The sequence below is a fragment of the Papaver somniferum genome, chromosome 8 (assembly GCF_003573695.1).
Source record: "Papaver somniferum cultivar HN1 chromosome 8, ASM357369v1, whole genome shotgun sequence".
Taxonomy (NCBI): domain Eukaryota; kingdom Viridiplantae; phylum Streptophyta; class Magnoliopsida; order Ranunculales; family Papaveraceae; genus Papaver; species Papaver somniferum.
Window position 1 is genome coordinate 171,339,630 of NC_039365.1, and position 72,089 is coordinate 171,411,718.

Genomic DNA, 72,089 nt, shown 5'->3' on the forward strand with positions numbered 1-72,089 from the left:
AAGAAGTAATGGTGAAACGTTTCCTTCATTATGGAAACATCAATTCCAGGTGTTACCCGTTACCGCTTTCTTCCATTTACTCAACCGTTTCTACTTCTTACCAGACCAAGGTACGTTTCGTTGCGACTTGTATAAATAGGTCTCACCTATTTCCACCAAAGAACAAGTTTGGGTCAGGAGAATACAACACTCATAAATCACTTGTTAGATTTCCCATCTGTTAGCTTTTCACTTTCTGATACAAGTCGTCAAACAACTACTCTTACTGAATCAACTATTCTGGTCTCAACACTCTCTTCGCTTCCCTCCCTAGACCAAACCTTCTCCTTCAATTTATGACTGAAGCAAGTCTGGAACGGCCATTTCTTGGTTTAGGCCGGATTTTACAGATTGATCTCTCGAATCAAAGTACTCCCTTGCAGTATATTGTTTAGGGTTTAGACTCATTTCTCACCCACACACTCGAAATTACCAAAACCAGAAGAATTTGTTTTCACCCTCAAACACACGGTCACTTCTAATTTTCTTTAGTTTACGACCTTGTTCGTTCTGGATTCTTTTAACAATAATCTTAAACTCACCAAGGGTTTCATTCTTATGAGAAAGAAATGCAATCCAAGTGAACCTGGTGTAATCATCTACCATAACTAAAGCATACTTCTTACCAGCAACCGTGGGTTTTTTAATTGGTCTGAAGAGATCCATATGAATTAAATCAAGTGGAGCTGTAGTGAGAATATCTCGAGATGATTTATGGTTAACTTTCGTTTGTTTACCCTTTTGACAGGCACCACATACACCATCAATCTTTCTATTGATTTCGGGAACGCCTCTAACAAGTTCTTTGTTAATGATCTTAGTTAGAAGACGATAATTGATGTGACCAAAACACTCATGACAAAGATGTGTAGATTCCACCTTAGTCAAATTGCAACAATTACCGAACTGAGTATCCAAAAGATAACAGTTGTTTTTACAACGAGTTCCCTGAAAAGTTACTTTCCCAGTTTTGTCTATAATGTCACATCCATTTGCACTGAAAACAACTGGATGGCCTTTGTCACAAATTTGACTAATATAAAGAAGATTTACAGTCATACCTTTTACGTATACTACATCATGGATTTCAGGAATGCCAGGTAGTTTGATCGTCCCTTTATTGCTTACGTAGGAACAACTTCCATCTCCAAATGTTACCGGTCCTCCTTCATAGTCGTTTGAAGAAACAAACCATGTGAGATCACCTGTCTTATGTCTGCTACATCCACTGTCAAGAAACAATTGAAAGGGTGATGTTGATTTTAAAGCAAAAGATCCCATATTATCAGTACTTTCCTGTTTAGGATTTCCTGTTAGTTTTGTACATCCTTTTAGTGAAGCAACCAGTTGTTTAGTTTTATTATGAAGATTACTTGCAACTTTCAGGCTCTTTTGGAAGGACATACAAGTATGTTGAAAGTAATTGGAAGAATCACAAAATAAATATAGGACAACATCTTTAAGCTCGTTTGAGAAGATCTGAGTCATATCAGCTTTCACAACATCTGAACGTTGTTTATCATCTGACTTATGATTGTTCTTCAAAGAAGAACAACTGGAGTTATTCAGATCCATCAAAGGAGTTTTGGTAGATTTCAAATCCTTGAGTATTGCGCTTTCTGCAACAAGATCAGAGTTGATCCGGATTTGTTCATCCAACTTTTTCTGGAGAATGACCAGTTTATCAGAACTTTTTCTGCGATTGTTTTTTGATCCTGGTGAAGCGTTTCTAGAGACTTTACTATCCATATAGTCAGATCGCTTACAAACACAGACTTATAAGGTCTTTAAACGTGTTTGTCAGCTCTGATACCAATTGAAAGAATGGGGGTACAACAACCTCACCCAATATTTCTCTTAGCAATCTGTATGGACTAACTCCAATATACTTTCAAGAGAATCAGCTAGACTCAATCTTAATAAAGTATATCAAAGAGTTATATCTCTCTTTCTCGATTCAATTCTTACTCAAGCAAATAGAAATCTGCGAGTCTAATTGAATACGAGAGAAATCACTTGAACGGTACCGAAGAACAATGTTCAAGTATCAATCAATGTAAATCAACAACCAAAGGTTGGATATTCTAATTGATTGATTCAAACGCACAACCTCTGATATTTCAATTATATAACAAAATATAATGCGGAAAAGAAATAACACAGACACCAGAGGTTTTGTTAACGAGGAAATCGCAAATGAAAAAAACCCCAGGACCTAGTCCAGATTGAACACACACTGTATTAAGCCGCTACAGACACTAGCCTACTACAAACTAACTTCGGTCTGGACTGTAGTTGAACCCCAATCAATCTCACACTGATCCAAGGTACATTTATGCTCATACGTCTCTGATCCCAGCAGGATGCTACGTACTTGATTCCCTTAGTTGATCTCACCCACAACTAAGAGTTGCTACGACCCAAAATCGAAGACTTTAACAAACAAATTTGTATCACACAGAAAAGTCTACGGTAATAGATAAATTTGTCTCCCACAGAAATACCTACGATTTTTGTTCTGTCTTTTGATAAATCAAGGTGAACAAGAACCAATTGATAAACCAGACTTATATTCCCGAAGAACAGCTCAGTATTATCAATCACCTCACAATAATCTTAATCGACGAGGCGAAATAAGATATTGTGGAATCACAAACGATGAGACGAAGATGTTTGTGATTACTTTTAGATCTTTCCTATTGGAGATATCAATATCAAGCCAATCGTTACGATTGTACTCAATGCGATAGAATCAGCAAGATCAGATCACACAACTACAAGAAAGTAGTATCGGTCTGGCTTCACAATCTCGATGAAGTCTTCAAGTCGTTAACCTATAGAGTCTCGGTAGAAACCTAAGGTTAAAGGAGAATCGACTCTAGATTATACAACTAGTATCACACAGAAGGTGTGGGGATTAGGTTTCCCAGTTGCTAGAGTTCTCCCTTATATAGTCTTTCAAATCAGGGTTTGCAATCAATGTTAGCTTAGTAACAAAGCATTCAATATTCACTGTTACATGAAAACCTGATTAGATTCAAGCTAATATCTTTCAACCGTTAGATCGAAAACTTAGCTTGTTACACACAATTAAAATGCACGTTTTAGGTTTGTGTAACCGTACCCAAACATGTACATTTGTTGGTTCAACAATAGTTAACCAAATGGTTAGCCATATGAGAACTTTCATATCAACCATGTTATTCTTCACCATAACCAGTTCAAATGACTCAAATGAACTACTTAGAGAGTTGTTCAATTGCTTATATCTTATAGAAGTATACAAGACACAATCGAAGAAAAAACGATTTGATTCAATCGAATCGATTCATGAACTTTATATCCATGGTTTGCAAACTTGCATTCCTTAGTTAATATAAGTATAAGTTCACGAATAATCGTTTTTATAAATAACCAACATAAGTAAGCGGTGTAGCGCCCCAAAATTAAGCTATTTATTAAACCAAGTAATTAACTACCTAATGAGGCATTAAAGATCTCAATCATATATCTTAACTTCCAAATAGAAAATCTTATACAAAACTTAACCCAAAACTAAACCCATCACTCGAACAATTATAAATGAAAAATCTCTCAAGTTATATAATTTAAATAGTGTGTTTGTGATTACAAAAATAATGTACAAACCTAAAATAATTCGCAACGACTCTAAAATCTTTAAGAGACTAAAACGAATATCTTCGCGTGCACCATATCTTCTGGTAACTGAAAAACTAAAGTGGGAACGAGTGAGCACATCATCCTAAAAGGGGGCTCAGTGGATACCTTTATAACAATCAGGCAATCACTAACATACTTCACAGTCATACTAAAGAAAAATGATTGCACATCTGATGCACACAATACAAAGCATAAGATTGCCCCAACTCTCCTCCCCAGATATTGTGTCCGTGAACAATATCTATAAAAGATCCACCATAGGACGGATTTACGGAGATGAAATACAACAACCTAAAAATATGTCATCCTAACCTCGTCTCACTTAATGAAGGATAAGATGCTATAATAACTCCAGTCTCAAATGATAACATGAATCCAGGTACCATATGATGTTTTCATGGAATGCGTACTCCTCATAAATTCGGATGCCACCATCTAAGTCTAGAATATATCATAAGGTTTGATTACTATGACTCGACCCCGCACAGCAGGTTTCCAATAGGTCTCATCCTACCAGGAACCTAGAATTTCTTTCTGAGTCGAGATCATAGTAACCCAGTCATACTACTATGACTGAACATAGCGCCCCAAAATTAAGCTACTTATTAATCCAAGTGATTAACTACCTAATGAGGCATTAAAGATCTCAATCATATATCTTAACTTCCAAATAGAAAATCTTATACAAAACTTAAACCAAAACTAAACCCATCACTCGAACAATTATAAATGAAAAATCTCTCAAGTTATATAATTTAAATAGTGTGTTTGTGATTACAAAAATAATGTACAAACCTATAATAATTCGCAACGACTCTAAAATCTTTAAGATACTGAAACAAATATCTTCGCGTGCACCATATCTTCTGGTAACTGAAAAACTGAAGTGGGGACGAGTGAGCACATCATCCCAAAAAGGGGCTCAGTGGATACCTTTATAAAAATCAGGTAATCGCTAACATACTTCATAGTCATACTAAAGAAAAATGATTGCACATCTGATGCACACAACACAAAGCAGAAGATTGCCCCAACTCTCCTCCCCAGATATTGTGTCCATGAACAATATTTATAAAAGATCCACCACATGACGGATCTACGGAGATGAAATACAACAACCTAAACATATGTCATCCTAACCTCATCTCACTTAATGAAGGAGAAGATGCTAGAATAACTCCATTCTCAAATGATAGCATGAATCCAGATACCATATGATGTTTTCATGGAATGCGTACTCCTCATACATTAGGATGCCACCATCTAAGTCTAGAATGTATCATAAGGTTTGATTACTATGACTCGACCCCGCACAGCAGGTTCCCAATAGGTCCTATCCTAGCAGGAACTAGAATTTATTCTTGAGTCGAGATCATAGTAACCCAGTCATACTACTAAGACTGAACAATCAAGCATAATATGCAAACGACCAATATCCCCACATATATTCGATAGATGGGGGCTTATTATTCTCCGCTACCCAGTGATACCTTGATGTGTCCCGCAGGTACACTCAAGGAAGAGAATCATTCCCCCTATAGTAAAATAGGTATAGAATATATCAACCCATAGCTGCCACCAGACAACTTCTAGGGTCTATGTGATCTATAGGTTGCTTGACCTATAGTAATATTGGGTACCGATCTTCACCTATATACTAGTGCGTGGCCTTCCCCACCTACAAACGCTTAGCGAGAATCCGTGGAGAACACAGACAATCCTCGCGAGGAGACTAGACAGTGCATATACGCAACATACAAAATCAATTACACTCAAACATGTATTTCATAAAAACATATAATTATATTTAGACATTCTCAAAAATAATAAGACACATCATGCTCGCCATTCAAAGTAACTTAATGATTACAAGAGAGTTACAAGAGTTCCCACCTGTTCTGAAGACAAGCCTCGCCTACCTCAAGATTCTCAATCCACTGGTTCATCCTTTGAATCGATCGTTATTAATAAATACTAACTGGTTTGGATTCAACACCAGAAAAGCTTCACCTCGTCAATTCCTTAACGACCCCTCGGTTCTACATCTATTGGAAACTCAATCTTCATTTGATTTCCTCCATCTCAAGAACTAAATTCTAATCCTAACTTCGATTTACATCAGCTCAATCTTCTCCTTCATCCCGTGCTTAATAAAACACAACATAATCACCATATTCTACTTAATAATCTCTCCCTATTCAATTAGTTCTCTCGAACCAAACTCACAACTCTCAAATCGAACAGAACTGGAGAAGAACAGGGGAAAAAAAGAAGAAGAATGATGAAAGAAGAAAAAGAAAGATAATGACTTCTCTTCGGTCCGGTTTTGGTGATAAGGCCAAAGATAAAATGATAAAGTAACCCATCCAAAAGATATGGGCAGCCAGGTCGGTCTAGAAAAAGACGATTTTACCCTTGCACTGATCGAATGATATCTTTTTTGTTTGGTATCCGAATGACACGTTCGAATAGTTCATTCCGCATAACTTTTAGAGACCTATTCAATGATACTAATTTCGTATCTATATCGTTGTTAGATTAATTTTTATTAATTAAAATCTATGTTAACTTATGGAGTCATTAGTGGTTAATACGTCTCTTGACTGATCTAATAGCGTTGACGAACTTGAGGGTCGTTACACGCGGACTGAGTTCGCGGACTTAAGTACCCGTAATAAGTTTGTAAAACTTTACAAACTCCAGCATATTTTCTCGGGAAGAGAACCTCCGACAGTTCGCGGACTCTTGTTCTGGTTTTCCTGATCAATAAAGTACGCATACTTTGGTTCAAGGAATAAGGACTTATACATGTATGTGTTTCCACACAATACTTATATCCAATAATGGTTATATAATATAAACTCTCATTTCAATCATTGAAACATTCTTAGAGGACATTATATAGTTGTTATTCACAAACTATTTTTCGTCAAAGCCATTTTCAAGTGATTGAAACATAATATGACTTTTGTCACTAGGTAAAGATGAACTTGGCCAAAGCGAAATCTTACCAACACATATTTTGAGAAATAGATAAGCGAGATAAACTCGGCTCGAAATAGCAAATGTGTATAATCAAAGTCTATATAGAAAAACGACTTTTGTCTCAAGATAGGAGATAGAGTAGATAGACTTTTGAGTGATAGATAAGTTCAAGTCTCCACATACCTTTTAGGCGATGAATTTCCACCAGTTCTTTGAGTAGTTCTTCGTATTGTATGATGATCTCCATGGAGTTCTTGAGATCAAATGCACTTTCTATTCTATTCCGAGACTTGGCTATAGTAGACTAGAAATCAAGACTTATAGTTTTGATCACTAAACTTGAGAAACATGCTTGAGATAGCAACACATGCGGGTTCGACCGAGCAGTGCTCTAACAAAGACAATAAGAAAGTGACGAATATCATGCCGGAAGTGATGAAGACCATGCCGAAAAATGGTGTCGGCGTACTCGATAAATAACTTACAACGCCGGCACTGTAAGTTAGGAGTACCCATTTTCTGTACATTTGTCGACATTGATTTCGTCGGAATTTGTATGTTGGGAGTACTCATTTTAACCAAAATCATATTACCTCAAAATAATTCCTTTTACTCTCACCCAAGTGAAGTGATTATGATTTATACTAATCAATCTATTAACTTAGCTAATTATAATTAACCACTAAACATGATTAGTGAGGGGTACATTAGGAATTAGTTAAAATACATGGATATGGGGTAACTCTGATTTTTTCCTATTCTCATATTTCCAAATTACTTTACATATCCCCCAATTGCACGTTCCATAAGAACTTCCTCATGATGTTCTTAAGTTTTTTCTTCACAGAAGCAGGAAGATGAATTAAAGAGAGATGATATGTAAGGAGACTTTCTAGAGAAGATTTAACTATAGCTAACCTGCCAGCCTTATGAGGGAATTTTTTTTTTTATGTAATGCAAGCTTCCTTTGCATTCTATTAGTCACCACATCCTAAAATGCAAGATTCCTATTAGAAGCACCCACTGGAAAGCCTAGATACGTAATAGGAAGCTCTGCAGTCCTACATCCCAGTTCCATAACTAACTTTTCCACTAAGTTATCAGCTTCAATGCTAGTAATTGTGATTTTCTCCAGATATATATATTCAACTTTAAGCTTGTTAAAGGTTCAAAAATTACCACAATAACATGTAAACTTCCGACCTCTTCGTTGGAAGCATTGAGAAAAATGATAGTATCATTAGAAAATTGCAGATAAGATACTGATGTGTTCCACCTTCATCAACCCGAAAAGCACCAATTACACCAGCTTGAAAAACCCCCTCTAACAACTTGGATAGGATTTCCACCACCAGAATAAAAAGAAATGTAGACAATGATTCTCCTTGCATAACACATAGGGTTTAATCCTCTCAGAAGCAACTCTATTAACTCGAATGGAGAATTGAACACAAGTTATACACCAGTGAAGCCACTGAACCCATTTATCACCAAAACCATGTTTATTGAGAATGATAAAGAGAGAATTCCAGTTCACATTATCAAAAGTTTTTTCCAGGTCTACTTTACAAAGAATACATGCATGGTTTTCTCTACTTCAACCTATTATTAATGCATTCATTTGCAATTAAAATCTCATCCAGAATTTGTTTCTCCTTTAAAAAGACCTTGAGAGTGTGAAACAAGCTTAGGCATGGCCACTTATGATATTTCTGCTAAAACTTAAAAAAAAACTTATAAAAGCTACTAATCAAGATGATTGGTCCGAAGTGTTTCTCGGTAAAAGAATCCTCCTTCTTTGGAATAAGTTTGACAAAAGAAACATGTCGTATTTGTCAGAAAGAACTTATTTTTTTAATTAATCAGGCTCATTACACCTTCATATATAAGTATATAACTGATGTCGCCTAATGCGTTATCGATAAGTAAATAATACGTCTTCAAAAGCAAAAAACAATAACAAAGGCCACATAACTGTACCAAGTATGGTACATTACAATCAAGTGAAAGCAATTCGATATCCTAAACAAATTTCAAACAAGAAAAATAACCCAAATCTAACTCGATGGAGGTACCATTTCGTTTATTTTCACATCTTTCCATCCTACATCTTAGTGATAGCTTTCTCAAATTGGCTCCATCTTTGTTCTAATGTTCCAGTATATCCGATTGACATTCTAATCAATCCTGGAGATATCCCAGCTAATTCTTTTTCCTTGTGATTCAGCTCACTACTGGTACTACTAGAGGAACACGACATAAGTGTTTCATGATAACCCAAACTCACTGCCATCAAACCAAACTGAGTACAATTTTGCAATCGGTTCATTAAACGGTTCGCTCGATCCTCGGTTTCCATGTCCAAACAAAGGATTCCACCAAATCCATATTCAGGATTGGCCATTGATTTCATAAGGTTGTGACTAGGGTTTTCTTCAAGCCCCGGGTATATGACTTTAAGCCCCAATGTCTTCATTCTCGTTGCATATGTTAAAGATCTATAACAATGATCTTTCATTCTTAAGCTCAAATGAGGGATCCTTCCTGCCAACTCGAATGCCACTTTAGGATTCATTGTGGGTCCTAATAACATCAGTGCTCCTTGATGAAGGTCCATCATAGAATTTATTATAGTTGTTGGTCCACATATTGCACCTGTTTCAGTTAATTTATGATCAAAAAAATTATTAATTAGGAAAAAATCAGTTGTATTTAGAACGGAAATGCTATTCACCTCTCTATTTTCCACCTCCATATTCACCTCCCTCTGATCTAAATCCTATATCTCTATCGAGATTCGCATTCAGGTTCAGATGGAGTTCATCATTTTTTTAATACAGAATTTAGATTGTAGGGAGGTGAATAGGTAGGTGGATAATAGGGAGTTGAATAGCACTGCCGTATTTAGATCAAAAGTTCGAATTTTAAACTGGTCTCCTGGAGGAAAAGGATCGTCGTTGCGTTGAGGTTATGGTGACTTTAACCACTACTACAAGTGAATACTGTAAAGAGAAAAAATATTGAGTACTATTTTGGTGCAATAAATAAAAGGTAGTATACCTGCAATGATATCAGCTCCTCCGCTGATATATTTGGAAATACTATGAACAACAACATCAGCACCAAGTCGAGCCGGAGACAAAACCATAGGTGCGAAAGTATTATCAACAACAACCATAACACCTTTACTATGAGCTATCCTACAAAGCTCAGGCACATTAGCAACATCCAAAGTTGGGTTAGAAATTGATTCGAAAAACAACACTTTTGTCCTCCCTTCCACGATAGCATTTCTCACACTCTCCACATCTTTCACATCAACAAAGCTAGTTGTTATATTGCAAACCCTAGGCAGAAAATGCGTCAGCAGAGCATGCGTACCACCATATAAGCAATGAGAAGCAACTACATGTCCACCACTAGAACATAGTTGGAGCAAAACAGATGAAATAGCTGACATGCCACTTGAAGTACAATAAGCGGCCTCTGTACCTTCCATTGCTGCCATTGAACGGCTAAGATTTAATACTGTTGGATTGAAATGTCGGCTATAAATAAAAAAGTCCCGTTCAGCTCCTAGTTCACCAGTAAACATTCTTCTCATAGTCTCAGGTTCCATTACTGTAAATGTTGCAGATGCTTCGATTGACATATTTACCCCTCCATGCTCACCGAACTCGTGCCTTGCGTTTGCTAATGCGGATGCTGGATCAGTCGAATTTACTATTTGACCAATACCCCCATCAACACCGTCCTTTGATGATAGGGAGGTTTTCTTGGACGTGATAAAGGTATCTTTGTCGGCATCATTTTCACTATTTATAAACCTTTTCTTGCTATTGTGATGAATAACAGCTTTCATTCCGTTTATGATCTCTGCCATGGATGAAATATAATTTTTTTATGATATATATAATCTGATTGAAGCGGCTTAAGTTTTTCAAGAAACAAATGGAAGGCAATGAGAAATATTGTTTAGTGTGGTAATGAAGATATAGACGGGGTATGTACTATAGACATAGGGAGAGAAATATAGTTTACTATGATTGAAGCAGCTTAAGTTTTGAAGAAAGAGAGGGAAGGCAAGGCGAAATTGTTTAGTATGGTAATGAAGATGGATGGTGTATTAGCTACACTATATATTGGGAGAAATGTATAGTGTACACGTTGCCAAGGGAAGGCAGCGAGAAATTGCTTAGTGTGGTAACGAAGATAGACGGCGTACGTACTAGTACATACGTAGTTTGAACATAGATTTCGTCTGACTCTGGGACACAATATAAACAAAAACGATGTAAACAAATTATTAAAAATAATGATGAAGGAATAATCCAGGGGTTTGTTAAGAATTATTATTATTTTTTGTTGTATGAAGGTACAACTTGGTTTACTAAATATAGAGAGTGGTTAGCATATACTTCGCCAAGGAAAGGGAAGCCGAAAAAGATAGGAATAGGCATGTACGATGAATCCTAAGCCTTTAGGAGGGACCTCCTCACACTTATCTCACACATTGGACGTCATATTTCACACATTGGACGTCATTTTTACAGATAAAAACCAAATTGTAATGGATTTGAAGCTGATATTTTGCGGATATGTTATTATTACAAGGCTCTACATTCTTATCGAAAATGAACGTATTCTGAGACGTATAACACCACAATCTACTATTTTGAAAATGAGCCGTTAAAAATCAACGGATTTCTGACCGTCAAAATTAAGACCGGTAGATTATGAGGTTTTATATTTCGGAATGTGCTCATTTTTGGTTGGCATATATAACTTGGCAAGAGAAACATATCCTCAAAATATTAACTTCAAATCCTTTACGGTTTGGTTTTTATTCGCAAAAATGACATTTCCTAATTGGGCTCACGGTAAGTAAACAAATTGTACCTTTTCTAGTTGGGTACCTACTGGATATGTTCCAAACTTCGAGTTGATTTACGTCAATGGATAAGAGTGCAAGACTGTTTCGCTGAAAGTTGGTCATACATTTAGCCCGACTTCAGATATACAACCTTAAACACTGTATAGTACTTCTCTTTTTTTGAAATGGAAAATGATGAAAAAAATTTAATATTAAATATACAACACGTTTTAGATAATAGTAATTAATATGACCTGAATTTTCTACGACTTAAATGGATTATGAACTTTCCTTATCTTCTTGATGGACTGACTCTATCATGCGGATTTAGACGACCGGTTCCAGATGTGAAGCTTATTTCAAAACTATTTGAGCTTCCGTCCTTTATATCCACACCTATGACATGGACAACACACACAATTATTGATTTATTTGTTCCTGCAACAACAAGTGTTATTAAGTAATTATTTGAGCTTCGGTCATGTTTTTATAAAAATGATTTATGAACAAAATGCTCAAATAATCATGTTTCAATTCAATCTAAAATAATCTCCTCTTTCACGAGGTACACATGGCTACTCCTATGTCAAAATTTGGTTACCATTTATGAAGAAAAGTCTTGGACGTCTTTTCAATTCTCACAAAGGCTACACGCTTTACTTCCTAAAAGATAAATATACAACATCTTTTAGTTGAAATGGAGAGTGCCACACGGCAAAGACCCGTCGGAAAATAAAAAATCATTTTGAGCGATATTTTGAGAGGTTTCTACCTAGTTTTATTTGGCCGTTCATGTAGAAGTATTCTTCTAAATAAATCAAGGCGTGTGGCACAGTCACGCCTGTTGTGTGTGTCTCCATATGGGACATATTATGACATTGCATACATACATCATCCATAATCTTAATATAAAAATGTGGACTAAAAATATTCAAACTTTTAGTCTTATTACAATATTATGTTTACTTTTTATATGTAATAATATGTTAATTTATATATAGAGGAATACTTTTTTTTTTGGATTATATGCAGAAGTAGGCTTGGTCTGGACCCTTACTTTCATTTCTAGGCCACTTTTTTTATTTCTTACAAAACTAGGCAAGTTAAACGGATTCCATCCACTTTAACCATCTCGGGCAATTTATCGCGTTGACTTGTCAATATCTCGCCAAAATATCATATAGGGAGATCTCATACATGTGGTAAGATTACTGAAATGTCCTTCACACGTGTGTGTCAATCACACTAGATAAGATGTCCACGTGTTGCTATCTGAGAGCCTAATCTAACTAAGACGACATCTCGAGGACTAATTGCACGGCCATGATAGTGACGACATGAGTATCTGAAACCAGTCGAGATAAACTCGATCTCATTCATTCTTCTTCTTCTTATCTTCTTCTTCTTTGTTTTCTTCTCCTTCCGTTTTCTTTCTTCTGCAATATTTCTAGAGATAAATTCTTAGGTTTATTGAGTTGCTGATAGATGATGGGGTTGAGGAATTGAATAACAAGAGGGTGATTGTCCAACAGATGATGGAATTGAGGAATTGAAGAAATTAGGGTTTACTAGAGAAGTCAGGGAAGGTGGAATCGAGGGTTTAGAAGGCTAATTGGAGGTGGGTTTGTCACTAATTAAGAGAAGGTTGAAGTTTTTATTAGAAACTGGAAGTCGGGGTTTTGAATTTGAAGATGAGAATGATGTTCTTCCCCAAATTGGGAATTAGGGTTTCTGGATTTCAATTTGGGTTTGTGTGGAATTGATGATGATATTGAGTTGGTGATAACTGAAGAACGAAGGGGTTGATGTTGTGCTGATTATGCAAACTTGTACTGATGAAAAATCAAAATGAAATGAAAATTTGGGGTTTCTTTGATTTAGACCCGACGACTTATGTGAATTTGGTTAAGAGTTGATGAATCTTATTTGGTTGTATGTGTTGGTCCTGCAAGTAAGGAACCAATGAAATGTATGAGATGAGTATTATGATTGGGATTTGAATCGTGCTTAGCTAGACACGGTTTTGGATCTGTGCAACAGAGTTGTCGAAGATTGGCAGGTGAACCTGTTATTAGATTGGCAGGACGAAGATGATGGTGATAACGCAGATTGGATCTGAGACAGAATTTTAAGGGAATTGAATCTGGAGAATCGAAGATAAGGTGGTGCTGTTACTGCTTCATGGGTTCAAGGATTTATATTGCAGGCTTAAAAGATGGTTGCAATGGAACTATGGGATTTGTATTTGGCAGAAAAGGGTGAAACTGGTGTTGATGAAGGAATATAGGCTTGCAGTGGCTTTGTTGCACAAGTATGGATGGAAGAAGATCTGTTGCCGTTTGAAACAAAGATGGTTGAAATGGTTTGGTTAGATTGCAGCTGTGGGCGGAGTTGTTGCCATGATTAGATGTATGTCTAGGATACAGGGCTGGTACAGAAGGTGTTTTTGTTGAAGCTGGTTTGCAGTGGAGATTATGTTATTGTTGAAGCTGGTTTGTAGGTGTTTTTGTGGCTGTGGCAGAGTGCAGTTGGCAATGGTTGTGAAAGAAGTACAGTTAAGAGCATGACAAGGAGTTGTTGCTGCTAAAGTTGGCAGCTTTGTGCGATTAACTGGTGGTAATGAGAGGGCTCTCAACTGTAGAATCAGGTGGAGAGCAGGAGCAGTTGGTGGCAGCTGAGCTGCAAATGGTTTATGGAAATCTAAAATGGCAGCTCAGCTTAGTTGAATTTCTGGTGTAAATCTGAAATTGGGTTTTACATGGATCGATTTTGAATTGAAGGAGATTGGGCCAACTAATGGAACTGTGAATGGTGATATGTACAAATTTTTCCCGTGACATGATTCCCACGTAATCAGTCCACATGGCATATCCGAGCCCACGTAAGCAATCCACATGGCATATCCGAACCCACGTGTACAGTTTTCATGTTGATTTAACTGAGTTAAATCAATGATATAACATTAAATCAGTGATACAAAGGACTTTTAGGTCTTTTTAGTTACACCTAACGGTGCTAACTTTCCATCCATCACTTTTGGTCAAAACTTGCCTAGTCTAGCAATAAATAAAAAAATTGGCCTAGATTTGAAAAGCACCAAAAAAACAGGCCTATTTTTGTGAAAAGCCCTTTTTTTGTGAATTAGGTATTACATTAAAGAGAAACTAACTTATGGCGTTAGCAGCCGTGGTTGCATTGGTGTTATAGCCATCAATTGTGGCTAACAAATTAAAGGAATTACAGGAAAATAAAAAGATGAACAATATAAGGTAAAAGTTTAAACCACCGAAAGGTGTTGGACATGCAGATGTTGCCTCGTTAAAAACCTTGACAAGGAAAACTCATAGCCAAAGGGATAAAACCTTGACGAAGGAAAAGAGCACAACACGATAAGTCCTAAAGAAGATTCCAAATCTAAAAATAAAAATGCAAAGATAACCAAGATATTTAGGGTTCTTCCAAATCCTAGGAAACATTTTTTCTCCATCGGTACCCAATGAGTAGTCTTCTAATACTGGCAGTATGTAAGTAAGATTGAGCATTTGTGCTCGAGTTAAAACTATCAAAATAGATTCCTAAGCCCTTACACGAACAAGTTTGATAAGAATGTTACGACGGCCTATACTGGAAAGATGTCTCTTCTTTATGATTGAGGTTGGCGATGTAGCCTTGTCCGTAATCGAATATTTTCTTTGGGAAGGTTGTATCTTCGAAAAAATACAACCAAATGAGTCGCGAACATAGCCAGTATTGATTTCAGCATCATGTTGTTTCACAGGAGTCTTCATTTTCCTAAATCAGAAAGACGCACAAAAAGTGATTAAATTGCACATCACCTAGAGCAGTCGCAGAACCTAAAGGCCAAAATAAAACAGACCAAACTAATAATTATTGATACAATAGAGATAACTTAATAAGAATGCAGAAAGTTACTTATAAAAAGAGAGGCAAAAAAAGCTAAACATATGTACAAGATGAAAGAAATTAATAAGCCTAGTTAACTATCTGATCTCAACTATTCCGACGAAAATTTATAGATAACCTCAAGCAGATAAAACCCAAAGAGCAAACAAATCTCACAAAGTGTAACAACTAGAGATAACTAATAATGAAGAGTTGAGTAAAGCTAATGATATTTATGGATTCCAAGTAATTTCAAATGCTAATGAACCTGTATATAATGAATTTTAATAATACAATAGAGGACTAGATTTTAAATAAGTGAAAAGCAAATAAATCAAAAGAAGAAGAGTGAAAGAAAAAGGCCCTGTGTAGCCAAACCAAATCAAACGGAGACTCAGAAACTTATTATTCCAGAGAGCTTAGTCTAACACTGTTTATCATCTGGAATTCATTTAAAACTATAAGGAACGATCATAAAATAAAGGAAACAAAGATTTATCATTTGGAAAATTTTAGTAAAACCAGTTAAATTTTTCCTTCAACAGATCTGGGTGATAGTTTTAATTTTACCTTCAAATCCGATTTAGACCAAGAGAGAAGAAAATACTGCCATAAAAAGAGAGAAAAACTAGAATAAAAGGAGAGTATGAGATCAACCACAACTAAAAGAAGAAAGATAGATTTAGGATGATGAGAAAATCTAGATAGAAGAACAAAAGAATAAGGAGAAACGAACAGAAGATTGAGGAAGTCAAGAGAAAACTCCACTCATAAGGAGAGCAGATTTAGAAGAATGAGAAAATCGGGATAGAAAACAGAAGAATGAGGAGAAATGAAAATAATCCGACCCAACATAAGAATCACAGAGTACCAAAGAAAGGGATAAAGAAGAACATGAATCCACAAATCCGAAGAGAAGACATGAGAAAAAGAACAAAAATCAGAAATAAAACTCTCAAAAAAGAAAAAAAATCAAAGATAAAGGAGAAAAAAAATAATCAAAAACCAAGAGAAGATCCATAATGTGATTCTTATTATTACCAATCATCTATGTTAATCCATCACCTTACCATCCCTAACTCATGATCCATAATCCCCGAAGCTTATCCAAAAAAATTATTCCATAATCAGAAGAGAGGAGGAAAAAAAATTTGGAGAGAGGAGAGAGGAAAGATAGGATGACTCAGAAACTATATAGAGGGACACTGCATGGACATTCTTAAATAGACACTACCATTCATAATTTGCGTCATTTTTTCCGTACGATAGTGAATTTAAATATAATATTTAGATGATACTTTCCTCTTACAAGACTCTACATTCTTATCAAAAATGAGCACAATTCGAGATACCAAACCTCACCATCTACCGATCTTAATTTCGACTGTTAACTTTTAACGACTGATATTCAAAGTGGTAGATAATGGTGTTATACACCTCGAATTGTGCGCATTTTTTTATAGGAATGTAGAGTCTCATAAGAGAGACCTTATCATTATTAAATTTAAATTCGTTGCCGTTTGTGTTTTGCGGAGAAATCACATGTATATGCTTGCTTGTTCACTGACATTGTTTATCAACAATTTATTATTAGTATAATAGGTAAAACTTGATTTTTCATCAATCTCGGTAGTGTTATTACCGGTGAAAACCGGAAATGTCATATAATACTTTTACTATTTTTTCTTTCTTTTGCTGCAGGCAATGAACATGAATTTTCTTTTATATCCCACTTTCGCATTTTGGATTACAATATATTGAGTGTCTAACTGCAAAAATTGGAACTTCCAACGATATTTTTGTTTTTGTCAATAAACACTTTTTTCACCTATTGTGCCTAGCATCTTTCTTACCAATTTCGCCAATATTTATGTTTTCTTGTCGGTGAAAACATGATTTTTTTTCTTTACCAATTTCTATTTTAAGGAGCGACAAAAGAGTTTTCAACGGGGATAATAAACAAAAATTTGAAAGAGTAATTTTAGGGAACATGAATTTTCTCGATATTTCATAATTGTTTTGTAAAATATAATTGAAATTACTTTTTTTATGTGGGTCGGCATTTAATGTGGGCATGTGGAACCAGTTATAATGCAACACTTGGTATTTAATTCAACTTTTTTTTTTGTCAATCAACTTATTTAAATCAAAATCTTGATTACATGATCGTTTACAAGAATAACAAAAACATCAAAGTACATGATAATCAAATCTTTAATACAAATGAAGATATCAATTACAGGTAAATCACGAAGAGATATAGCCATAAACTGCAAACATATCCAATTTTTGTAAATGTAGTAGAGAAGATGATGGTATAATAATCTGGTATCGATTCCTACCACTTAATCTGATTTTCTTCTTCTTCAATATCAGATGCTCCTAAAAGAAAGAAGTAATTTGCCTAAAATATTGTAGATCCAAACAAACTCGGATGCCCTAAATCTCTTGGATTGAATATGGATTCAAAGCAATATCGTGTTGAATAGTCAATGTTCTTGAATCGAGAATAGCAAGTCACAAACAAACGATCAAGGTCTGAATAAATAGCCTTGAAAGAAAAGAGAAACTCCCCAAAATTGTTAGATCACTGCGCGGTCGAACTCGCAAGCGTTGCTATCTCAAGATTGTTTGTCAAGTTTAGTTGATCAAAACTATAGTCTTGATTTCTAGTCTACTTATAGATGTGTCTCAAATTAGGATAGAATGTGTAGTTGAGCTTTACAATTCATGACGTTCATCGATTAATGAACGAAGATCTACTAAGGAGAACTTGGAGGAACTTAATCAACAAAAGGTATGTGGAGACTAAAACTTATTTATCACTCAGAAGTCTATTCTACTCTATCTTTTAATGAGACTAAGTCGTATAGCTATATAGACTTTTACATTATACACATTTTATATGTGTATTGGATGTGCACACAGAAGCCAATATATCCAAGCAAATTCATCATATATCTAAAACAAAACCTCCTCCTTAATTATAAGGATCAGAATAATGAAGTCGTCAAAAACTAAATCCAAGAGATCTTTAAAAAAAAACATTCAGCTGTAGCTATTGCGGTGAAAACAATCAAAGAGAATAACAATCTTTCTAAAGTGAAAACACTTTGGCCAAATAAATGCAAACCCTTAAAGATTGTTGATGGCATGAATAACAGCGTTCGTTCGGTTACCAACCTGTTCTTTGGAGAGAATAATGGCGTCCTTATCTCGTAAGAATTCATCTCGGACATTGGCACATATCTCTTCATGCCTTTCTGGAGACAATCCCACACTTGTCCTTTCTTTTATCCTTTCTTGTAATCTTGAAACATAGTCTACCTTCATCTCTAGACGGATATCAACAAGCAATTCTGTTCGAGAGTTGTTCCCGATTTCTTCTTGAAGCTCATTTAGAAGGCATCCTTCTTGGTCAGACTTCAATTTCATCTTAAATTTATGAAGCAATGCTTTCCTCCCCTGATGAACGTGTTGTTTAACCACAGGGTGAATCAGGCCTTGTAATTTAGTTCTTAAGTCACTCTTAACGTCTCCAACCTATTCAGACAACTTCCTATTTCTTAAACCATTAGGGTAGAAAATAATATGTCGGAAAATAAACAATCCTTTTGAGCGATATTTTGAGAGGTTTCTACTTAGTTTTATTTGGCGGTTCATGTAGAAATATTTTTCTAAATAAATCAAGGTATGTGGCACAGTCACGCCTATTGTGCGTGTCTCCACATGGGACATATTATGACATCGCATACATGGATCATCCATAATATTAATATAAAAATGTGTACTAAAAATATTCAAACTTTTAGTCTTATTACAATATTATGTTTATTTTTTATGTGTAATAATATGTTAATTTATGTATAGAGGGATATTTCATGGAATTCTTAAATAGACACTATCATACATAATTTGCGTCATTTTTTCGATACGATAGTGAATTTAAATATAATATTTTGATGATACGTTTCTCTTATAAGACTCTACATTCCTACCAAAAATGAGCATAATTCGAGATACCAAACCTCACCATATACCGATTTTAATTTCGACTGTTAACTTTTAACGACTGATATTCAAAGTGGTAGATGATGGTGTTATACGCCTCGAATTGTGCACATTTTTTATAGGAATGTAGAGTCTCATAAGAGAGACCGTATCATTATTAAATTTAAATTCATTGTTGTTTGTGTTTTACGGAGAAAATGAAGCCTCACACGTATATACTTGCTTGTTCACTGACATTGTTTATCAACAATTTATTATTAGTATAATAGGTAAAACTTGATTTTTCATCAATCTCGGTAATGTTAATACTGGTGAAAACTGGAAATGTCATATAATATTTTTACTATTTTTTCTTTCTTTTGCTGCAGGTAATGAACATGAATTTTATTTTATCTCCCACTTTCGCATTTTGGATTACAATATATCGAGTGTCTGACTGCGAAAATTGGAATTTCCAACGATATTTTTGTTTTTGTCAATAAACACTTTATTCACCTATTGTGCCTAACATCTTTCTTACCAATTTCGCCAATATTTATGTTCTCTTGTCGGTGAAAACATGATTTTTTTTTCTTTACCAATTTCTATTTTAAGGAGCGACAAAAGAGTTTTTCAGCGGGGATAATAAACAAAAATTTGAAAGAATAATTTTAGGGAACATGAGTTTTCTCGATATTTCATAATTATTTTGTAAAAGATAATTGAAATTATTTTTTTATGTGGGTCGGCTTTTGATGTGGGCATGTGGAACCAGTTATAATGCAACACTTGGTATTTAATTCAACTTTTTTTTTGTCAATAAACTTATTTAAATCAAAATCTTGATTACATGATCGTTTACAAGAATAACAAAAACATCAAAGTACATGATAATCAAATCTTTAATACAAATGAAGATATCAATTACAGGTAAATCACGAAGAGATATAGCCATAAACTGCAAACATATCCAATTTTTGTAAATGTAGTAGAGAAGATGATGGTATAATAATCTGGTATCGATTCCTACCATTTAATCTTATTTTCTTCTTCTTCAATATGAGATGCTCCTAAAAGAAAGAAGTAATTTGCCTAAAATCTTGTAGATCCAAACAAACTCGGATGCCCTAAATCTTTTGGATTGAATATGGATTCAAAGCAATATCGTGTTGAATAGTCAATGTTCTTGAATCGAGAATAACAAGTCACAAACAAACGATCAAGGTCTGAATAAATATCCTTGAAAGCGAAGAGAAACTCCCCAAAATTGTTAGATCACTGCTCGGTCGAACTCGCAAGCGTTGTTATCTCAAGCTTGTTTGTCAAGTTTAGTTGATCAAAACTACAACCTTGATTTCTAGTCTACTTATAGATGTGTCTCAAATTAGATAGAATGTGTAGATGAGCTTTATACTTCACGACGTTCATCGATTGATGAACGAAGATATACTGAGGAGAGATTGGAGGAACTTAATTAAAAAAAGGTATGTGGAGACTAAAACTTATTTATCACTTAGAAGTCTATTCTACTCTATATTTTAATGAGACTAAGTCGTATAGCTATATAGACTTTTACATTATCCATATTTGATATTTAGAGCTGAGTGTTTATCGCTTATATATTTCTCGAAATATGTGTTGGAAGCTTTTTGCTTTAACTACGTTCATCATTATTCTTGACGAGTTTCGTTGGAAACAATTTTTTTTGGGACTAATTATTAATTCAAAAGATGATCATGTCGAAATTGCCATGAAACATCTTACATGATTTGTGTGAGACAATCATTTGATGTCGACTTAGAAAGTTTCGTATTGATCATTCGATCACTTGAAAATTACTTGAAGCTAATAGTTTGTGTGAGACTTCTATTGTCGTCTTCTAAGGATGTTTCAATGATTGAAATGGGAGTTTAGAATAATTAACCATGTCTGGATACAACACGGTATGCATACCCAGTATGCGAACTGTATTGTTATGATTCAGGTCCGTGAACCATGTTTGTGTATCAAGTTCGCGAACGGTTTTAACTGTAAAGGTCCAGGATTCTTGTTTGCGTACCTAGTATTCCAACGGTTCTACCTGAGTTGGGTCCGGGACTGCTGGTCGCGCACCTAGTATGCGAACGGCTTGACAAGGCCAAGTTCCAGGGTTGTTGTTCGCATACCTGGTTTGCGAACACATTGGTTAAGTTCTAAAATCGGTTAAGTATGATTATCATACTCATGAACTAAAACATTTATGAATTAAGGAATACAATCTTTGTAAACCGTGGCTTAATGTTCATGAATTGGTTCTTGTATAAGTACTTTGTATGATTACGATTCAATTCGTTCATATATATTTCTATGAGATAGTGAACAATTGAAAAACTCTATGTGGAACACAATTAGATTCATTTGATTATCTTTCATGATTGATGAATCATCATATTTGATCTAAAAGTGTAAGATGAATGTGGTTAAGAAAAAAATGTTCATATGGCTTTCTTCGGTTAACTGTTATTGAGATAACTCAATATACACGTTTAGGTACGGTTACCCATATCAAAATGAAGGTATATTTCATTTTTGTGTAACAAGCTAAGACCATATAATGGTGGAGATTAATTTCTTTATTTCTAAGCAGACTTAGATTGAATCTTAAATCAGGTTTTTATCTAATGATGAATATTGAATGCTTTGTTACTAAGCTATATTAGCTTTGATTGTAAGCAACCCTGATTTGAAAGACTATATAAGGGAGAACTCTAGCAACCGAAAAACCTAATCCCAACACTTTCATGTGTCCTAGTTGCGTACTAGAGTTGATTCTCCTTTATCCTAGGTTTTTCCAAAACCATATTAGATTAACGACTTGAAGACTTCATTTGGGATTCGTGAAGCCAGATCCAACTATTTTCTCTATAGTGGCATATTCTGATCTTACTTTTTCTATCGTGTTGGGTACTATCTTCTTTAACATATTCTCGAGATTTATCTCCGATATGTAAGATATAAAAAGTAATCACAAAGTTCTTCGTCTCAGACTTTGTGGTTCCACAGTAACTTCTTCTACTACAATAGAGTTAATTTATTGTGAGATGATTGATATTTCTAGGATTCTCTTCGAGAGTATAAGTCCGGATTATCAATTGGTTCCTTTTCACCTTGATTTATCAAAATACAGAATAAAACTTCGTAGTTACTTCTATGGGAGACATATTTATCTATCAAGAATAGAATTTTCTGTGGGAGACAGATTTGTTTATCAAGTCTTCGACTTTGTGTCGTAGCAACTCTTTGGTGTGGGTGAGATTAGCTAAGGGAATCAAGTACGCAGAATCCGGCGTGGTTCTAGAGGCATAAGGAACGTGATTGTACCTTAATCGGTGTGAGACTTATTTAGGGCGCAACTATATTCCAGTCGGAAGTTAACTTGTAATAGGCTAGTGTTTGTAGCGGCTTAATACAATGTGGTGTTCAATATGGACTAGGTCCCGTGGTTTTTCTGAATTTGCGGTTTCATCGTTAACAAAAATTTTAGTGTCAGTGTTATTTTTTTTCCTCATTATATTTGTTTATATAATTGAAATATCACAGGTTTGTGTGCAGGTCAATCAGTTGATAAATCCGACCTTGTTTATTGGATATATCTTGATTGACACTAGGGCATTGGTCTTTGGTACCATCCAAGTTATTTCTCATATCAATCGGGTTCAAGGATTTCTATCCGTTCGGTTTGCTGATTGCATTGAAAAATATAGATAAAGCTTTTTAATATATATATTGATTGAGCTCGCTTGTAGGTTGGTTCTCTGAGAATTATATTGGATTTTAGTCCATACAGATCGCCGAACGAATTATTAGGTGTGGTTGTTATACCCTCGCTTTATCAATTGGTATCAGAGCAGGCAAACACGTTAAGACCTCATATATATATATATATATATATATAAGTATGTGTTTATCGCAATCTGATTTTTGTGGATTGAAGTTTGTCTCGCCTTTACGCACATAGTGATGTCTTCCAAAGTTTTTGATTATGCCAAATGTCTTGGACTTACCTCAAATGATAACTCCTTAGTTGATTCTTCTAAATCACGAGGTAGAAAAATTTTGATATCTGATTCTGATAACATTCCCTCTAAAATGATAGTTGACACTATGTTTGAATCTGAAATGGAGCTCACGAGAAATTTAAAAAAATCATCTGGGATTATTGATGTTCAAGTCTCTAAAATTAGTTATCTTGAATAAAAGTATGCTCAGCTCATTGATGAACTTAAAAGTCTCTTGATATAGAACGGGAACTCTATAGTATCATCGAGTATTTTTCTAACAATATCAAAAACCTTGTTCAAGAAACTACTCTACAGCATGAACAGGTTAGTATGCTTTAAGATATTGTTAAAGAAGAATCAATTAGAGAAGAACGTTTAGTCAAGACTCGTTCATCAGAATTGAACAGCCTTCGTATTAAAAAAGAGAAACTTGTTGCATCTCTTTTACTAGTCCAAGAACAGTACAAGTCCTTAAAATGGGAAAAATATATTTTAGTGAGTAAGTCTTCTTCAGTGTCTATCTTTAATACTCATGTGGTATTACCTAGCATGGAGAAAATTACTCCTAAGGAATTATCTGCTAAGAAACGTTTGCGTGACTTGTGGATTTCCAAAAATTCTATCAGTCTAAAAAAGAATTCATCCAATGTTTCTTGTCCATGAACCTGTTCATTCTGTGGGGAAAAAAATCATCATGTTCTACATTGTTTTACTAGAAAGAAACAAATTTCTGATCTTCAAAATCAACTTCTTTTTACAGTCGACAGAGTGAATTTTCTGACGACATCTACTATGGATTTCAATCCTGTAGAAAACCAGAACTCTCACAAAAGAGGTTTTCAAGGTCACTCATCCAGGAATCGTGTCCCTGTTAATGTTTTAAATACATACGCCACAAATGTTCACGTTCCCAGTGATTATGAAAATAATTTTGGCAGACCTAAGTCTAGGAAATGGGATTTTCATAGTTCTTATCCCCTGAAACGGATCTCAAGAGGTCTTAGACTTAATCCTCAGAAAAATTCTTCTGACGGATATTCAAAAAGGTTTAAATTTAATTCTTCTGGAATAAGATATAACCGAAGGAAGGTAAGGAATACATGGCACATACATTCAGAAGGTATTTACAACTCTTCCATCAATATTCGTACATCTCACTCTGTTACCTAGTTCCAGGTACAGTCATCCTTGAAACTAGCTTGAGAGTTGCAATGATGATATTAGTGGGATACTCAAGTTCGTTGTTTGATATGTCTGATCTTGTGTCTGAAATAAAATTGTTTTCTTTTTGTACCCTAATAATTTACACTAGAAGTAGGTTAACTTGGGCCTAATTTCCTCTTCTTATTAGTCAAGTATGGCCCACTAGGCCTCACAAGCAATACACATAGAAGCCCATGTGTAAAAGTCCAATTCAAGGCAAGGAGGGCCCACATCATCAATGACATGTCAGCTTGCCACGTCAGCCTGACATGCCAGCAATAATAACCAACCAGTGTCTGTCACGTTAACACTAAATGCCACGTCAGCACTGATATGCCATGTCAGTTGCATGACCAATCGACGGATGCCACATCAGCGGAAAGAGCAACCAGTCACTCCACAACGATGATGTCAGCAACAGCTAACGACGTCAGCATATTCTGTTTAGGGAGGAATATTCTGTGACCGTCAGTAACGTCGTTAGTATATTTTTTCTAGTGGGGGAATATTATGTCACAGTTAGTAACGCCATTAGCATGACGTCGACGTCATCTTCTCGGGAGAAGTTATCTTCTCTGGAGTCACTTTTGTTTGTCGTTCATGATTTTCCTCCTGTGATTCTCGGCATAACTTACTTCAGTGGTCCTTGGATTTTTCAGCCCCGCTACTTCAAATTGCTGGATGTTTATACCCCACCGGGCCAAGCCGAGTTGACTCGTCCAACATAATTGCTAGCCGAGCAAAGCCAATGGCTCACTGGATTTTCCCACCCCATACTATCGGTCTTGCGGATTTGGACGCCCAACTGTGGGCTTGGCATTACACCCATTTGTTTGGGCCAACCTTTACACCATTTTTCGTGATTAATTTTGTAACCCTAGAGGAAGTTTCTGGAAGGTTTATTGACCAACTCATACAGGCAATATTCTGGAGCATTCTAGGAGGCATGCAGGCAGGTTAATGAAATTTATGCCAGGAGGCATGCAGGGAAGTTAATGTAATTTATGCCAGGAGGCATGCAGGGAAAATTAAGATAATTCATGCTTACCTCGAAATGAGGGTAAGACCCTGATTTGAAACATATAAATATATGGTATCACAACCCTAAAAGGTAAGCAATCTGCTCTACTAAAACTCTTGTGAAAAACTTTTGCAAAGTTAAGCATCAGAGGGTTTTTTGCAGGTACCCCCCAATATTCTATTTACGAAGAGAGAAAGGGAGCAGTTCGATCATCAACTTAATCACCATCATATTCGTGTTTGGAGGTGAAAATATTTTACCATCCAAACATGAATGTTGAGTCATATCTTGACTCCTAGTAACTGATGTATCTTGTTGATCGTTTCATGTGCTCTAATTTAAAAGTGAATCTTCTAAATTATAGATCTATGAAAACATATGAGATATCTGAAAACAGAGTGTGTTTCCTTATTTTGGATCCTTGCTGACCCATTAACTTTCCATAACCGGTCTTGAACGTCTGTGTATTCTTGTTCTTAAGAGTTTCTATAGGGTTTCCATAATAAGGGTTTCCTTCTCTTGTTTACAAACATATAAATATTATATTGTTTTCTTTTCATCCCTATTTATATATATATATATATATATATATATGGAGAACCTTTCAAGATCTCAAGAAGTGGAAAATATTGATATAAAGAAGATATCAAAGGATGCAGTTCGGTTTAAGAACTTGTTATGAAGAAGATGACTGCAAGGAAAGAGTACAACTATTGGATTGCTAAATCAGTCAAGGATTTAATTCATTTTCAGAATGACTTTAAGGTCGAATTTGCAAACCTACAACTGCAAATAAATCATCTCATTGATGGTTAGACCAAAATCCTTGAAAATTAAAAGGTCTTGATATGGAACCAGAATAATCTCATCTCTGATTGCATCAAGGCCAGTCAACTTGCTTGCATTGTTGATCGAAAGGTGAATGTTCTAACTCATGAACATGAGTTTCTACGGTCAAAAGGATCAAGGATATCGATAATACCTTTTATGATGGAGTCGTGGAGAGGTATGAAGTTATCAAATAAGTCTGAACTTTTTATCTTGTCTAGGAAACTTCTTATGAGAATTTATTTTTATGCTGAAGAAGGATAACTAGGGTTTGGAATAGCAAATATTGTGATTACACAGAGGTATTTTAATGATTTTCATCTTGCAATGCTTTTAGGTTTATTTGTTTAAATTCTAAGTTATTTGGAAGATGATTTTGCAGTATTAACCTTTATTGGTTTCATATATTGCAAAAATATTTTATGGGATATATGTGTCTACGTCCGTAAACTATGATTATCTCATATATGCTCAGACGTTAAGTCTATTGTGTCTTTATGCAAATATTGATAAAAGATAGAATGAACTTTCAAAAATTCCGCAGTATTGATCTTTCTCTGATCCACTCCTATGTGAAAGTACTGTGTGGCTCTGTAAGTTCTCTTATGTTGAGCATTTTCGATTAAATTAATTAATCTATAAGGTACTCTTGTGATTAATTTATTCGAGTTTACCGGATACAAATCCATGTGGTTTATTAACGTCCAAATAAATCCTTATTTTCTTATAAAAGTAAGGCCGCTCTTGTTGTTCTTTCAGGAATGACATTTTATGGGGGAGATTTCTTAATTGAAGTTGTGCTTAGTTGCCAAATCTTTGTGGGGAGTGCGACTGTGGAATATTGTAGGACTTTAGGAGTTATCTTGAATCTTTATAAACTCCTTGATGAATACTCTAAGTTTCGACTATGTGAAATCATCGAAACAAAGTTGATATATTCTCTTTTAGTCATGAATTATATCTTTGAGAGTTTCATTATGATCCCATAGTTTTCGTACCTTTGCCAATTTATATTGACAAAAAGGGGGAGAATTATTTGGTAGTTCACACTACATACATATGGTTTATGGATCATTGTGTAATGGGGGGTGGTTTTCATTGTATGATGAAGTATTGACTAAGAGGGAGTGATACATATCACCGTAGTATTATTGTCAAAGTTGTGATGCAATTGGAATTTGATGTTGTGTAATAATACCAACAATGATTGAGAACAACTGTTTTCTTATTGTTATGGCTACGGATATTCAACAACAATGATGCTGAGTTGAACACGTTCAAAGTCGCTGGAGTACTTGGAGCAGCGAACGATTCAAGGAATGCCGAAGAACCAAAGAAATCAAGCATGATGGCTGAGAAGCTACAAAGTTTATTTTTTTTGTAATCCATATGTATGGATAGTTTTGTCACTAAGATTGACAAAGTGGGAGATTGTTAGATCACTTCCCGGTCGAACTCGCAAGCGTTGTTATCTCAAGCCTGTTTGTCAAGTTTAGTTGATCAAAACTACAGTCTTGATTTCTAGTATGCTTATAGCTATGTCTCGGATTAGGATAGTTTGTGTAGTTGAGCTTTAGAATTCACGTCGTTCATCGATTGAAGACGAAGATCTACTGAGGAGATCTTGGAGGAACTTCATCAACAAAAAGTATATGGAGACTAAAACTTATCCATCACTCAGAAGTCTATTCTACTCTATCTTCTAATGAGACTAAGTCGTATAGCTATATATACTTTTAGATTGTATACATTTGATATTTCGAGCTGAGTGTATCTCGCTTATCTATTTATCGAAATATATGTTGGAAGTTTTGTTCTTTAACTACACTCATCATTATTCTTGTCGAGTTTAGTTGGAAATATTCATTTGTTGGAAACTAAATATTAAGTCAAAAGATGATATGTGGAACACAACTAGATTCATTTGATTATCTTTCATGATTGATTGGTCATCATATTTGATCTAGAAGTGTTAGATAAATGTGGTTAACACAAAAGTGTTCATATGACTAACTTCAGTTAACTGTTATTGAGCCAACTCAATATATACGTTTATGTACGGTTACCCATATCTAAGTGAAGGTATATTTCATTTGTGTGTAACAAGCTAAGACCATCTAATGGTGGGGATTAATTGTTTTATTTCTAAGCAGGTTTTCATCTAACGGTGAATATTGAATGCTTTGTTACTAAGCTAACTTAGCTTTTGGTTGTAAGCAACCCTGATTTGAAAGACAATATAAGGGAAAACTCTAGCAACTGGAAAACCTAATCCCATATTAGGTTAACGACTTGAAGGCTTCATTTGGGATTCGTGAGGCCAGATCCAACTATTTTCTTAGTAGTTGCATATTTTGTTCTTACTTGTTCTATCGTGCCTATATTTGCTCGAGATTTATATCCGATAGGTAAGATATAAAAACTAATCATAAAGTTCTTCGTCTCATACTTTGTGGTTCCACAATAACTTCATCTACTACCATATAGTTAAGTTATTGTGAGGTGATTGGTATTTATAGGCCGCTCTTCGAGAGTATAAGACATGATTATGAATTAGTTCCTGTTCACCTTGGTTTATCAAAAGACGTAACAAAACTTTGTAGGTTTTTCTGTGGGAGACACATTTATCCATATGAATAGACTTATCTGTGGGAGACACATTTGTTCATAAGTCTTCGTCTTTGGGTCATAGCAACTCTTAGTTGTGGGTGAGATTAGCTAAGGGAATCAAGAGCGCAGAATCCGGCGTGGTTCTAGAGGCGTAAGGAACGCGATTGTACCTTAATCGGTGTGAGACTTGGTTAGGGCTAAACTACATTCCAGTCTGAAGTTAACTTGTAGTATGCTAGTGTCTGTGGCGGCTTAATACAATATGGTGTTCAATCTGGACTAGGTCCCGAGGTTTTTCTGCATTTGCGGTTTCCTCGTTAACAAGATTTCTAGTGTATGTGTTATTTTTTCCGCATTATATTTATTTATATAATTGAAATATCACAGGTTGTGCGTAGTTCTATCAGTTGATAAATCCAACCTTGTTTGATGGATATAAATTGATTGACACTTAGGCACTGGTCTTTGGTACTGTCCAAGTTATTTGTCATATCAATCAGGCTCACGGATTTCTATCTGTTCGGTTTGCTGATTGCATTGAAAAATAAAGATAAAGCTCTTTGATATATCTCTTGATTGAGCTCGCTTTTAAGTTGGTGCTCTCGGAATTATATTGGAGTTCAGTCCATACATATTGCCGAATGAATTATTGGGTGTGGTTTTTTTACCCCCGCTTTTTCAAAAATGACGAAGAAAAATTGCTCCAAATAGCAAAAAAATATGTCAAAAGACTTCAACAACAAAAAAAAACTAATTTTATTCAATTAAAACTTAAAAAGAAAAGAAATCTTGCTCAGATCTGGTATAAAAAGAAATTTTGTTAATTTATATATTATACTTAATCAATTAAAAATATTATCTGGTAGTATATTAATTGTATGTTAGTTGCATACATAGAGAGTTTATTCGGATGAAGTGGGCTAGAATGTTTTTAGGCTTTATACAAAAACAAGTTTCTCTCTTTTTGCGCTTCTCAAATCTAGGCCCCTTTTATTTTTCACTTTGCAAATCTAGGCATGTTTTGACAGTCTTTTGATTACATCCAGTTAGGTGCAAGGTGACAGTTATCCCACATATTAAAAAGTCTTATACACCATGAACTACATCTTCTTGATGGGTAGAGTAAATTAATGGTTCAACGATCCTAAAGCGATGTAACGAACCTGAACCAGGCTCGACGAATCCGAAATATGTGTAATGATCCTGAACCGGGTTCGAGGAACCTGAATAATGTTTTATAAGGTTGATTTCCTAGCAACCGAAAACCCCCAAGACACTTGGGAATGATAAGCCCAGTTGGGAAATGATTTAACAAGCATAAAATGGTGAAACGATCCTGAACCAAGATCGACGAACCCTAAAAAATGACGTAGAGGGTCAACATGGCAACGAGTATACGGTGAATAAGTAAACTTCTGCCGGACTTAACCAAGATGGATGGAAAAGTCGACGATATGCCTATATTTGCAAAGTGCAAAAGAATGAAAACGGGCTTCGATTTGTCAATCACGGTAAAAATCATGCCTATTTCTGAATGTAATCCAAACTTTTCCCCATTTTAAAACAACCATGAGAAAAGTTTAAATTGCAACGAGAATAATAATGTTAAACGAAGGGGTTTGACTTTTTGAAATAGAAATACAAGAAAAATTGTCCCCACGTTAAAGTTTGCAAGCTGATGACTGCGGTCCGCTACATGTGTTACTTTTGTTTTTGTAGGTTTACGAGTCATTCAAATTAACCATAATATAGTTGTTGTTAGTTTAGCTAATATTTGTGAGAGAGTGTCTCGTCTTTTAATTGGCGTGGCCAAAACCTCAAAATCCTTCTAGATTTATTATACGGGCAATTTGTAGTCCTTATATTCTAGTTGTAATTCGAGGTTTTACCAGTTACCTAAAAATCAGATGAAAACTGAATAGGATACTTTAGATAGCGTCAACTAAACGTAAGGATTGACCTCGTTTTTAGGACGACATGTTTAGGATTTTTGTATATTAGCCAGGTGCAATGTGATCTTACACCGTTTCACACATTTTTGTTTACCACATCAACTAAATCACTTCATTATGAAAGAGTAATTGCACCATTAACTATGAAAGATTGATTTCATGGACATTTTTAAATGTCCTCATGATATTCTGATTTCGTTTCTAATTTTGTTTTAGTAATTATAAAATGAGATATATTTATACCCAAAAGATAATGAGATCGACCAATAATTATGAAATAACAGGGGTCTAATAACATCCAATATTTCATTTAGGCAATCTATATGGAAAAACTCCAGTATAATTCTAAGAGAATCAGCTAGACAGTCAGACTCAATCAAGGAAAATATATCCAAGAGTTGTATCTTTGTTTCTCTATGTAATCAGCAAATCAAACAGATAAAAATCCGCGAGCCTGATTATTATAGGAAACAACTTGAACGGTTCCAAAGATCAATTTTCAAGTGTCAATCCATTTCAATCAACAAACAAAGGTTGGATTTACCAATTGATTGAACTACGCACAACATATGATATTTCGATTATATAAACAAATATAATGCGTAAAAGAAATAACACATACACCAGAAGTTTTGTTAACGAGGAAACCGCAAATGCATAAAAACCCCGGGACCTAGTCCATATTTGAACACCACACTGTATTAAGATGCTGCAGACTTTGGCTTACTATTAGAGCATTTCTCGGTCGAACTCGCACGCGTTGCTATCTCAAGCATGTTTGTCAATGTTAGTGATCAAAACTATAAGTCTTGATTTCTAGTCTACTATAGCTAAGTCTCGGACTAGGTTAGAAAGTGTAGTTGAGATCAAGAACTCCATGGCAATCATCATACAAGATGAAGGACTACTTAAGGAACTGGTGGAACTTTATCGACTAAAAGGTATGTGGAGACTTGAACTTATCTATCACTCAAAAGTCTATCTACTCTATCTCCTATTCTTGAGACAAAAGTCATTTTGCTATATAGACTTCGATTATACACATTTGATATTTCGAGTTGAGTTTATCTTGCCTATCTATTTCTCGAAATATGTGTTGCTAAGCTTTCGCTTTGGCCAAGTTCATTTTTACCTGGTGACGAAATTCATGTTGTGTTTCAATCACTTTGAAAATTGCTTTAACGAAAAATGGTTTGTGAATAACAACTATATAACGTCCTCTAAGAATGTTTCAATGATTGAAATTGAAAGTTTATATTATACAACCAATGGTGGATATAAGCATTGTGTGAAAACACATATATGTATAAGTCCTTTTTCCTTGAACCGAAGTTTGCGAACTTTGTTGATCAAGAGAACCACAAGAGCCGCGAACCCAGTCCGCGAACTGGGGAAGTTCTCGACCCGAGAAAATCTGCTAGAGTTTGAGAACTCCTTCCGGGAACTTAAGTCCGAGAACTAAGTCTGCGAACTTAAGTTGGTTATATCTAAAGACGATTATTTGTGAACTTATTTATATTAACTAAGGAATGTTAAATGCAAAGCGTGGCTATAAAGTTCATGAACCGATTCGAGTAAATCAAATCGTTTTTCCTTCAACTGTGTCTTGTGTATTACATAAGATTTCCTTGCAATTGAACAACTCTCTAACTAGTTCATTTGAGTCATTTGAACTAGTTATGGTGAAGAAGAATATGGTTGATATGAAAGTGATCATATGGCTAACCATTTAGTTAACTATTGTTGAACCAACAAATGTACATGTTTTGGTAAGGTTACACAAACCTAAAATCGTGCATTTCATTTGTGTGTAACAAGCTAAGTTTTCGATCCAACGGTTGAAAGATATTAGCTTGAATCTAATCAGGTTTTCATCTAACGGTGAATATTGAATGCTTTATTACCAAGATTGCAAACCCTGATTTAAAAGACTATATAAGGGAGAACTCTGGCAACTGGGAAACCTAATCCCCACACCTTCCGTGTGATACTAGTTGTATTGGCTAGAGTTGATTCTCCTTTAACCTTAGGTTTCTTATTGAAAACTAGGTTAACGACTTAAAGACTTCATTTGGATTGTGAAGCCAGGCCAATACTACTTTCTCGTAGTTGTGTGATATGATCTTGCTGATTCTATCGTGTTGAGTACAATCATAATGATTGGCTTGAGATTAATATCTCCGATAGGCAAGATATAAAAGTAGTCACAAACATCTTCGTCTCATCGTTTGTGATTCCACAATATCTTCTTTCGCCGCGTCAATTAAGATTATTGTGAGGTGATTGATAATACTAGGCTATTGTTCGGGACTATAAGTCCGGGTTATCAATTGGTTCATGTTCACCTTGATTTATCAAAAGACAGAACAAAACTCGTAGGTATTTCTGTGGGAGACAGATTTATCTATTATTGTAGACTTTTCTGTGTGATACAGATTTGTTTATTAAAGTCTTCGACTTTGGGTCGTAGCAACTCTTAGTTGTGGGTGAGATCAGCTAAGGGAATTAAGTGCGTAGTATCCTGCTGGGATCAGAGACGTAAGGAGCGCAACTGTACCTTGAGTCAGTATGAGATTGATTGGGGTTCAACTACAGTCCAGACCGAAGTTAGAAATATCAACCACCTCACAATAACTTAACTATATGGTAGTAGAACAAGTTATTGTGGAATCACAAAGAATGAGACGAAGATCTTTGTGATTATTTTTTATATCTTACCTATCGGAGATAAATCTCGAGCAAATCTTAGAGAAGATGGTACTCAATACGATAGAACAAGTAAGATCAGAACACACAACTACAGAGAAATTAGTTGGGTATGGCTTCAAAATCCCAATGAAGTATTTAATTCGTTAACCTATAATGGTTTTAGGAAAAACCTAGGTCAAAGGAGAATCGACTCTAGTTGCAACTAGTATCATACAGGAGGTGTGGGTATTAGATTTCCCAGTTGCTAGAGTTCTCCCTTATATAGATGGTTTTAGCTTGTTACATACAAATGGAATATACCTTCATTTAGATATGGGTAACCGTACCTAAACGTGTACATTGAGTTGGCTCAATAATAGTTAACCGAAGTTAGCCATATGAACACTTTTGTATTAACCATGTTCATCTTAACACTTATAGATCAATTGATAGTCAAATGAATCTAATTGTGTTACTCATAGAGTTGTTCAATTGTTTATATTCTCATAGAAGTATACAAGACACAATGGAAACAAAATCGAATTGATTCAAAAGAATCAGTTCATGAACATTTTAGCCACGGTTTGCAAAGATTGCATTCCTTAATATACAAATGTATTTGTTCATGAGTATAAAATCATACTTAACCGATTTTAGAACCGTGAATCACTTAAATTTGCAAACGGGTACGCTAACTTAAGTTCCGGACATTGGTCACAAGCCGATAGTTTGCAAACGGGTACGCAAATGTTACCTCCAGACCGAACTCAGTTGAAAGCGTTTGCGAACGGGTACACAAAATTGGTTCCCATACTTCAACAGTTAAATCAATTTGTGAACGGGCATGCAAACTTAAGTACCTTGACTTAACAGTTGAATAAGTTTGCAAACGGGTATGCAAACTTAACTTCCGATCCTGAATTCCAATAAAAAAAGTTCGCATACTTAGTACACAAACCATAATGTATCCAGACATGGGTTTTAGATCTTAACTCCCATTTCAATCATTGAAACATTCTTAGAAGACGACAATAGACGTCTCACACAAACTATTAATTTATAAGCAATTTTTAAGTGATCGAATGATCAATACGAAATATTCCGAGTCTATATCAAATGATTGTCTCACACAAATCATGTAAGATGTTACCAGGTGATTTTCACATGATCATCTTTTGACTTTCGTCAAGAATGATGATGAACGTGGTTAAAGCAAAAAGCTTTCCAACACATATTTCGAGAAAGATACAAGCGAGTTAAACTCAACTCGAAATATAAAATGTGTATAATGTAAAGTCTATATAGCTATACGAATTTGTCTCAATAGGAGATAGAATAGATTAGACTTCTGAGTGATAGATGAGTTCAAGTCTTCACATACCTTTTGTTGATGAAGTTCCATAAGCTCCCCTTATTACTTCTTCGTCTTCAATCGATAAACTCCGTGAAGTCTAAAACTCAACTACACATTCTATCCTAATCCGAGACATGGATATAAGTAGACTAGAAATCAAGACTTATAATTTTAACAACGAAATTTGACAAACAAGTTTGAGATAGGAACGCTTGCGAGTTCGACCGAACAATGGTCTAACAAATTCTTAATTAAATTTAAAGGAACGAATATCTTGACTTAGAATCCTAACCTGAATCTTCCACTTATTTATTTTAAAATTTTCCAAACAAATTATCTAATCAAAAAAAGATTCTAATGGGTGTACTTTTTAATTCAGCCATTGGATTTGTTGTTTAAATTTGATTTGGTGGTTCTCCTTGTTCCAAACCTTGAAGTTCCTTATTGCATTTGTTTACCCCTTATCATGCAAAGGCCTGTGAATAACAGTATGTGGATTTAGCCTATTTAAACCTTGAGGTTCTGTTACTCGGTCCTATTCAAACCAATTCATCTTCTTCTACTATCCTAAAACCCTAAAACGTAAAACCCCAGTATTATTTTCCTGTGTCATACTCATCTGCAAATTAGGTGTCTATCTGAATCAGCGGTATCCAAAATCAGTTCAGTTTTGTGATCAATTGAGAATGAGAAGAACGATGTCAAGCATTCCAGAAGAGATTTGCCTCCAAATCTTCTTAAGATTACCGGTGAAATCAACCTTCGTATGTAAGTGTGTTTGTAAGACATGGTTTTCATTGATTTCAGATCCTGATTTTGTTAAAATGCATCTTAATTTTAGCCCCCATAGAAATATCTCTAACAATCTCATCCTTGGAGGTTGTTCTTTTGATGCAATTTACTCGGTAAGTTATGATTCATTAGATTTTGGACCATCTCTGTGTGAGGAGAATGAAATTACTTTATCTGAAATGTGGTACCCTTATATATCTTCACGTTATGCAGTTGAAATGTTAGGTTCTTGTAATGGTCTAGTTTGCCTTATGTATAATTTTAGAAGCTTCTCTGGTAATGGTAATGGTAGTGGTTTTTGCACAAAATTCTTCTTCTGTATTTGGAACCCAGCCACTCATGAATACAAGAAGGTAGGCGAACCGACAAATAAAATTGCTTTTGAGAATATCGGGATTTATGATTTTGGTTGTGATTACAAAAATGATGATTACAAATTGGTAATTGGTTTGAATTCTACTCACACTGGTTCTGTAGTCCAAGTCTATACATTAGGATCTGATTCATGGGGAAGCTTCATAACCATCCCTTATTTTTTCTATTCTAATCGGAAATCTGGGGTACTTGTTAATGGAAATATTCATTGGTTAGCCGAGCAAGGAAGACTCATAGTCTCATTGGATATTAGCGATGAGAGATTCAAAGTAATGGAAGTGCCAATAGAACTCAGGGAGAATGGACATTGGTTTATTACTGCAGCAGTGTTAGAAGGGTATCTATGTGTACTCGTCGTGTTTGATACTGACACTGATGATTATGGTGATGGTAGTGATGATGATGATGGTGGTGATGATGATCATGGTCCTGTTGAGGTATGGGTAATGCAAGATTATGGTGTTCGAGAATCTTGGATTAAACGTTATATCATCACCCATGAAATAATTGCTAGGAACATTATGCATCATTCCTTTTCTTTGAGGTTTATGTGGTTTTCTAAGAATGGTCAGATTCTAATAACGGAGTCTGGTAAGTTAGTTTTATATGACCCAAAAGATGGAAATGCTATTGAACGAGGTATGGGTAGAGCAAGGGGATTTAGGTCAGAAGCGAGTTATTCTGAAAGCTTAGTTTCAGTTAACTCTGGTACCTATGCGAGGAAAGGACACATAGAGGAACCAATTGAGACAGAGAATCCTAAGAAGAAAAACATGAGAATGGATTGGTTTTTGATTTCCTGTGTTCAGTTAACTCGTTATTCCTTACAGTAAAATAAAATTCACTTTTTTCATTTCCTGTGTTCTGTTCCATTTTTATTGGTTTTTGATATATAACATATAATAGGTATGAAATTATGTTTGGTGTCCTGTCTTTCTTTTTTTTTTTGGTAGACTTTTGTGTCCTGTCTTAAGCAACTCGTATCGTATCCTTCTATTGAAATTCTATTTTGTTATATTTTTGTGAAGTTCTGAAATTTGATGAAAGAGGAAGTAGACGTTGGAAACCGAGTCCTAATTGGTCCTGTATTTTGAAATGGTGGGTGCATATCTAGAGCTTGAGTTTTGTATGCACCGTAGTTAACGCATCTGCAGCTTGGTTATCTTCTCGATAGATGTGAAAAATACTCCAGTGAGGTATATGTTGCAGTAGTTCTCGAATGTACCGAGGAGGTGCTGCTTTTGTGGTGAGAACATGACAAGGGACAGACTCTGGCTCAATGGTGATGGATGATATGTTCATCATACGAACATGATGAAGACCTATAAGCAATGCCTTTGATTCTGCCATGATATCAGATGTAAAGCTGAGAGGTTCTGCTATTTGCACAGAGTATCTTTCCTGTGTCATTCCTAAGAACTGCTCCTGCGACAGAAACGCCTGAGTTCCCGCCATTGCAGTTTGGCCTGGTGGTGGAGGTGTCCACTCTATTGAAGCTGCGTGCCTGTGGTGCTGTGGATTGTTGTTGTGTGCTGTTGGAGATAGTCCTGGAGCCAGTGGTGGTTGATGTTGTTAAGCCCATATGGAATCTGACACTCCATTTGAAACAAGCAGTTCGATGGTATTGGGGGACCATTGGTATGTTTCAACGGAAGTACACGGTATGGTAATTGGTGGGTGATCTGGGGAACTGCTGTTGTAAAGAAGGTATTATTTGATCCCAAATTAGTTGCACTTTTGAACATTGAAATAACAAATGGTTGACGGATTCAGGCAAGTCATTGCAAAAATGACCTTAGTTGGTGAGAGTTATAGATTTGCCGTTGGTGAAGAACATCCCTTGTCGGAAGACCTTGATGCGTGATTTTCTGGGCCATGAAGGGTTTTGGGCCTGGTTTGGTTGGTGAAACAGGCTGTAGGCTGATTTGGCTGGGTATGTTCCTGATTTTGTGTGGAACCAAATGAGTTTATCTGGTGTGGGAATTGTAGATAAAGGCAAGCTTTTCAAGGTGGTGGTGTGACTAGTGATGGATAGAATAAGGTCAGTGTTGCAGGTGTTGGTGGTGGGGTGGATGAGCTGGTTGACAGTGGCTAGGTGGGAGGAGGTGGTGTTGATTAAAGATTGTTCACCTTGTATCGACCAAATGTTGGATTGGTTACCTGATCTAATTTGGTCACCTTGGATCGCTTTCATAAAATTCTTCCTTGTCAAGTAAGTACACAACTATATATTTGAGAACTGGCTTCCTTGTCTGCAGCTCTACATTCTCCGGCTGCCACTGCTTCTGTAATATTTGTCTCCGAACAAATGTTCAGCATTCGTAATATCTTTAACCTCTGCAATTATCATCTAAAAGTAGAAACCAAAGTGTTTCTGCATTTAGACATTAGGTTTTTATTTCATTGTCTATCAATGCGATTTCCATGAATTGCTTCGCCGACAATTTCTGGAAGCCAACCATCACCAAAAGTCTCAACTCTAATGAAATTGTAAATTCTATGTACATACTGAAAGTATTTAAAAATGAGGAACCCAACTGAAATAAGAAAAACTCAAACTGAAAAGCTAAAACGGGGCTGTGTATCTTTTTCTCTCGGTGAGCTGTCTGAAACCAAACCAGTTGTTTGTCAACAACAAGCCTCTGAACTTGAGAAAGGCCTTTCCAACTGTGGGTTGCCCAGTGACGAGATCAACTTCGGGTAGAGGCTGTATTGGAGAAAAGGAAATCATTGTTATGTTTAGGTCATGACTGTTAGCAAGAAAAATAAATGAATACCCTTAAAAAAAGAGGCGAGTCGTTTATCAAATAGTGAAGAAATTTTAGTACTCGGTAGAGAAAGAATTGTCATTTACGAGTAATCATACCTTGCAGAAACTCAGGCAAATCCTTCCCTTTCAGGGCTTTTGAATCCCATGTTTCCAAAGAGCTCAAGAATATTTTCACGGGGTCCTCAGTAGGTAACTTCAGCCTCCGAAAGTAGGCCAATGTCATCAAAGAGCTCAGATGGTTCTGGACCAGATTGCAGGAGAGATATGATCATAGTCACATCCACCACATAAGGCATTTGTTTCATGAATTTAACAATCCAAAAGGTAAGTCGAACTGTCTAGCCCGGTGGTTGATATCTCATCTATGAAGAGAGCTTTTGCTAGCCCCACCAGAATTTCTCCTGCATTCAGGATCAACAAATACAGTTATAACTTTTAAGTAGTAACTACACAAAGAGCAATTTCTGAACATTACTTCTGTAATATACATACCTGTTGCACACGCTTCTTTTGTCCACCAGAGATACCCCTCGACAAGTTATTCATTCAACTGCACTGAAGCAACATTACCTGCTCCAAAGAGAAAAATAACAGAATACACAGGCCCAAGCAAATTCTGCAGGTCTTGTTGGCTCGTCATGAAGATGATGATGGATTAGCGACCAACTCTACGGGCTATGGTGAGTCTCTTTCTCTGATCAGTTGAAAGACTGTCTTCTCCAGGCAATAAGAGAATTGTTCAATGGACGAAGCTCAACCAAATCCATGACCTCGTCAACAAACATCTAAGATATGACTAGAGTAGAAATGCAAGTTCAATGAGATCCACAAAAGGCCAAAGTCATATTCACTATTGAACAATATGACCTCCACAGATACTCACCTTTATTTCTAATAAACAAATATAATTTCTCAAAGAAAGATTGTTAAAAGATGATATCTCTGAAATACCTTTGGTGTCTCCTTTCTAACATCAGCAGAGAGATGAAGGCAGGCCGACTACAAAAGAGATTCACGAGCAGTGACATGAGGTGAATGGATATCATTTTGTTCACAGTAACCCACTAATCGAACAAAAGTTGCTTGGTTCTTTGGATATCCAGATAAGTTAATTGTTCCTTCAATGTACCTCCAGCTAGAACATCCATCAAGGTAGTTTTTCCAGCACCACTAACAGCAACTAATGCTATCAATACACCCTGGTCTGAAAGCCCCTAACATCTCTTCAAAACTGGAGATGAGTTTCTTCGATTCCTTTAAGACTTCATTTCCTAATTAACAAACTCACAATAAGACTCACGCACTTCGAAAGTCAACAAAAAACATACCACACACAAGATCTTCATTTGATAAGTGACTCACAGCAGGCATATCAACCTAGTAGAACCATTCCACTTTTTGGTTCTGTTACATTTGAACCACTAATCTCCTGTAACCGGATGTTCTTTGACATCTTACTTCATCCTCATCCTGATCTGCAATCAACGCTTTCGACTCACCAAAAGCTGCAAATCCATTTTCAGGATTAAGTGTTAGCATATAGAAAGTATGTCCCCAACACGAAAACAACACCAATATATGAAATAAAAAACATGGCTTACGGCTTGCATGAAAAGAACATTGAAGACAATATAAAGTGCAAACAGTGCCACAACAAAAATCCAAAACCAGTTGTTTGTCCGAAACAAGCTTCTGACTTGAGAAGGGCCTTTCTGACTGGATTGACCAGAAACGGGGATCGACTCTGGTAGACGCTGTACTAGAGAAAAGAAAATCATAATTATGTTTAGGTCATGACTTTTAGCAAAAAAATGAATTCCCTATAAAAGCAAAAAAGGTTAATTGCTTATCTAATGTTGAAGAAATTACAGTATTCAGTAGAAAAGGAACTGTCATTTAAGAGTAAGCAAGCATACCTTGTCCAGTCTTTCATCAAGAAACTCGTTTATGGCTGTGGCTTTTTGGGCGTACATCATAGGAGATACATAGTGTCCCCAACTAATCCATGGCTGAAAATCATCTGCACAAGCAGAAAACAAAAAGCTTCTGCCTAAGTTCATGAGAAACAAGTAGCCTTAAGTAACCAACCAAGGAACAACCCCTCACCTTTGGATACAGTGTATCCTCCAAGCACAAAAGCCAATACAGCAAGGTGAAGGTACCAAGTGCATTGGCTCAGTCTTAATATACCAATACTGCTCTTGGTCCTTGGAAGTTAACTCTTTCCGCAACTCCTATCATTAAAACATGAAACCAGTAATTTTTTGTTTCACCATGATCCAACAAGTTAACAGCAAAAACCCGATAAAAGCTTATGCATCATTTTGAGCCACAAAATTTGAGATATCTAACTCATACTCCCAAATCTCACTTGATGAGACTACTGAACAACTTAACCATTTCCTATTACCGATTGACATTACTAAAATTGAAAATCTAAGCAAAAATCAAATGAAACTCAGAATTTTCTGTTTAATCTGATCATAAACATAATAAAAATTGCATTTCCCATTCATTATCAAAATTCTAAAAAGAAAAAAGAAGAAAAAAAAAATTGATTACCTTAAATGCATTCAAAGTAGTAGCGAACAACGTTGGGAGTGGTTTACTATCCAGATAAGCATCAGCCTCTCGGAAAAATTCTTAAATTTGAGCTTCAGTATATCAAATTGGATGATTTACCCAATGATACACCCAACATCATCATCTCCTCGCCATGATTTTAAAATTCTAGAATCAAATAATTCAGATTTTCTACGTCTCTTGTCAGATCTAACAGGATACTGAGATTCATTTTTGGAGAGTGTATCACAGAAGAAAAAGGACCAAACCAAAATGAGGAGCAAGTTCTGAGGTGAGAGACGAAAACCATTTAGTATTTTTTAATTTTATTTTTGGTAGTTTTCCCTCACGTGTAAAACAGGAGACTTTCCCGTTTTTCATCTTTCATCCATATACATGGTCTTCTTTGATAAAATTTATGATTATCTATTTATGATTTTAAAAATAAATTTTTCCAAACATTTTTTTTAAATAATTGATTATCTTAGAATAATGATCTTAAAAAACAGAGGAAAGAATAATAATTTATGATATTTTTTTAGTCATATGTTGTTTTTTTATATCTCTCTTGATAGTTTAGAGAAAATAAGAAAAAAAAATTCAATTTGAGTTTGTTAGAAAAAATAATTGATTATAATAAATTTTTAAAACAATTTTTTTCTGTTTATGGAAATAATAAATTTTTTTATTTATGATTAAAATAATCAGTTATTATAATGGTTACCAAACACACATAAAATCCATTATAATGGATTATGGACTGATAATCCATTAAAATAATAGTTACCAAACAGCCCCTGTATATATAGAGTTATAGACTCGTATAGGACGGATTTGCCTTTGACTAGGTTTTTTTTTCCTCGAGTCAATAGGGGCGACCCTGATTGAATTACGAGCGACTAATAAGACAAAATAGGGTCACCCAATCCTAAAATGAAGCCATCCCTTATCTCTGACTTTTTGAAATGGCAAATATATCCTCCAAAATTGGTAGATAAAAATACAATCGGTATTTTATTTTCGTAATCGGTAGATGTTAGGATAATCGGAGGTTATTGTGTACATATGTAGTTTGAAAGTTTTGTTATTTTGAAAAGAAACTACAATCGGAAGGTATTTGGTTACCATGTCTTCCGATTATGGAGTTGCCCCAAAATTGATATTTGAAAAAATCTCAACTTTTTCGAATTTGGGAACTACCGTAATCGGTAGACGTGGAGTTAATATGTCTACCGATTTTGGAGTTGCCTCAAAATTGATATTTGAAAAAATCTCAAATTTTTCAAATTTGGGAACTACCATAATCGGTAGCTTATTATCGATTTTAAACCCCACGTTAATCGGTAGACAATGATAAAATTTTGTGTCCGATTATAAGGTTATTTATGTTCAGAAGAACAATAAAAATGAAGCAACTATAATCCGTAGAAATGGTTAACATTTGTACTTCCGATTATGGACCTATCTGACCTTTTTTTTTGAAAAGTCATCAGAATTGGTAGTTAAGGTTGATAACATTACTACCGATTCTGAACGTATCTCACAATGTTTTGAAATTGTACCAGAATCGGTAGGTAAGGTTGATATGTATCCTCCGATCATGGTGAAAAATTCAGCAGTTTCAAACAATCAAGTAATAAACATAATTCAAAATACATTCATAACCCATAAACTTAAGAACATATAATCCAAAACAAGTATTTAAAACATCATAATCCGAAAGAAACTGTTTAAACAACATAATCCATAAAATCGAACAACACATTATCACCTAATTCCTAGTTTTCTTCTTAGTATTGTCAGCTAAAGTTTTAGAACGCTTAACACGACCCGGACGACCCGCATTATTACCAGCATCACCTTCATCTCCCTCAATATTTCCTTTGGCATGAGAGCTTGAAGAATCGTGAGATCATTTTTTCTCCTTTGATGCTTTTTTCTTGGGTGGGTTCTTCGTCACTTTCTCCCCAAAATCAGTTGCATACTCTTCATTATCAACATTATCAATCATCCCTGTGCTTTTTTTTATCTTCTCAATTGGCACGGGCTATCAGCCGTTATGCAATCAGCGCACCATTTGGACAAAACCTTGAACCTATTCACCTGTTTTTTTAATTGACAAAACATCAAATGGAGTTCAACTAAGAAATTGAATCGTAATATTAGAGGAAAAAGTCATAACCATACACACCATTTTATCATAACCTGGGGGTTTTTCTTTGATGATACATCTGTAAATGGAAGCCGAGGTCGTCTTTGCTTTAAGTTCACGGATTACACGAAGATGTGAATGATCCTGGTACCACTCCATATAGCCTAGAGCATTTTCATCACCTCGGGTGACAACTCTTCCAGTGTTCACCATGTGGTACTGCCTCTTATCCCAATGTTCAGTAACAGATGGTGTACCAGAGTAAACTACCTTGATGTTGTTCTGGTTAGACTCGCTATGCTCCACGTCCAACTTGAACTTGCTATTCATGTGATGCCATGGTACTGTTTGGCAAGTACCATGTTGTCGCATCACCCTGGAGCCATTGTACATCACATAACTTGTGGGGTGCCACAACAGTCCAAAATAATGGGACAAGTCGGAGCTATCCGCTATATGTCCACTAGCTCTGTCTTCCTTGTATGGATCAAAGCATACCTCTGACGCCTTAAGTGAGTCTAATTTCTCCTCAAGCTAACCAACTTCTGCTCCTTTGTCCTTGAATGATTGTCATTGAACTTGTACTTTGTTCCTCTCGGTGTACCTCTCTCTCACGCTGTGTTCACATCTGCCAATTTCAGACTGGGGTAGTGGTCATATATCCATGTCTACATAGATATCAAACCAAGTATTAGAAATTAATTCTTAAATTTAAAAAAAAAATAACGATCAATGGATTAATAGAGTTGAGAAAATACCTGGAATAGACTCACGTTTCCGGCAATTTGGTTAGTTTTAAGCCTCGACGCTTTTCTCAACTTTGTCATCAAGAATGCAATAGTTGTCGTGCCCCAGGAGTATTCTGCGACCTTATTGAGAGGATGCAATAGTTGTAGAAGGTTGGCATCTACTCGGTTGCCAATGGTATCGGGGAATATGACACATCCCAATACAACCAAGAGATAGGCGGTGGTCGCGGCATCCACTTCGGCATCACTTAACGGTCCTTTCTTTTCTTTCTCAGCAGTGTCTTTGAACATCTTGATCAACTGACTCATGTTAAACAGTCTAACTTTGTATGAGAAACACCTGTTGAACTCAATGTATGATGTCTCTTTATCCCAACCAAACCACTTGTTACACAAATCATAAAGTTGTTCCCAACTTAACTGCTTTGTGTACTCATACTTGACAGCTACACCGTGGTCATTGAGATGAAGAATCTGCCTCGCATCATCTGGAGTAATGGCCATCTCCCCAAACGACATATGAAAGGTGTCAGTCTCGGTATACAATCTCTCCATAAAAGCCGATATCGCGACCCGATCATGGTCTGACATTGAGTTCTCGACATCACTAGATAATCCCGAGTTGGATATAGTTCTCTTGAACCTCTCACATTCACCGGATAAAGGCCAATCCTTCAATACTTTTGCTGGTGCGGCAGTGGGCTTGAGTAGACGAATCGCATCGGAATGATACTATTAAACACACAACACGTTAGTAAAAAAAATACGATTATTACCTTGGTTTCGTTGATTTCTCTGGCTCAGGAGTTTTTGTATCCAAATAACAGTACTCCTCCATCTCTAGGAATCCCAAGGATTTCTTCTTCAAAATCCGTATTCTTCAAAGAAATGGGTACAAGGTGTGATACTTTCTTCGCGATTAGCTTCCTTGTAACTCCTCATTCTCCTTGTGTACCACTTGGTTGTCCTTCTTCTTGAGTGATTACTGGAACACTTTGTCCAACTTCATGTTGAGTGATTTCTGGAGCGCTTGCGTGTACTTCTTCTTGATTTCCTTGTTTAGCCCTTGGTTCCACTTATTTTTGGATCCTTTCGCTTTCTCTCCGCGCACTAGCGCTTAGTTTCTTACCCCCTTTTTGACGAGGCACTATAACAGTTGTATCTTGGTCTTTCTTACCTCGCCTGTCCCTAAACGATAAAATTGGTTCGTAAGAATCACATTACAAACTCCATAATCAGAAGTCATAATTAAAATATAGATTTCCAATCATGCATAATCGGAAGCACGGGTAAAAGCTTTTCTTCCGATTATACACAATCGAAAGTCATATTCTAGTTTGCTTCTTCCGATTATGCATCAATTCGGGTTCAGAAACTGATAAAGTCATGAGACATATATAATCGGAAAAAAACAATATAAAATATCAACCGATTGCATATACTCGGTAGTAAAGAAATATCCTTTGGCTTCCGATTAAAACGTAGCCCCAAAATAGGATTTTTCCAAAATCACAAAAATTTCAAATTTTACAACTTACATAATCGGTAGTTTGTTAAATTTTTCTAACCTATAATTTGATGAATCAGAAGTCAAATACTATACAATATCTCCGATTCTGGGCAATATTTGTGTGTCCCTACATGTTCTGATTCTCTGTTACAATTGTAAGGCAACTTATAACTTAGCTACCGATTATGTCAATTTTATGGTTCAGTGGCAAATAACTTTGTATAATCGGAAGTAATCTATAAATATTAACTCCCGATTCTGGTCGATGTAACCGAAAACCCTAGAAATTGGACACAATCGAGAGATAAAAATAAGATCTAACTACCGATTCTGGGTAAATAACCGAAAAACCTAAAAAAATCATCGATTCGTCAAATTGAATCAACATAAACACATAAAACGATAGAAACTTACCTAATTGGGGCCATTTGCTGGAGAGTTTGATTATCAGAATCAGCACCACCACCTACAATAACACGCATCATCCTTTTCATGTTCGTGTTCTTCGTCGTTTGCAGCAGTTACAATCACTTTGTTTTTTAATTTTTCTCGAGCTTTCATGGGTTCATTAGTATCAATCATCGTTTTATAGAAGAATCGACGATGTTTCTGATTCGGCGATGAACGTCGACTATGAATTGAAGTTTGAATAGGGGGGAATCGTGTTTTTACTCTCCACAATTGGAAGGGAAGAGGAAGGGAAGAAGAAGAGTTGTAAAGAAAATGAAATGACTAGGTTTAGGGTGGTCTTAATCGTCTAAAAGTCGGCATTTAAAATCGGTAGTCATATGATGTTCATTTGCTACCGATTATAGACGGTTTCCCTAAATCCATTTGTCTGCAAAATAGATAAAATTGAGTTTTCTACTTTAACAATCGGTAGTATACAAAATTCACCAAACTTCCGATTATGAAGTTGTCCCAAATTTTGTTTTTGCCAAAATCTCTATTTTTCGAATTTGGGAACTACAACAATCGGTAGTATATGAAATTCACAAAACTTCCGCTTATGAAGTTGGGTCAGAGTAATCGGCAAGTTATGAAGTTATTTATGAACTTCACCTATCTACCGATTGCTTACAGCCACAAGTTACATTTCGAGTTTTCTACTATAACAATCGGTAGCAAACACCCCTATACTTACTACCGATTGTTTAAGGGCAATTAGGTAATCTCCGAAAATTAAGACATCCCATAACATTGCCCTAATGACGCCAGTTTTTTTTTTTTTTTTTTTTTTTTTTTGCTTCGGGTTTTTTTTCCTCAATTTTTTGTGTTACTTTAGTGAAACTGGAAGAGCTAATTTTTTCTAACGGATTAAGCTAATCTGACAATGGTTTTGAACAAAAAGAAAATTAGTAAGTTGTTTATTCTTGCTAGAAAGATTATATTTATTTGATTTTTTATATACTCCGTATAGAACCCAGCATTCAGCATACCTATTTTTAACGATCTTTCATCTCGATAATACTAAAAAGTTCTGACTTAGTTAATTATTTGTACATAAACTTCAACGTACATGTTAGATACATGTATACAAATACCAAGAGTTGTAAGTTTTTTTTTGTTTTTTGAAGAAGTTGTATTTGTATGTTAGTTTTTTCTTTTTCTTTTGAGAAGCAGTTGTACGTCAGTCGATGTTGTCTGATGAATGTTATTGATTTATCAATACCAGGGGAAAAGCTTGCCCTGTCGCTTGCGAGTGGAGAACTTGCCGAACAAAAAGAAAGCGAGAAATATTTAGTCGATTTATTAATTAAGCATGTGGATAGAAAAATAAAAAATTATATTTATCCACTTAAGGTCGATGTAGAGAAGGATTTGAAGTTTTCCAAGGTAAATACTCTATCTTTTTCCTATTCTTAGCTAATCAAGAAATTCTATCGTGTTGATTACAAAAGTTTTCTAGTTTCTTGTTATCACGGTATTAGTTTTATTTCATAATTTATATAGAAGTTACCAAAAAAATCTCAAAACCAACTTGAATGCCAGAAGTAAGATGTTAGTAGGGTTTATACAAAAAGGTTGGTCAGTAATCTTTATTTTATGACTTTATGCTCTAACTATAAATTATATAATGACAACTGAAGAAGAAAAAAAAACGCTATTAAGAGAGCTCAACAATTCTCCAAATCTTGATTGAAATTGTTCAGGTCTCTCAATAGTTGTTTGGTTTTCTTTTTCAGTTGTCATTGGATAATTCAAAGCTAGAGTATAAAAATTGTAAAAGAAGAGTATCACTAACCAAACCTCTCCTCAATGATGAAGGTGTTTTGGTGACGATATCAGTGACCTTAATTCAAAACTCGTCGGTACCAAATTTCTCACCAATCAAAATCAAAAATAAGTTAAGAATTTTCTTTTGCTTGTTTGTTCCTATCATCGTTTTTTCAAGAGTATTTTACGAATTCACTATTTTTTTAGTAGATGTTGGACAATGTGGGCTTAGCGACCGAAATGGGGATTTTGTCTGAACCTTGCAACTTATGCGGAATCGAGTTTTCTTCCACTGAATACAAAGCAACAAAGTAAAAGTTGAAGTGTTTAGCAATCGGAGGAAAAGTTCAAGACCATTTTGGGGAAAATTCCTGCATGCAATTATTTTGCAAAGACATAAACAAAATCATCCCCAATTTTTAGTGGAGATCCGCCATTACAAATCCCCACATATATTTGAAAACTTTTAAAGCCACTCTAGATTTGCAAGTGACAATCGATACATAATTATTTATTTTTCTTTTTTGATACATCAACAATTGCTTATACATCAAAAATTGCTTATACGGAATCATCAAATATAAATCAATCTCAATATACCCAAGGACTGTACATCAAATATTTCGTAGTAACATAGTTACAGTTTTACAATCAAAGACGTTGATTTGAATAGGTGTTGTATGTTGTAGTTATATCCAGCAAGTATATCCAGGAAGCAAGGGCGGAGCTATGATTTAGAAAATGGGTGGGTAAGTTACCAATCAACACATATTTTAAGGATGCAAACGGACTAAAATGCCTGAAAATTGGCTTAACAAAATTGAGTTAAGCCTGGAAGCTAGTTGGGCTGGGTGGGCAATTTCACACCCACCTTTCCGTGTGGCTCCACCCCTGTCAAAAAAAAAAAGAATAATAATAATAATGTAGCGCAAGTACGTTGTTTTGGGTAGTAATTCATCTTATAACGAAAATGATTGGTGTATGGTGGAGGAAATTCCGCCACGTGTGAGAGAGAAAAAAAAAGGACCCACCTTTGGCCTCACCTCATGCAAATCCCCTTGGACTGCCCTAACAGCCTTTGGATTTGTTTGCGGTGTAGATCGTGGTACACACCATGGGTGTATTTTGTACCTAGGACTAGGTGTGTATCATCACTCATCTTATAAGTGGTGTACTTTGTACCTAGGACTAGGGATGTTGATTCATAATAGTACGGAATTATGTATAGTTGTAGTTTATACCTAGGTATGTCAGCTAACTATTCGAATAGAATTTGGTTGCAAAAAGATCATGAAGGTGATGATGAAACATATAAAACAAACATTAGAGAAGCACGATCTTAGTAGGTTTTACACAAAGAGGTTTGGACGTCAGTGATCTTTTTCTTTACAACTTTTATGCTCTAGATATATAGAAGAACCGCTAGCTGCAGAGAGAGCTCAACAGTATCAATCAAGACATGGGGAGCACAAAAGATCTTCTCCAAGTCTTGATTGAAACTGTTTAAATCTCTCGGTAGAGATTCTTCTATAGCTAGAGAATAAAAGTTGTAAAGAAGAGGATGACTGACCAAACCTCTCTCTGTAAACCAATATCTACGCAAGATGCACCAAACTAGCAAGAACAAAATCTGGCAGTCAATTTTGATAGAAAGATATAAGCAGGACGCATAATGACTACTACTAACAACCTAGCAAGTTTAGCAATTGAACAAGTATCCTGCATTCCTGTAATATGCTGCAACTATACCATCTAATCTGGTTGGTTAGTTTGTTCAAAACACTTACCACGTCGGCTGCAAAGCTTTACCTTGCATGGCTCATTATATTTCTTCTAATGCTTTTCCGCCGGCCGCCGGGGTCTTCCATGATCCGCAACTCCGCCTCGATGAAATTGTAGTTTAAATCATCATATTCTGTAGATTTCTTTTCCGTCTTGTCTCCATGAGATTATCATATTCATCACGGCAATCGCGACGATAATATTCTAAAGTTTGATGGAGTTACAGAAGGGGGTGGAGGAGTGGGAAATAACTAGGGTTTGGTTTGGGGATTATATTTGGAGGAGATTTCAGAATATAACGAGATGATGAGTAGAGTGGAGAGATGATGCGTTTGACTACTATACTTCTTCGCGACATTGGTTTATAAGGAGATCTGGTCTTCGGTTTGGTTTTGAGAGATTGGAGAAGAAGAAAACTTAAAAAATACCGGCATCTTTTTAGGTCATTTGAGGATAGAATTTAAGGATGTCATTTGATGATATGCCCTATAATTGTAGGACTTTCCCCACGAACATCAAAGTTGTAGTGTTATTTCAGCCCCTAAAACCTGTCCCATTGCATATGGCCATAAGGGCCATACGGCTCATGCGGTAATGTATTACGCTTGAAAACAGCTGATTGCTTTGTAGTTTCTCCTACACCTTAAGCATCATCTTAACTGACTGCGGCTCATTCTATAACTCAAGTTACATAATTAGGTTCTTTGTAGTGCTCGGAATTCAAAACAACCTTGTACTGCACAGATTGTTCCGAGGAGTCTCCGGCCTTCAAAGACTATAACCAGACCCCGACATCCTTATGATTACAAGAGAGCTTTAAAAAATGATCACCCCTACTATGTATAGGGGTTAGGTTACCCAAGGCAAAGGTGTTGACATGGCTCAGGTACAGCACAAGACAGGGAAATCCATAAAATCTATAACCAACTTACCACTACGTGTATTGATCTTGTTTTCATCACCCAAATTTTAATTGAGTGAACAAATCTCATTCAAAATACCAAGTGATTTTAGTTTGATTTTCGGATCTCATTTGTAACAAAAATCCTATAATTAATCACTTTTTTTGATCATTTATCTCTTAATTTGCCAAGTGTTTTAATCTCTCATGATTCTTTCAATCTTATACTCCTATAAATACACCCCTAGTTAATCTCTCATTCACTGTTTCACTCCCCGGTATTCTCTTCTTGATTTTATTCTTCGAATTTTTTTGTGCTATTTATTTTTAATCAGAGAAAATGGATGTTGATTTGACTCCCAAGGTGTCTAAATCTGTATATGGAGGTGATGGTGGATCATATTTCTCATGGTCACCATCTGATCTTCCAATGCTCAAAGAAGGTAACATTGGAGCTTCCAAAATTGCTCTTCAAAAGAATGGTTTAGCAATGCCTAGCTACTCTGACTCTGCCAAGGTCGCTTACGTACTTCAAGGTATATATAGAGTAACACCATCTATAATCTTAATTTGAATTTTTGTTTGGTAAATTGGCAGTGTGATTTTGTGAGTTTTTTAAAAAATAAGTAAGTTACCTTCCCTTTCAGGTGTTCTAATCTGGTAATCTTATTTATTAGCAATGAAGTTTGTTCTAATGCACACTGTCATATTGTCATGTATCATCATCAACATTAGTCATTTTTATCACATTTTGAGGTTCTAGTCAAGTGTCATTGATTTGCACGTCTGCTGATGCATATTGTTTTATTGATGTCAAAAATTTCCTGAACCATTTTTCTTTTATTAAATTTGATTTTTTTTTTCCTTCCTTTTGGATCCATTAGAATGGGTATGGGGTACGGGCCACGTGCCATGTATTCATCGTAACAAAGCTCAATCATCATAACAATTAGCAAAAAGAGAATCAAAATTGGGTAAAAACGGTTTCAGAAAAATCCCTATTTCAAATGAGAATTTTGCTTCAACCACACACCATACACGTTCCATTGTTTAATACTCGCTCCGTCCAATATATATAGGCGACAAAAAATCTTTCTTATATTAAGAAAAATACATGAGTTTGATAAAAGTCAATCAATCTTTCTTATTTTGCACTTTACTTTTTGACGAAATTAGAAATGTTAATTTATTTTTAATGTAATGGTATAGTCTAGAAAAATACCATTGAAGAAAGATCAATACTTATATAAATGGATAACCAAAAAATAATATCTTATTTTGTGTGTATAAAATGGATGGAGGGAGTAAAACCCATTATCCTATTTGGTAATATTATTTGATATTATTAAAGAAAATCAATTTAAATAATTATATTATCTTATTTTAGAAGCAATTATTGTTATGGATTATGAACATTATCATATGGATCGACTAAGGAAATCGGTATCTAGGGCATCTGCAATAAATTGAATTTTATGTAACAAATTATGTAAATTTTACGACCTTTCTTTGATTGGGTTTTTCAATCTTTTACTATCAGTATAATAAGATTTTATTAATTATTTTGGGGATATATTTCAGGAAAAGGTACTGCTGGAATTTACCTTTATGAAGCTGAGAAGGAAAAGGTTGTATCAATCAAAGAGGGTGACGCGATGGCTCTACCTTTTGGTGTTACTACATGGTGGTTCAACCAAGATGATAACGAACTCGTGATTCTTTTCATGGGAAATACCTGTACAGGTCACAAAGCTGGTGAATTCACCGAATTCTCTTTGACCGGTGCTAATGGTCTCTTCACTGGATTTACTACTGAGTTTGTTGCCCGAGCCTGGGATTTGGAAGAAGACAAGGTTAAGGAGCTTGTCGGAAGTCAAAAAGGCACTGGAATTATTAAGGTGAAAGACGGGTTTAAAATGCCTGAGCCAAAGGAGGAAGATAGAAAAGGAATGGTTATGAACTGCTTAGAAGCACCCTTAGATGTTGATATTAAAAATGGTGGGCGTGTTGTGCTTTTGAATACCAAGAGCTTGCCTTTGGTTAAAGATGTTGGGCTTGGTGCTGATCTTGTCAGGTTAGATTTTACCTTCAATATATGTTTCTTCGAATTCTTTCAATATCAGTGTCAATTTTATTTTACTATTTTTTTCATGTACTCATGTTTTCTCGAAATTCTTAACAGGATTGATGCCGGATCAATGTGCTCACCAGGATTTTCTTGTGATTCAGCTTATCAAGTGACCTACATTGTTCGGGGTAGTGGTCGTGCTCAGATTGTTGGTATTGATGGTAAGCGCAAAATGGAGATTAGAGTCAAGGCTGGAAACTTATTCATCGTTCCAAGGTTTTTTGCTGTCTCAAAGATTGCCGATGGAGAGGGTATGGAATGGTTTTCCATCATCACTACTCCTAAGTAAGTTACTCATATAACTTACAATCTTTTGGAAGTTTTATAAGAGATATTTTCTATTCTCTTAAAAATACGATTGTCTTGGATAAAAAAATCTTCTATTCAGTCTCTTAATATCTTTTTTTAATTTGGAATTTCGCAGTCCAATTTTCTGCCACTTAGCCGGAAGGACATCTGTGTGGAAAGCATTAAGCCCTGAAGTTCTCCAAGCTTCTTTCAATGTGTCACCTGAAGCTGAACAACATTTCCGATCAAAGAGGCTTAATGCTGAAATCTTCTTCCATGCACCCTAAGAAAATTTGCTATCACTGCGGAACATCAAGAAATCATTTTCTGCTTCTCTTCCTTTTTCATCGCAGTGTCGTTAATAACTGAAAAAGGCTGCTACAGTATCTCATCTTTGATACCAAGTTTTAATATAAGGTTGTCGTTAATATCAAGTTATAGATTTAACATATTTTTTTTGCTTTACCTCGAATCCTCATAATATTTGGATTAAGAATATAGCTTGATAAGTTTATTCTGGAATATTTATTAATGACATTTTATTTTTTTGATAAAAGATGCAGTTACTCTTCTAATTATATGTTATTATAAGTTCAACATTAGTATTTTTAGAAGTATCTCAATTCTTCGAATAAAATTGTGTGCATGTCCAACTTTGCACAAAGTTAACTAGCTTTTATAGGCGTGCCTGATTTTATTTTTATTTTTGGTAGTGCAGAACTTTAGTTTGGCAACCCAATAACTGATTCAAACAGTTTCTTTTCAGTTATTATACTTCACCTCTATTTCTGACATACACAAACAACAAAATTCTAAACATAATTATGTAGGGTAGTTGTGTCATGTTCTTCAATATCTTTCTTGGTTAACTAGTGTCAACGATTTGTTCCAAAAATAATATTCTAATTAGAGCCCACAATAGTGTATGATAAAATCTAAGTTGGCTCTATCTCAAAACTAGTTTCATACTAGGCTATATCTCAAAATAAGTTCATAACATGATATTTTTAAGATTAAGAATCACCATAAGCCATATCTTAGATCAACCGCTAACTATTAATCTAGCTCAGTGCTACGCACACTCTAAAGTACAACCTCATGTCACGTTTTTTCTTAATTTCGATATGAGTGCCATGCTCCTTCTTGTAATGATTTCGATAAATAACCTCCTAGTACGAGTCTGACAAACACACCTTTACCATTTCACTTGATTGAGATTGGAGTACTATGTTTTAAGGGGAGTTACTCATTCCATAGAAGTTGCTCTAAGAAATAATTTATTTAACACTATAAGATTTTAAAAACCGAGAGTTTTGTACTGAATTGACTCGGTGCAGTTATATATAGTTTGAACATAGCTCGGTTGAACCCCCCAAGCGTTGGTATGTCAAGTAAACTTGTCATATTTTAGTATCAAAACTCATCTAGAGGCGCTTGATTATTTGCTAGAGTCAACTTCGTTTAGGTTAGACTAGAAAGTCTAGGAATGTTGAGACGTACAAGTATTACTCTGAAGACCTGAAGAAAGTGAATAAGTAACGACTGCAATGAAGAATTCATCCTTCCTCTTGAGGTTATAATAATATTGACTTGATCTTGTTTCCATTTCTAACGTATCTTTCAAGTCGCTTTATATTGAAAACATTACATGCGAAGCTGTATATATAATACTCTAGTGATTAGACTTGATCATATCATTATGGTCAAAGTATCAAAGAAATATATTACGAAGTATAACGCTTATCTTTTGAATTTCGTGAATACGACATCAAGATAATCTATGTATTTGGTAGAAGGAAGTAGATTGATGAACTTGTTTCATAATCAAAAGGAAAATCATGAATGTGTTAGTCCAGTTCTTCATTGGATATCTTTTGGATGACCAACACTAGATGACAAGGTAGAACCTATCTTGACTTATGTCGAGAATCAAAGTATAACCGGTCATATATTATAATGTGTAGCAAGGTGTAGCCGATCACAAGCTTATTTGGAAAGAAAGGTATAATCGGTCACAAGCTACATTGGAAAGTAAGGTGTAATCGATCACAAGCTGAATTGGGAAGCAAGGTGTAGCCGATCACAAGCTACTTTGGGAAGTAAGGTGTAACCGGTCACAAGATACATTGGGAAGCATGATGAAACCGGTCACAACTTATCTTGGGGATCATGGTATAACCGGTCACAACTTATATTGTGAGTCTTGGTATAACCGATCACAAGAGCAAAACCGAGTTTCCAAAGTTCACACATTTCTTCATGGTTGTGTGTGAATTAGGAATTAGGGTTTCTAAGAGAAACTTCTAGATGGCGGCTTTATTTGAACATATACATAACTCTTATCATTAATTGCTCAAAGATATTCCTTGATGCTCAAGGTGATCCTGAACTAAAATATTGAAAAGCATTTAATTATGATTTTCAAATATATGTTTTAATTACCAGCAATTAAGGCATATCCTCTTGAAAAGTTTTATTAGTTAATGTGCTAAACTAATAATAGAAACTTTCTAGGAGATATTTCGGAAATATTGTTTGACATTTAATTGGAAATAAGAAAATCGAAATCAGGTACTTTATTGCATATCTTGAGAATATTTTTGGTTTTGGAATTTCCTTGTTGTCCAAAAAACCTTGGTCTATAAATACTTGAGTTTTCATTTCTTGCAAACTATCCTAAGAACCGACAAACTTCATTCATGTTTATTTTGGTGCAGCCGTCTATTCGGAGAGGAAAGTACCCTAGTTAGGCGAAATCTCTTACGACCATTCGTTTAAAGACTTTTGTGGGATCAAGAAGCTCTAAGAGTACCATTGGTGGGAAACTAGATAATTGCGTTGTTATTTTAGTTTTCTATTATTGATTTGATTTACTAACGATTGTTGAAACTTTGATTGCACCTGGTTTGATTATTATTGAGAACCTTCTCTTCTGACATAAGGGTCACTCAAACCAGATCAAAGTATCGATATGATCGAGGATTCAAGTTTGTGTTGTGCAGGTTATTGAGAAGGAAATTGAAGATTTGAAGACAAAGAATATTTTCTTATTAGTTTTCGTATCTTGTGAATTTGTGCATACATCTTAGTTGGTTGGGATCTGACTTAGATTATATTTTTTTAATCAGAAAGTCGTATTGACCGACAACTATCATTTGGTGGTATTTTTTAATATCTGAATCTGATAGTTGTGAATCTGAATCTAAGTTACCGATTTGGATTGATCATACCCGAACATATCTTTTACCAAAAATTGAATAGAGTGGTTACTAAACAGTTTTATTTTTTTACTTTTTGGAATACGATCTAAAGGAGTGGTGATTCACGTGCGTGATTCTAGAAGTCGAAGGCGCAGGAATACTAAAGAAACTAAGTAGCTAGGGGTAGTCTACTTGGTCTCAATTATACAAAGTTGGCTTTAGATTTTGAATAGCGGCTTAATTCTGAGACTATTCAAAACTTAACTAGGTCCCAGGATTTTTTGGTATTTGTGGTTTCCTTGCGTTAATAAAATCTTGCTCCGTCATTTACTTCATAATTCCGTAATTATAATTTGGTTATTATAGTTTAAAGTAAATACACTTGTACGCGTTAATTCCTAATCACTTAATATTGATCCTATAGTGTTTCGGTTTAACACCGTACCTATTATCAAGTGAACACTTTTCTAAAACGTCTTCATCCCCTATAACTCAACTTACAACTTTAACTTCTCAACTTCACATATTACACATCAATATATCTCCACCACGAAGTTTAGCTCATACTCATCAGGGCTCATTAGTAACACCATTTACTCTTATACAAGGTCTACCAGCTTCACCAAGTCACCACCACAGTAACTATAAACCTATGTCTTCATCTCTGATCTCTATTTGTATTTAAAGTAACCTCCTTGTCCTACAACAATCAAACACATATGCAATACCACCGTCTACAATTCAACCCAAAAACTCATAACAAAAGCTTCAATACCATCAACAACACAATTATTCATCTCAGACCTCACTTCGAACTCCTAATCCCTTGAACTGAAATTATTTAAACTCTATAAAAAATTAAACAACTGAATTCACCGATTCTTCTTCATCTGTAGTTCTCATCTCAGAAAGCCTAATCTTCATCCTCAACTTATCAAAACCCTAACTAAAAACTAAAATAGGTTAAGAAACTAAAATTAAACCTTATACAATCCCTTCTACGTTAATTAAAAATAAACTCATGAAATAATTCACCAAAACAAACTCAATTTCATAAAGAAAATCAATCAACTCAAGAACCCCAAATTTAATCTTCAATTTACCTTTTCTGAGAATTCTGAACACGATAATAGAATCAACACCGCCACCATCACTTGATTCTTGATTAGTCTCTTCTTATCTCGATCTCAGAATCTCTCTCTCATCTCTCAAATCACCAGCAGGAACGAACAGAGAAGAGAAGAAGAAAAATGAAGAAGAAAGAGAAGGAAGAAGAGAAAATGAGTTTCTATTACAAATGGTTTTGGAGAAAACCAACGAAATTACTAAGGCGTCCAAGAAGTTGGATATGGGCATCCAGGTTGGTTTTTCTGCAAAAGACTATTTTTACCCTTCATACAAATCTGATGATATCTTCTTCGTCCGGTAAACGATTGACACGTTCGAGCAGTCTATTTCGCGTAACTTTTCGAGATCTATCTAGTGATACTAGTCTCATTCCTAAATCATCGTTAGATTAATTTCTAATAATTAAAATCTATATTAACTAATCGAGTCATTAGAGGCTAAATCGTCTCTTGACCGGTCTAATAGCGTTGACGAGCTTGAGGGTCCTTACAACTTTGTTATTCTATTGTCTCGATTTCATATCCACAGACGATCACAAAGTGTATGCCATAATTGTTGTACTGTCTCGACTTTGTCCATGGACGATCACACTTGGTATCAGACTTATAGGTTGGTATTTAAAAGATTGTGGTGTATTTGGGTACCCTCGTCTTTTCATATACCAAACTCGATCCTAATGTCCAAAAGCGGACCAAACCACACCATGTTGTTTACATGGAAGGAAGCATTTAGAAGTTTGACGGTCTCAAACCATCCACAATGTTGCCAAAATATAGCATACATATGCTATAATTGTTGTACTGTCTCGACTTTGTCCATGGACGATCACACTTGGTATCAGACTTATAGGTTGGTATTTAAAAGATTGTTGTGTATTTGGGTATCCTCGTCTTTTCATATACAAAACTCGATTCTAATGTCCAAAAGCGGACCAAACCACACCATGTTGTTTACATGGAAGGAAGCATTTAGAAGTTTGACGGTCTCAAACCATCCACAATGTTGCCAAAATATAGCATACATATGCTATAATTTTTCTCATTGTGGTCCTTGCGAAAGGTAAATTATGTTATAGTTGAATGCCAAATTTAGCGTTTTCAAATAGCAGTTGCCAAATTTAACAATATGACAAGGTCTAGTTACGAGAACTGGCCTAAGGACGAGGCTAGATTTGAGAACTGGCCTGGTGTATGGGGCTACTCTGATAGTTAATTTCACTACAAGGACGGCTTTGATAACCAGCCTAGCATCATGCTCCTTCTCAAGTATAGTCTTCGAGTTAAAAAAAAAATCCCACTACGAACAGTGACTTGCTATACCCAAACTCAAATTTAAATTTAGCTTTTTCGTTCTTTTTTTATGGGAAAGGAAATTCATATTAATTTTAACTGATAATATAGATCCAATAAGAGACTATAACCAATGAAGTGCAATAGACTTCCAATAAATAATATTATAGCTACTACTGCCTTCTTTTGCTAGTTCCTGTGCCACCCTATTTTTTTCTCGAGGAACATGAGAAACTGACCACTTATTAAAAACTTTAAGAAGTTCAAGACAATCCATTATAATAGGGATAGTCGTCCATTTGATAGACCATGCATTTCCCTTTAATGCATTAACAACATTTAAACTATCGCCTTCCAATAATAAATTTGATATTTGCTTCCTCCTAGCCAGCTTGATAGCCGCATATTCCGTTAACGCTTCTGCTTGTTATTCATCCTTTGCTATTGCTAGGATACACCAGGCGCTTTGAAATTCGCAGACATTATTAACCGGAATTAGTCCAGACCCCATACATTTAATTTTCTAATAAAATGATGCATCAAAATTTATTTTTATGGAATCAGGTTGTGGCACTGTCTAAGATGGGGACAACTGTAATTGTGTTATTCTGCCTCAACCTCAGAGCAAAAGCTATGGGTAGTCTTCAAATGGAGACTAACTCTTTCATATGAAAGACTACTCGCCTATATGAACGAGGGAAGCTACTATGGACAAATACAAAAAAAAAAAACACTACACGGGAGACAGTCTCCCGTTTAGTTAAAAAAATTGGATTTTGGACCAGACGAGGGACTGTCCCTCGTCCAAAAATAAACAAATCTTCTTAGACGAGGGACAATCCCCCGTCAAATAAAAAAACCTAAAAAAAAAATTTTAACGGGGGACTGTCCCCCGTTTTGTACTAAAAGTTTTTTTTTCCTGATGGGGGATAGTCCCCCGTCTAGTGTGAAACTCCCAGCCACTCGTTCATATGAACGAGTGTCTGGAAGGATTTGGGGGAAAAGTGGGGTAAAGACTACCCATAGCAGCCTCTAATTAGACCAAATTGGTAGTCACTCTTTCAAAATGAAAGGGTTACACTACCCATAGGATTTGCTCTTAAGGCTAGTATTTTGTTGTTCTCCTTCCAGTCTACAACGTCTTTTTTAATTTTTTTTATTATATTAAATCTCATAAAATTTCATACATGATAAAATAAAAATTACATGGACATCAAGAACATCAAAATTAAAGATCGAAATACAACGTAGTGAAATTTGTGAAGAGAAGTAACAAACTACCAACAAGAGTACCAAGCAATCTGAAGATTGAGAGAATGGTTTCAGGATTATAGTCCAACCATTTTGATAAGGTATTTTATTCTTGAAAATGAGATATATTCTCATAAAAATATGAAATTAATATGCCCAAAATCTTGAATCTTGATCACCATACTTGAATTTCCACCCAAAATCTCCATTAGAATCACAAAGAAACGCCATGAGAGCATTTAAAGAATATCCGTTGAGATTATTAGTCTCACATTGCCTGGGTAATCTAAGATCCTGCATAATCCTTTGGCCTCTCCACTCATTGCCAATTAGTTCTGAGTTGGATGCGTATATTCTAACATGTTATCAGAGCAGGATATTTGTGTCGAATCATTTGACCGTACCTTTAGTCCGCGCCACCCGATTTATTGTCCACGTATTAGATCCAACGAGGCTACACGTGACAGGGCGTGTTAATATTATTAATCTCACATTGTCTGTGTAATCTAAGATCCTGCGGTTTATAATCCTTTGGGATTCTCCACTCATTGTCAATTGGTTTTGAGTTAGATGCCTTAGACATGTCGAGCTTTATTGTCATACTACTGTCTTTCGCTTTAAATTTTCTTGCAGAATCAATCATGTCATGCGCAATAACAATATTGTCCGTAATTAGTCATCCTTAATAAAAGTAGTTTGCGAAGGCGCAGTAATTTCACCAAAACACTTTAAGTCTACTAGTAAGCAATTTCAAGATGATTTTGTAAATTACATTACAAAAGCTAATTGGCTAGAAATCAACTGGAAACTTAAGACAATTATTTTTGGGAATAAGCGTAGTGAAATTGTGATTCAATTGGTTTAGAAAAATCTTTGAGTGGAAGAAGGCCTGGACCGCGTTGACAACATCGATACCAACAATTGACCACATTTTTTTGTAGAAACCAGGTGGAAAGCCGTCAAGTACTGATGGTTGCATGCTAGACACAATATTTCTAACCTGATCAGCGGTAGATATGACAGTTAACATTATGTTATCATCATGTACAGGTGTTGATGGTGGTTTTTAGTTTAGGGTTAAAATCGTAAAACCTTAGTCAGACAGTGACGTCACACCTGAGTAGTAATGTTGCCACTAGCACATTTATTAAACCATTCGACATGTCTACGTAAAATTATCGGGGTACCTTTTTTTTATGTAAATTCCATGCTCCATGGCAGAGCCCTCGGTACTGACTGGCATCATCTCTACACATGCCAGTCGCGCATGCTAGCCAAACATGCCAATCACGCGTGCCACATATTTTAAACTAGGGTTTCGACACGCTAAACCCTAATAGCCATATCTCCGCGCCAAAGGCATGCCAACCATGCCAGCCGCACCACCGTGCCAATGCCATGCCATGCCAGCCACATCTCCGCGCCAAAGGCATGCCAGCCACATCTCCGCGCCAAAGGCATACCAACCATGCCAGCAGCACCATAGTGCCAATGACATGCCATGCTAGCCACATCTCCATGCCAAAGGCATGCCAACCATGCCAGTCGCACCACCGTGCCAATGGCATTCCATGCCAGCCACATCTCCGCGCCAAAGGCATGCCAACCATGTCATCCGCACCACTGTGCCAATGGCATGCCATGCCAGTCACATCCCCGCGCCAAAGGCATGCCAACCATTCCAGCCGCACCATAGTGCCAATGGCATGCCATGCCAGCCACATCTCCGCGCCAAAGGCATGCCAACCATTCCAGCCGCACGACAGTGCCAATGGCATGCCATGCCAGCCACACCTCCGCACCAAAGCCATGTCGGCCATGCCTCCATGCCGCTGGCTACCAAATGAAGGGTTGCAACAATCAACGACCACACTTCCTTCTGAGATGCAAATCTCAGCCATCCAAGTTCGCCACCAAACGCGTGGCAACTTTTGGGCCAGTGCCAAACCCTAATTTTGGCCGCGCTTAAACTATGCCAAAACCCCAAGTTTTGGCCGCGCCTAAAACTATGCCAAAATCCTAACTTGGCTGCGCCCAAAGCATGCCAAAGCCATGCCGATGGCTGCCAAACGAAGGGTTGCAACAATCAACGGCCACCCTTCCTTCTGAGATGCAAATCTCAGCCGTCCAAGTTCGCCACCAAACGCGTGGAAACTTTTGTCTCAATGCCAAGCCCTAATTTTGGACGCGCCTAAACTATGCCAAAACCCTAATTTTGACCGCGCCTAAAACTATGCCAAAATCCTAGCTTGGCCGCGCCCAAACCATGCCAAAGCCATGCCGACCATGTCTCTATACCGCTGGCTGCCAAACGAAGGGTTGCAACAATCAACGACCACCCTTCCTTCTGAGATACAAATCTCAGCCGTACAAGTTCGCCACCAAGTGTGTGGCAACTTTTGGCCCAATGCCAAGCCCTAATTTTGGACGCGCCTAAACTATGCCAAAACCCTAATTTTGACCGCGCCTAAAACTATGCCAAAATCCTAGCTTGGCCGCGCCCAAACCATGCCAAAGCCATGACGACCATGTCTCTATACCGCTGGCTGCCAAACGAAGGGTTGCAACAATCAACGACCACCCTTCCTTCTGAGATACAAATCTCAGCCGTACAAGTTCTCCACCAAGTGTGTGGCAACTTTTGGCCCAATGCCAAGCCCTAATTTTGGACGCGCCTAAACTATGCCAATACCCTAAATTTTGGTCGCGCCAAAAACTATGCCAAAATCCTAGCTTGGCCGCGCCTAAACCATGCCAAGGATATGCCGGCCATGTCTCCATGCCGCTGGCTGCCAACCGAAGGGTTGCAACAATCAACGACCACCTTTCCTTCTGAGAGACAAATCTCAACCGTCCAAGTTTGCCACCACACGCGTGGCAACTTTCGGCCTAATGCCAAAACCCTAATTTTGGCCACGCCTAAAACTATGCCAAAATCCTAGCTTGGTCGCGCCTAAAATATGTCAAAGCCATACCGGCCATGCAACCATGCCGTTGGCTTCCAAACGGAAGGTCTCAACAATCAATGGCTATCCTTCCTCCGGAGATGCAGATCTCAGCCGTACAAACTTGCCACCAAACGACTTGTGGAAATCTCTTGGCTACGGTGCCAAAATCCTAATTTGGCCACGGTGCCAAAGCCCTAATTTGGCCACGCCAAAGCCATGCTAGCCATTCCTTCATGCCGCTGGCTGCCAAATGAAAGGTTGCGACAATCAACGGCTATCCTTCCTCCTGAGATGCAGATCTCAGTCGTACAAACTTGCCATCAAACGACTTGTGGCAATCTTTGGCTGCACTGCAAACTCTTTGGACACGTCCAAGAGCATGCACAAGCCATGCCAGCACCGTGGCCACGCCACTGGCTACCAACGGAAGGTAACCACAATCAACGGCTAACCTTCCTCTCAAGATGCAAAATCGGCCGTCGAAGGTCACCACCGAACCGGCAAGCCTCTCAATCTTAACTTTCCAAACAATAGCAACATGCTACATGTTTTCCACGAAAACACTCGAGACATCAAAACATGTCACAAAACTGGGGGATGCTCATCAGGGTATTGGTCTGGCGGTTTACAGCGTGCGGCGTACACTACACCCGTTACAAGAAAGTGTCATAAGAGTGAGGCGGTTAGTAAATACAGGAAGTAATAGTGAAACGTTCCCTTCATTATGGAAACATCAATTCCAGGCCTTACCCGTTACCGTTTTCTTCCATTTACTCAACCGTTTCCACTTCTTACGAGACTAGGGTACGTTTTGTTGTGACTTGTATAAATAGGTCTCACCTATTTCCACCAAAGAACTAGTTTTGGTCCAGGAGAATAAAACACTCATAAATCACTTGTTAGCTTTCCCATCTGTTAGCTTTCCACTTTCTGATACAAGTGTCAAACAACTACTCTTCCCGAATCAACTATTCTGGTCTCAACACCCTCTTCACTTGTCTCCCTAGACCAACCTTCTCCTTCACTTTGTGACCGAAGCAAGTCTGGAACGGCCATTTCTTGGTTTAGGCCGGATTTGTATAGATTGATCTATCGAATCAAAGTACTCCCTTGCAGTATATTTTTTAGGATTTAGACTCGTTTCTCACCCACACACTCGAAATTACCAAAATCAGCAGAAACTTTTTTCACCCTCAAACAATTGGCGACCATAGTGGGAGATCAATCTATCGGTTGCAGTATCGATTTCCAATTTTCAGTTTCACCTTTCAATTCCGATCTCAAGATGGTAGAAGAAAAAAATCCGCTCGGGAATCAATGTCTCAGTTATCACACGACGAGGAGTGACTGGGGAATTATCGCGGTCAGGACGATGTCACCCATAAAACTACGGCGGACATGCCTATGACTAGGGTTTGCACCAAGATGGAAGAACAATCTAAAGGAGGAACGCTGGAATACATACCTGGAGTATGCTCGTTGTGTTGTTACTAGCTCCAAGACGAGGGAATAAAACTTATGATACGGGATAAAGAAGATGAGTAACGCTTTTATAGGTAATGGTATTTTTACAGTGGTTGTAGAAGTGGTAAATAAAGGTTCGTCCAAGACTTGTGAAAGCAGCTTTTTTAGACTTAATTTTTATAAATAAAAATAACAAACTCGAACAAAGAGTGTTGTGAGAATTATGGAGAGACTGAGGCTAGGATTCTGCTATTTACCAATTCCAAAGTGATACTAATTATAATCATGCAATTCCACACGTTCAAATTGATTCTCAACTATTGCAAAAGTTGATTTTTAGAAACAAAAAATGTTAATCCAAAGCATGAGACATCAAAACCCTAGGCTAAGCATGTTCCATCAAAAGAAAATACAATTGTTTAACAAAAATCATAAAATCTATTTTCAATCTAGGAAAATTATCATAAATAAAAATTGCACAAATTGAATAATTAAGAATTACCACTTTTTCATTGGAAATATAGCTTCCTGCGTCGCCCCAAGGATTGGGTTTAGCTCTTCATCATGTTGGAAACACGCTCAAAAGTTGATTTCATTTATGCTCAAAGATGGTTTACAAATGATGAAAGTGCGAGAATGATTAAAATTACAGAGAACGATATATGTTGATTGTCGTTGTTACTATAGCAAATAAGACTGTCTGGCAACAGTCGCTGAGACTATAGCTTCTAAGACCCACGGTTGTATGTCGTTATCACTGTTGATAAACGACTGTCCTGGTTGGTCTGTTCTTCGTGTTCTTCAGCTATGCAGCAGCAGAAATGGCGTTTCCTGCAACTTTGATTTCTCGACTCTCTGTTCGTTCTAACTTCTCCCCAAACTCTCCATCCCCCTGGTCGAGTCCCCATCACACTATATATACCTTCACAGCATCGAGAATCCTCCCGAGTCAATGCGAATAATCCCGTAATGAATATGCTTATCTTCCACGGTCTGTTATGAATCTTCCTTGCTCCATCACGCGTCTGCATGGCTTTGAAATTCTCCGACACACTCAGTAAATAATCAACACGATATCAACTCCTTCCATCCACACACAGAGTCTCCAAAAATAACTCTGAAAATCTCGAGAATAACTAATGTACGTGCATATGCCCTGTTCTTCTTCCAACTCCGCGTAACTTTCCTTTTCTTCTCACCCGCGTGTTATGAGATGGATTTCCTTGTTTATCTTGACTTTACAGGTCGAATCATGTTGAGTGAAGAAAATCTTCTCCCGAATCATCTAAATATCCTATGATAGTCTCCCCTTGAATGCAGTTCCCTGTATTATCCAAACTACGTGGACTTTACTATTTTTTTTCGAAACAAACTCCATACAATCCCTGTTTAGGTGAAACTGGGTCAACTCAATTAAAATCTCAGAGAAAAACGCAAAGAACACGTCCAATTCTCTCCCAGGAAGTACGCAGGAAAGCAAGAAAAATTCCCTCCAAAACGCTTCCTTTGAATTGTGAAGAAAAAGAGGCGCCCTGATCCAAAACACGGGCGCCTTTAACAACAGGGGTGCCTGGGGGTGCTGATGTGATTTGTAGATAGTGGTAAAAAGTGATTCGATTCTCGAACTTGTGAAGGATAACTTTAGACTTAAATTCAAAACTAAATAGAAAACTCGCTAATAATTATAACAAACACCGACAAAGTTGGTATCAATATTAAAAGAACACTGAGGCTAAGATTCCACCATTTTCCAAGTTCAAAGTGATTTGGTCCAAATATTTATATTCATGCAATTTTCTCGTTTAATCTGATTCTAAAATATTGCAACTAATAGATTTTCAAAAGTAATAATTGTAAATACCAAGTATGAAGCATCAAGATTCTATAAACTAAGCATACTCCATCAAAATAGATCACAATAACTCAAATAAAAATCATATTGAATAATAGTTCAAGGCAAATAATCATAATAATAATTGCACTAAATTAAATAAAATAGATTGTACCGCTTTTTGTTGGAAAAATAGCATCCTCTATCGCCTCAGCAATGAGGTTTAGCTCCTCATATTAATCATGATCTCAAAGTAATTGTTTATGGCTCAAAAGATGATTAAAAAGATGAAAAGTGATGATACAGACGATTCGCAACAGTTTGATGGTGTTGCAGAATCACTGTTACAGGGAGAAATAGTAGCTAAAGACCTAATGCAACATCTGTGATGAACGACACATAGGTACTGCTGTGAAACAACGATAGTTTGCTCCAACAGTTGCTTGTGCGTCAATGTTCTTCGTGTTCTTCCTCTTCAGCAGCAGCAGAAGAATATTGTATTTTTCCTGCAACTCGATCTCTGGAGCTCTCTATTCTCCTCTAAACTTCTCCTAAGTTTTCGTACCGACCCCCAACTACTCGATCTCCTTCTTTGAACCTCCCAACTCCTTTTATATACTTCACAGGGTCATTAAATCCCGAGAACACCCCTGTTTTTTCTTCTTTTCCAAGTTCCTTCAAGTTTGGTTATTATTTCCTTTTACTCTTCTCACGCGGCTTTCTGTTTGATGCAAACTCTTCAAAAATATCAGTAAATCTTGAAAAGTATATTCTCTTCCAATCTCACCACATTCTTTCCAAAAATACAGCAAAGATATCCCGTGATATTAAACCTCCTATGTTTTATCCCAACTCGACAACTACTGCTCTTTTTTCGAATCTGACCGCCTTACCTTCCCTGTTTAATCTTTACACTCACTCCCAATCCAAATCAGAGAAAATCTCCGACCAAATCTCGTTGGAAATCCTTTCTGGAAAGTACGCAGTTCAACAGCCATTTTCCCGTGAAGTCTCACTCTCTGTTTTGATACAACTCGGTGTACATCCTTGCTTTATCGAATCTAAAGCACTTAGAATCCCTATTTAGCCGTTATAGGACAATACCAATCAAAAACAAAAACCAAATCCGTCTCAAACTCTTCAAAATCATGCCTAGAGAATACGCAGGAATAACCAGGTCTTCCCGCCAAATTCAAATCAAATGGGGAAGAACATGGATGCCCCCTAACCAAAGTAGGGATGCGATTAGCGGCTGCTTGAAAATGGATGCCTCTTAGTAATTAGGTTACCCCTTATCCAAAGTGAGAGTCCGAATAGCAAATGTCCTCCTACGAACGCAAAAATCACTTTTCGAGCCAATTTCGCCGCAAAATCTTATTTCTCCAAAAACACCTGCAAAGACACAAAATGCCAAAATAAGTACAGAAATGGGTACTACCAATATATGAAATTGAGATCAAAATAGACACATAAACGCGTCTATCAAACACCCCCAAACTTATTATTTGCTAGTCCCGAGCAAATCAAATATGCAAAATAAAATCCTAACTCACTGTCGCAGGCATCGTCTGTTGCATTTAGCGTATGCAACAAGCCTTTAAACCCCTAGGTGGCCCTAGTGGCGGAGTGTTTTCTCCGGAGGGCTTAACATAGGTATACCCACAAAACCTTTATACTCCAGACCCTAGCTATCTACACAGAACCTTGGAAGGCACTAAAGAATCTCCTTGGTTGGCATACTTATTGACTACAATAGGAAGTACCCTGATGCAAAATTCCAATTGTTGTACACGAGTTCGCACTCAAGCATACTAAAATTCATATGAAGTGACAGAGCTCTACTCAGATAGTCGCATCCAAACTCAGATTCAAACAAATCACATAGATAGATTAAGAAGATGAATATAGAAAAACATAAATGGTTTTGATGTTGACTAAGGTGAACGGTGTTTCTCATATCTTTCTGAAGGCCACTGCCATAATGAACCTATCCTAATGGACTGAGATACCGGTCTGACTAATATCAACACACTGGCATATACAAGGGTACCACTGGTCGATAATCCTAACTCTAGGTCAACACAACTGGCATATACAAGGGTTCCAGTGGTAGACTTTATTGAATTTATTCCAGTTGGTCTGATGGTCTGGTCTCAATTTCTTTTTTTTTTATGGCTATGGTAACAACTTGAATCGTGATCCCCACCTAATCACTTAAAGAAACATATTTTAAAAATAAAAAAAAAAAAAAAAAGTGAAAAGGACTCAATGAGACATGGCGAAACTACCATGTTATTTCTAACACCTGAGATTTGTGCTCTTATGAATAGACTCTTTAGATGTTTCCATCTAATCAGATTGGTACCTCAACTCCTACAACCAAAATGCTTCCATCCACTTAGATTGGGTAGTGTCATCCTTAATAAGGATAAATTTCTAGGATCTGGAGTTTATTTATTGCAACGAAAAGGTAACAAAAAGTTCTACCCCACCCCCAAACTTAAAACTAACATTGTCCTCAATGTTTCTAATTAAAGAACAGTACCAAAAATATAAGTAACATGAGGAAATAGTAAAGAGAGAAGTCGGAAAGATAGTACCTGGGTGAAGTGTAACCAAAAACCTACAAAAATAATATACAACATACAAAATCGCCTCGATGGTCAATCAAGGTAAACAGGGTCCTCCAGAGGGACCTCCTCAACATCACCTGTAGGAAAAAGGCTCTAAAAAGGGCTTCAATCGCTGACCGTTAACCTTCGAAGAAATACTACCATCTGGTGTCTCAATCTCAACAGCGCCATGAGAAAATACAGTACGGACCACAAAAGGACCGGTCCATCGAGAGCGCAACTTCCCGGGGAATAGATGCAACCGAGTGTCATATAGAAGAACTTTTTGACCTGGATAAAATGACTTTCGTAAAATATTCCTATCATGCACAAGTTTCATTTTGTTCTTATACTCCTTAGCACTATCGTATGCATCTCTACGAATCTCGTCCAACTCATTGAGCTGGAGCTTTCTTTGAGCTCCTTCCTTGTCAAGTGAAAAGTTTAAGTTCTTAATAGCCCAATAGGCTCGATGCCCTAACTCAACAGGCAGGTGACATTCCTTGCCAAACACTAAACGATAAGGTGACATTCCAATGGGTGTCTTAAACGCAGTACGGTAATCCCATAAGGCATCAGTAAGCCTCGACGACCAGTCTTTCTTATTTGGATTAACTGTTTTCTCTAGAATACGTTTAATTTCCCTATTGGAAACCTCTACCTGACCACTAGTCTGAGGGTGATATGAGGTTGCTACTTTAGGGGTAATACCGTATTGTTTCATTAAAAGACCAAACGGTCTATTACAAAAGTGTGAACCTCCATCACTAATTATAGCTCGCGGCGTACCAAAACGTGTAAGTATATTCCCTTTCAAAAACTGGACTACGACCCTGTGGTCATTCGTTTTACACGGAACCGCCTCAACCCACTTAGACACATAGTCTACAACGACAAGTATGTAAAGATAACCAAACGAAATAGGAAATTGCGCCAAAAATTGATGTGATTTGTAGATAGTGGTAAAAAGTGATTCGATTCTCGAACTTGTGAAGGATAACTTTAGACTTAAATTCAAAACTAAATAGAAAACTCGCTAATAATTATAACAAACACCGACAAAGTTGGTATCAATACTAAAAGAACACTGAGGCTAAGATTCCACTATTTTCCAAGTTCAAAGTGATTTGGTCCAAATATTTATATTCATGCAATTTTCTCGTTTAATCTGTTTCTAAAATATTGCAACTAATAGATTTTCAAAAGTAATAATTGTAAATACCAAGTATGAAGCATCAAGAGTCTATAAACTAAGCAAACTCCATCAAAATAGATCACAATCACTCAAATAAAAATCATATTCAATAATAGTTCAAGGCAAATAATTATAATAATAATTGCAATAAATTAAATAAAATAGATTGTACCGCTTTTTGTTGGAAAAATAGCTTCCTCTATCGCTTTAGCAATGGGGTTTAGCTCCTCATATTAATCATGATCTCAAAGTAATTGTTTATGGCTCAAAAGATGATTAAAAAGATGAAAAGTGATAATACAGACGATTCGCAACAGTTTGATGGTGTTGCAGAATCACTGTTACAGGGAGAAATAGTAGCTAAAGACCTAATGCAACATCTGTGATGAACGACACATAGGTACTGCTGTGAAACAACGATAGTTTGCTCCAACAGTTGCTTGTGCGTCAATGTTCTTCGTGTTCTTCCTCTTAAGAAGCAGCAACAGAATATTGTATTTTTCCTGCAACTCGATCTATGGAGCTCTCTATTCTCCTCTAAACTTATCCTAAGTTTTCGTACCGACCCCCAACTACTCGATCTCCTTCTCTGAACCTCCCAACTCCTTTTATATACTTCACAGGGTCATTAAATCCCGAGAACACCCCTGTTTTTTCTTCTTTTCCAAGTTCCGACAAGTTTGGTTATTATTTCATTTTTCTCTTCTCACGCGGCTTTCTGTTTGATGCAAACTCTTCTAAAAATATTAGTAAATCTTGCAGAGTATATTCTCTTCCAATCTCACCACATTCTTTCCAAAAATACAGCAAAGATATCCCGTGATATTAAACCTCCTATGTTTTATCCCAACTCGACAACTACTGCTCTTTTTTCGAATCTTGCCGCCTTACCTTCCCTGTTTAATCTTTACACGTCACTCCCAATCCAAATCATAGAAAATATCCGACCAAATATCGCTGGAAATCCTCTCTGGAAAGTACGCAGCTCAACAACCATTTTCCCGTGAAAGTCTCACTCTCTGTTTTGATACAACTCGGTGTACATCCTTGCTTATCGAATCTAAAGCACTTAGAATCCATGTTTAGCCGTTATAGGACAATACCAATAAAAAAAAAAACCAAATCCGTCTCAAACTCTTCAAAATCATGTCCAGAGAATACGCATGAATAACCAGGTCTTCCCGCCAAATTCAGTTCAAATGGGGAAGAACATGGATGCCCCCTAACCAGAGTAGGGATGCGATTAGCGGCTGCCTGGAAATGGGATGCCCCTTAGTAATTAGGTTACCCCTTATCCAAAGTGAGATTCCGAATAGCAAATGTCCTCCTACGAACGCAAAAACCACTTTTCGAGCCAATTTAGCCGCAAAATCTTATTTCTCCAAAAACGCCTGCAAAGACACAAAATGCCAAAATAAGTACAGAAATGGGTACTAACAATATATGAAATTGAGATCAAAATAGACACATAAACGCGTTTATCAGGTACCCTTTTCTAAAACGAGGGTGCGTTTAGTACTTTTCCGGGGGTTCCCCGGGCAACTTTTCAAGCCGAATTTCCAAAAATGTTTATTTCCCAAAAATACCTACAAACACATAAAACACCATAATAAGTACGAAATCGAGTACCAACAATCACAACATTGAGGACAAATTAGACACAAAAATGTGTCTATCAAATACCCCCAAACTTATTATTTGCTAGTCCTCGAGCAAAACTAATCTAGAAAAATAAAATGACTACACTTAGCACGTGCAGCAAGTTGTTAAACCACTAG

The 72,089-nt window shown here is 36.3% G+C and overlaps 3 protein-coding genes and 2 long non-coding RNA genes across 8 annotated transcripts; 2 read left to right on the plus strand and 3 right to left on the minus strand.

Moving 5' to 3' along the window:
- Positions 1–8,809: 8,809 nt before the first annotated feature.
- On the minus strand, positions 8,810–10,641 carry LOC113302624 (methionine gamma-lyase-like). The gene is made up of 2 exons (XM_026551568.1): positions 9,766–10,641; positions 8,810–9,360 (listed from the first exon to the last, which is right to left on the minus strand). Exons 1-2 carry the CDS (start codon positions 10,586–10,588, stop codon positions 8,810–8,812), a joined length of 1,374 nt encoding a protein of 457 aa, XP_026407353.1. The 5' UTR covers positions 10,589–10,641.
- A 4,066-nt stretch (positions 10,642–14,707) lies between these two features.
- LOC113301133 lies at positions 14,708–16,680 on the minus strand. Its single transcript, XR_003336040.1, has 2 exons — positions 16,552–16,680; positions 14,708–15,370 (listed from the first exon to the last, which is right to left on the minus strand). It is a non-coding gene; the product is annotated as an uncharacterized LOC113301133 (long non-coding RNA).
- A 19,311-nt stretch (positions 16,681–35,991) lies between these two features.
- Positions 35,992–37,167, plus strand: LOC113306458 (F-box/kelch-repeat protein At3g06240-like). The gene has a single exon (XM_026555391.1). It carries the CDS (start codon positions 35,992–35,994, stop codon positions 37,165–37,167), a length of 1,176 nt encoding a protein of 391 aa, XP_026411176.1.
- A 1,524-nt stretch (positions 37,168–38,691) lies between these two features.
- LOC113303967 lies at positions 38,692–41,965 on the minus strand. Of its 4 annotated transcripts, none has more exons than XR_003337933.1 (9): positions 41,667–41,965; positions 41,211–41,335; positions 41,021–41,124; positions 40,706–40,863; positions 40,467–40,609; positions 40,056–40,375; positions 39,597–39,900; positions 39,201–39,505; positions 38,692–39,041 (listed from the first exon to the last, which is right to left on the minus strand). It is a non-coding gene; the product is annotated as an uncharacterized LOC113303967 (long non-coding RNA). The 4 variants fall into 4 exon arrangements; XR_003337931.1 differs by having other exon boundaries at positions 40,706–40,858; positions 41,211–41,338; XR_003337932.1 differs by having other exon boundaries at positions 39,597–39,874; positions 41,211–41,338.
- Positions 41,966–51,258: 9,293 nt separating this feature from the next.
- On the plus strand, positions 51,259–53,940 carry LOC113304794 (glutelin type-D 1-like). The gene is made up of 4 exons (XM_026553936.1): positions 51,259–51,513; positions 52,559–53,051; positions 53,160–53,390; positions 53,530–53,940. Exons 1-4 carry the CDS (start codon positions 51,318–51,320, stop codon positions 53,678–53,680), a joined length of 1,071 nt encoding a protein of 356 aa, XP_026409721.1. The 5' UTR covers positions 51,259–51,317; the 3' UTR covers positions 53,681–53,940.
- Positions 53,941–72,089: the final 18,149 nt, after the last annotated feature.

Coding starts and splice junctions, on each gene's coding strand:
- LOC113304794 (XM_026553936.1), top strand. CDS start 51,318: ATGGATGTTGATTTGACTCCCAAGGTGTCTAAATCTGTATATGGAGGT. Junction 51,514..52,558: donor GGTCGCTTACGTACTTCAAG/GTATATATAGAG, acceptor GATATATTTCAG/GAAAAGGTACTGCTGGAATT. Junction 53,052..53,159: donor CTTGGTGCTGATCTTGTCAG/GTTAGATTTTAC, acceptor AATTCTTAACAG/GATTGATGCCGGATCAATGT.
- LOC113302624 (XM_026551568.1), bottom strand. CDS start 10,588: ATGGCAGAGATCATAAACGGAATGAAAGCTGTTATTCATCACAATAGC. Junction 9,361..9,765: donor AGGAGCTGATATCATTGCAG/GTATACTACCTT, acceptor TAACTGAAACAG/GTGCAATATGTGGACCAACA.
- LOC113306458 (XM_026555391.1), top strand. CDS start 35,992: ATGCATCTTAATTTTAGCCCCCATAGAAATATCTCTAACAATCTCATC.